We start from the raw sequence: 72,089 nt of genomic DNA on the forward strand, positions 1-72,089 counted from the left end.
TAATCATAAAAGCAATATCTAAGATAGGCACTTACAGAAAAAATTCATGTGGATAAGCAGCTTCAACTAGATCCCTAATTTTCACTTGGTGAGAATTGGGGAAGGCAATAGCCAGTCTACCTGTACAAGATTTCAGTGTAATTTACTTTAGCTAGAGTTCTTCCTGTGAGGTATTAATAATCAGGTTTAGATTTGCAAGGGGCATACTTAAGCCAGGGCAAAACAGCTGGAAAAAAAGTTGTTAGTGACTTTCATATAGCATCCAAATGTCTATAAGAATCCATGATTAAATGAGTGAAGTTTCTGTTTGCTCTGTTATGTTTTCCAGAAAATGATATTCAAAAGCTCTAGAATGGCCTACAAAACTCCAAGTCCTTGTTAACAAAGCCAGTGCTCCAGCGTTAGACAAATCCTCTGTTGCAGAAGAGACATAAATCTTCAGACTGTCTTCAAAATCTTCCCTTAAAGCTGTGGAGGAAAGAAAAACAATTGTTTTTTTCTGGTTGAGCTTTTCAACCATCTTTGCCAATCTCTGTCATGTACTCACCACCACTGTCATGCTCATTGACCATAGGTTTTCTGTGTCTCTTGGAAGCCACAGATATGCTGGTCATCTAGACCATTCGGATATGAAGTCCAAAACATCTTGAGCCAATTGAATTCCTTGAATATGTACTTACTGTCATGATACACATACCCACTTGAAAAGCGTTACATCTACCATGCTGCATCTCTGCTGCTGACTAATGAACATGTCCAGTGCAGGGAACACAGCTGGGGTTTGTGAGTTGTACAGACTTACAGAAACCACTGCAACAACCACACAGCCAGAATCCTCGGTAATTATCCAGAAGTCCTCAAATTGTTTCTTGTTAAAGTTCCTATCCAGAAATAAAAGTTGATTCCATTGAAATATTGGTGTCCCTCTCTGAACATGAGTCAGTGCAGTGCTGTGATAAGATTCTGCAGTGTGCCGGTTCATGTTATTAGCAAGAAAATGTTAATAAATAATGTTAATAAATGTTAATATGTCTTGTTAATAGTAAGTAAATATTTTGCATGAGCCACTACTTGCAATTAGAAAATAGTTCGAAATTTATTTTATTTTTTAAATTGTAGCATTGGGCAATATCGGCTAGATGAATAAACTGCAGGTAGAATACTTCTTTGTTATTGATTGCTGCATTTTTCTCCAACTTTACAGAAAACTAATGCGCTATGATAGTTATGTTGTTTCTCTCCCCATTCCCAATGCAATTTGAATATTTTAATGTTCAGCCTCTTTTTGGAATTCAAACTGATACCATTACATTAAATGCATGAGCTTGTCAGTACAGCATTTCAAACTAATTTACAGCCTCTGATAATTGCTGACTCCCGGAGTTTCATACCAGTGCCAAATTTCTGTAACACTTTCTTTTTCAAGCCACCTCCAATTATAAGGAATTTATAATATATTGTAGAAGGCCATTAATTTTAAGTGTGGTGTCTATTCAGCCAGCCTACTTAGTGTTTGCAGCAATTCTAAACTGATATTTTACCAAGAGAAAATAAATCCTGACCTTTCCACTCTTACGGCATTATGACCCAAATGCAGGGGCAAAACTGTAAATTCTGGCACAACTGCAACCCTGCTCTCTGTGTAGATGTGTCCTAGAACTTAAGTGACAGAAAGAGTCCAATTTGTGGAGTGACATCTTGACCCCATTAAAGTCAGTGGCAGAATTCCCACTGACTTCAGTAGGGATTTTACTGATACAATACATTTCCTTGTCAACGTGGTGGTTCTTATTATTCTTTATGTTGTAAGGCATCGTTCTTCATACAGTCCCAGACCTCACATCATTTTAAAGACAAAAGATTGTCTTTCCTAGCATAAAAACCATCGCCCATTAGTTTCTTTTTACTTTTTACTGCTAGCCCACATATATCCATACTCAGAAGGTATAACTAAAGGGCAAAAGAAGACAGAGGATGGCAGTAGGAAGGACAGTGGGAGCACAGCTAAGACGTGGCACATCTGGTTTAGCTGTAGGTTCCTCCTGCCTATCGGATCCCAATCAACTTTGCACATTGTAGCAGCCTTGGCCAAAGGGCACTATACTTCCTTCTTCAGCATAATAGAAGCTTAAATTCTTGTCATGCTATCTCAGCTCCTATCTGTAGCACGTGATTTGGGTTTTGGTTTGTCTTTGGTACGCTTGAAGAGCCCATTGTCATCAGGTTTTTATAAGATGAAATAAACAGGTGCCTATACTACACATTTCTGAGGAATTAAAGTCACAGCTATTTGGAGAGAGAAAAAGAACTTACACAGATGCACCTTTATACACATATGGAAACATTTAGCTACTTGTTGTCACATTGGAGTATTCTATATATTTGGCATAATATACAGTAGTAAGATTGCACCATCTCATAAAACCTGCAAGTATGTAGTTCAAAATATTTACAGGACACACATTTAAAACTGCCAGGAACAGGAAGGCTAGGTCTCAATATTTTGTTTGCAGGTTTTTTTTTGTAATTGTGACCTTTTAAAGCAAAGTATAAATTCAAGATGAACTGATGTCATAAAGTTAGCCAAGTAAGGAACTAATTTATATAAACTCACGTACTAGATATCAAGCATCTGGCTCTTGCTGTAAAATGCATAAAAAGCACCTAAAACCAGTATTTATGTTGGACACTAGAGATTCAGTTATCAAGCTTTGCAGTGATTGCTGTCACTTTATTTTTAGCTGCTCTTTATTATATATCCTCCAATGAGTACTTATTTTCCCCAGGTAGCTGGAATTTCAAGATTTTTGGTCATCAATCAAGTCCTACAGAATGATAGAAAATAAAATAGGACTCTTTTTGAGGCAGATGATATAAATCTGATTTCCTGCAGTTCTCAAATAAAATTTCTTTAAACAGATAAACCAACTTAAGCAAAAAAAAAGTGGAAGTTAAGGATTTCAGCTGTGGTCTCACAGTGGAATCTTTCTGTGTGAGACCATGGCAAGAGTGGAGCCTCACTCATAAAATCTTTGGAGGGAAAGGAGACAATAGAATTGTCAGTAAAGATGCAACACTAAGCTAATCTCTGTAGTGATCGATCTGAGAGTTCAATTAATACTGCTCACATTTTTAAGAGTGTATTCTGTGGATATTATTTAGAGATTTAAATATTTGCCAAGATGTCCCTCATGATAATATATTTTTTTTTGTAACTGTAAAATGGAGGAATTAGTTCATTTATATCCATTTATCTAACAACCATAAATGTGAGCAAAATATAATTTGCTACAAATCCTTGATATAAATCTTTTTGGTAATTTTATCAAGTAGTCACATTATTATAACTTTGACTTTTTCTATTATTTAGTATATGCTGCACCTGTACTGTCATCTTTACTGAGATATGGCCCAAGATAATTTTGCTTCATCGTATAACTGTTCCACTGTATAATAATTGCTTTCAAAATTTTGATGCAAAAAATTAAATGCTTTTAAGAATTTATTCCTGCCTAACATGAACTTCTAAATAATAAAAATAACCTTATTAGAATAGATGCTTGAGTTTTAAATGTGGGCATAATGTCTAAAGGTGATGCTAGTTACTTTGTTATATTTTTACTGCTCAGGCAGTGTTTTATTTTAAGAGATTTATGTCTTGTTTTACATCTGGCATGCTTTGAGCTCAGAAGGCAACTGAGCACCATGCAGCTGCTCACTCATCCCCCTCTCCCCCCACCTGGGGGCATGGGGGAGAGAATTGGAGGGGTGAAGGGAGACTTGTAGGTTGAGATAAAAACAGTTTAATAATTGTAATGAAATAAAACAATAACAAAAATAGAAAGTTGTCATGGTTTGAGCTCAGAGGGCAACTAAGCACCACACAGCCACTCACTCTTCTCTTCCTCCCCCAGCAATGAGAAGGGGAAAATAAGCAAAGGCTTGGGATCTGAGATAGGACAGGGAGGACAAATCACCCATTAATGTCACGGGCAAAAGGCAGACTTGTTAGGGGGGAAAAAAGAAAAACAGAAATAAATTTATTACAGACACTAACAACAACACTTAACAGACAGATTAGGACAGTGAGAAGTGTTACCATGTCTTGAAACCCCTTCCCCCACCCCTCCCTTCTTCCCAGGCTCAGCTCTGCTCCCGATATCTCTACCTCCACCCCCAGCAGCACAGAGGCAGGGAATTTGGGGAGCAGTCAATGCTACCGTTTATCCATCTTTGGTGGGGGGAGCTTCTGGAACTTCTTCCCCCTGCTCCAGCGTGGTCCCCCTCTCACAGGAAACAGTCCTCCACAAACTTTCTCTGACTTGAGTCCCTCCCATGGGCCACAACCTTTCCCTACCTGTTCCAGTGTGGGGCACCAACTTTCTCCAGCTGGATTCCCTCCCATGGGCTGCAGCCCTTCCTGAGCTGCTCCGGCATGGGACACCCCTGCATGCTGCAATCCTCCCAGCATCAAACTACAACAGCAAGGGCTGCTTCTTCCCACAGGATCCCAGCTGTCTTCAGATGCAGCCACCAATGGTTGTGTGGGGACCCTCACAGGCCATAAATCAGTGTCTGCTCCACTGTAGACCTTCGGGGAGGGGGGGGTCGCCCTGCCATCTCACCACAGAACACAGGGGGGTCTCTGCTCCGGCACACCTCCCCCCTCCTTTCTTCCTCCATTCCTCCACTGACCTTGGTGTTCACGCAGCTGCAGCAACTCCTCCTCACAAGTCCCACTGCCCGTCACCACGTCCCTTCTTAAATACGTTATTGCAGAGGTGCAGCTGATTGGCTTGGCCTTGGTGCAGAGGTGGAGCTGACTTGGAGCCAGGGGAGCTTCAAGAGGCTTCTCACAGGGGGCCCCTTCTGTAGCCTCCTCCCCTTCTACCCAAAATCCCCAACACTCACTCAAACCTAGGACAAAATTACAAATGGGTAATGCACAGTGCGATTGCTCACCACCCGCTGACTGATACCCAGCCCATTCCCAGCTAGTGATCCCAAAATACCAAGATTCTGTAGTCGTAATCCCAGAAGTGAGAGAGAACCCCCTCCTTCCTGACCACCCCTTCTTTATATACTGAGCACGCCATTACATGATATGGAATATTTCATTGACCAGTTTGGGTCTGTTGTGCTGGCCATGATCCCTCCCAGCTTATTGTGCCCCTGCGCATGGACAGGACATGGGGAGTTGAAGAGTTCTTGCTCCTCTGGCAACAATTGAAAATGTCAGTGTGTTACCAGCATTCTTCTCATACCAAACCCCATACTGAATCCAAAACACATCACTATTCTAGCTACTAAGAAGAAAAATTAACTCTATCCCAGTCAAAATCAGGACAGTATCCCATTTCCAGGTATTTGTGTCCAGATTGAGTTCGCCAGAACCAATTAACTGCTTATCCCTTAAGAATGTGTTTTCCAAAATACATAGATTTATCAGCTTCCACCACTAAATGCTTAGAAGCAACTTATTTCTCAGCAGCTCCATACACACAAGTGTGCTCCAACACTATCTAAAAACTTCTGGCTATTCTGTCAATATAAAGTCTTTAAACACTTTTAATGAAGCAGATGATATAACAGCTAATACCTGGGGTGGATGTTTCCATACTCTGCTTCCTGGGAAAGAAGTTGTGAGGTCAAACAGCAACAAGGGAGACTTAAGAGACTTAAGGAGGAGTGTAAGAAGTCTAACCTAAGAGTACCAGCATATTGTAGGAGACTCCCTGGTGGTGTGCCTGTGGGGCGCTAAGTGAAGGGTCTGGCTTCAGAGGCTGGAACTACAGGTTGTCTCTGCCAGTCGTGCAATTAGTAGACACTTGAAGATGCTGCCACAGCAAAAAAATTAGTTTCACAGGTGATTGGTGAGCATGTTCCCCTAGAAAGAAGGAAGATTTTAGTTTCATTCCCTTCTCTACTAAATAAATGACTGTGTATCTTACATAAAATAGACACTACATAAAAAAATATGTCATTCAATTAGAATATGAGCAATTGTCCTTACAATAAAGATAATTTGCCTATTTTGCTGACTGTCATGAAATAATTTCCAATCATGTTCTACCATAGGCTAAGAAGACTTATTCTCCATTCCTACTTCCTCGCTGTCCAGAAGCACAATTAAGTATTTGGGGACTGTCCAGTGACTCCAACGGAAACTTCTCTTTTAGTCAAAAAAAGACACACTGCAAATAGAGATATTTTCTGTCAATCACTCAGCTGAATTGTGAGTGAAAATTAATTCCATTAAAATATGGAAAGATTCATGATCAATGTTCCTCTACTGGTAGAACACACAAGAGAGAACAAACAATGTAATTCATATTGTGAAATTTGTCACCCTATAACATTATAATTTCTTCTGGGCAAAATGATGTAGGAAGAAAACAAGTACTACCTTAGTGCTGACTGATCTTAGTTCTGACTGGAGATAATCTCATGGGTTTTGCACAAATGGAGGAACAATCTTGTATGAAAGAGCACATTGACTCAGAGGACCATTCATTTCAAATACATGTCTCAATCCATCTCATCTGCATTAATCTACAACCATTGCAGACATTTATAACAGGACTCTTCAGTGAATGGATCACAGAGGATCTTCAGAGGATCATTCATCTGAAGACAAGTCAGAAGTAGTTTTTGAGACCATGCACCTAGATTTTCTCAGTCCAGTTCAGCTTGCCTAAATTCTTTCTTAAGCCATATGTTCTACTGCATCTAATTACTTCCATCTCAGTTCATTAAAATGGGATCCCTAAAGGTAGGAAAGAGAACTGAGGACACCTTTGGATAACCTCCAAACAACCAAACAACCCCAAAGAATTGTGTCAGAGTTTATGCACTTGAATTATGTTCTGCCTTACTCACCAACACTAATCATTTTAAATGATAGGCACATTATCTTGTGTCTAAGCAGGTTTTATAAGTGAATGGCTGCATGGTGACCCAATGGGTCATTGTTCTTGGAGGACTACTACAGCAAGTCCCCAAAACCATTTGTCAGTTTCTGGCTGTAGCTTATTCTGGTTTGGTCAATATAACTCCTGCTATGTATCTTCTTAGAGAATAACCCATTCGCAAACAAGAACGGCCAGATTTTCCACTCAGAAATTCAGAGGTTGCTTATCCCTTCTGTGTATGGCTCTTTGTACATTCACAGTTCCAAGAGGATGGTTGCTGTCCTTGCTGACCAACATGTGTGTCAGCCTACCAGTATGTGTTTGTGGATGAGCTCAAGTCCATTTTGCAATAATAGCATAAAACAAGGCTTGAAGAAGAGTTCTATTTACTAAGAAAGTTTATTTTTCTTCCTTTTCAGCATATATTTTTTGCCCTGTGGTCCATCAAGTATAATATATGGGCAATAATAATTAAATATATATGTAGGAGTGGGGGTAAACTGCCAAGATGTTACTTAGGAAAGACTATAGTTAGGAAAGAATAGATTATAATGGTTCACAATCTGATATACATTTGCAATGTTATGTTGCTGATGCGGCAAAAAAAATAAATGAAATCCAAAGATCACGCTGGGATGTATAAACAGGAAAGTAGCTTGCAAAATGCATTAGTAGTAAGACCCATAAAGACAGCATACCTCAAAAGAACTTTATTTATTGAGGAGCAACCTTAAGGAAAAGTGTTAGTCCATATCCCTGTTCTCAGAATAGAAGCTCCACTTGGTGCACTGTTGTCTTTTCTGGGAATAGTTTTGGGAGACATCAAGCTAAGAGTGACTAGTTTCAGTAGATCTTGTTACTCATTCTCTGAGTTATTCCTGAAATGCAGTTCTTCCTTTTGCCGGTTTCTTTGAATGAAGAATTCTTATTGTATTTATCATCGTTCCCAAACTGCTCTCACTTTTTGATTCTCAACTACTTCTTTCCAACTCAGATCTTCAGCAACTATAGTTCTGTCAATATTGTCTACCTCAGATTAAGTGTTTGAATCTTTAATATTCCCTTCTCTCACCTGTCATTCTGAATGTGCTATACTTTTCCTATGAAACAGACAGTCATCAGAGTTACCTCACCACCTTTTTGCCATGTCAGTTCATAGGTTTGGTCATGAATTAAGCATCCCAGTGCCCTTTGCTTATTTCTCACACTTCTTGCATTACTATCCAGGCATTTAAGTTTGGTGGATAAATTTAATCATGATAGAGCAATGGGAGAAAGCATAGAAAAGAGGACAGTTTATCAGTCTCCCCTAGGTTTTAACCTTCAAGCTGTTGTGTGGACTTTCAGTAGCTGCTCTCTGCTCCTAGTTTAAAGCACTGGTCACTAGATTAGCAGACAGGCACACAAAGTTGCTTTTCCCCTTTCTCATGAGGCAGAATATACCCTTGGTCAACACAATATTACTACGTGTTCAAGAAAGCCAAAAGCTTATTGGTGACACCAACTCACAGCATTCATTTTCACTGAATCTCACCTGTGAGAACTGAAGAGAACATCTCCCAAGCTCTCTGGTCTCACCTCTTTTTCCTAGATTCTGGTAGCAAAATCCAGTGACTCCTGAAAATATTATTGACAATACACATCTGAAAAAAATACAACATTCATAGTCATAATGCATTTTTCACTAAATAAGCACTCATAATGCTTATTCAATAATATGACTATTCATAACGTAGCATTTGTCATGGTGCATATGCACAATTTGTTCTGGCATTTCCTACCTTGGAAGATGTGGCTGTGCAAAAGTAACTAACTTGCTTAATGTGGTATTGTGCAACAATACACATCCTGCTAAAGGAATATTTTCAAAGGCAATTTCAAATCTGGTCACAAAAACCCAAAATCAGTGTGTAATATAAGCTGACTTAGTCAAGCAACTTCTTTATATTGGGGTATTCTTGTTCTGAACTGAAGCCATACTACAGTGGCCAGAAGGACACCATAAAACATGACTGTATATTTCACAGGGGACAGCAGAAAGAATTCACGAATTTCAGGGCCATAAGTTCTGTTTTAATTGTGCATTTTTTTTAACTTAATCACAAAGACCAGTAATGGATGCAAAGGAAAAATTCAAGTATCATTTTGACTCAATATTAACAAATTGATATTAGTTTACATTAGTAGTAGTCTCTGCAGGCAAAGTTCACTGCAAAGATACAGAGGATGAGCAGCCCGTTGAATAAAGGCACCTGCTGAGCTAACAGAATTTCAATAATTTACACACTCTGGCATGTAACTACTCAGTTTCCCACCCTTTGTTTATGATGACTTTTGCTCACTTTAGCAGTGCATGCCTCTAAACCACTAGATCTGACAGTCACAGATGGTTTCACAGGAGTTTTTCTGCTGTACTGGCTACAAAAGCTGGTTTGGACTGGCATCAAGCTGTTTATTGCAGAGTATGATGTAACACACTGATGGTGGTGAATCAGTTAGGTGTTTCTGCAATAGCCTGCACAGCAAAAATATCATTTACTGCCAAGTAGTAAAATGATTAAGGAGAAAATCTGGAATCTATTTTTTTCAGGTGACTAGAGAGAACATTGCCTTTTATAATCATCTGGAGTTCTCCATAAACAATCCAAATTTATGGCAATGTAGGTGGGAAGCTCATCAGATGATGAGTATAATGGATGAATTATGTGCTAGTTGTAGTAAAGCTGGGTGTATTGTCATACTCTGCACTCCAGTGACCAGATTGTCTCAGACTGTTTGCATACTTTTCCTCTTCCTCAGTCCCAAGCATGCTTTATCTTGAGCATATAGCTGATGCAACAACAATATGTGCTCATCCCTGAGCTAGGAAGCTTCTCTTTTTTTCTGTGGAGGGTAATTGGAAACCCAATGAAGACAGAGAGATTTTCATATGCCCTAGAACACACTTATGATGTGTTGTGTTGGGGTTTTTTTCCTATCTTGTTCACATTTCTCTGTATAATTTAATGTTTCTGCCACAGAATAACCTACATTTCTTTTGTTCATTGCTTTTCATTACTTCTGAACAGAAGTAATTTGGTCCAGATTCTGTCAACACACTAATCCCAGTACTGCTAAAATCTAATATAAAATAGTGAAATGTTCATTAGTCTCTGAACTGGAATGCTGTAATCAGTATTGGGCTGAGTATTGGGCTTAAACTTACTGGTAGGAATGAGAGTATTTGCTTATTATAGAAATAACAGCCTTGAAAACTTGACCACCAGAAAAGCAAGTAAACAAACAAACAAAACAAGAACTTAATTTTAGTAGAGAAAAACTAAACATTTGAAAAACAAAAGAGAATCACAGAACTGTGATTTAATATGTTTTTCCAGAATTCTCTTTCTTATTGATGGAAAACAACAAAGATTTAATGGTGTTAACTACAAAGTAAATAAACAAATGATCAAACAAAACTGATTGCTTCAATTTAGCCAGCATGTAAAAAGTTGGTCAAGAGCTCTACATGGTTAGTAAAATGGAAATGCATAAAGAGAATCCTTTAACATACACTTTCTCATTCAAACAGAGCTCTATGTTTAGATTCTTTTAAAGAGCATAGAGCACATTTTCAATCAAGATGAGATACAGAGATTGGATTTTTTATTTTGATTTGGTCAAATTTCCAGAATAGATAAAAAGATGGTCCATAACATTCACCACATGTATATTCTCCCCAAACACATCTATCACACTTCTCTGTCTTTAACGCATTAGGTATAGTCTATGCACTCTGTTCTTTTAGTACACTGGCCACTTGATAGAAAAAATTCCCCTGGCACAAAGTCTTATTGCAGCAGCCAGACATACTAGTGAGTACTAATCTGCATCTAACATTACTTAGATTCAAATAAAATTCAACTAAACAAGCTTAGGTTCCAAATTCTCTTCTTCCTAGTCATTAGTGGCACAATTCCAAATATGTTGATGGTAAAACCCTCAAGAGCTCTAGTAGTCTTTGGACTGAGCTGTCAAATAACCACATTATAAATCCTATTCTTTTTTACAGTCTCTTTCCTTATGACCCAACAGTAGAAAATCGGGCTATTCAAAATGCTTACCACACACAGCATACATTTTGCAACAGGAATGAATCTACATTTCAGATACAAAACCCTGGGGTAAAAGGAAGGGATGGAGTTCATTAGCCCTTATATATTCATCGGAGAGTTGAAGGAGGTTTTGATTATAACTTCCATCTATCAGAGAAGGTGTAATCTAAGTCAGACTCCCTTAGTCAGTGCATTTAGGAAAGCCAAGAACCTGTGGAAGATGACCACTTAATGTAGGTATCCAACCATTTTCATTGGCATTATATGAATTCTACAGAAAAGACTATAGTGGCTGTACCTACATGAGATTCAGGCTAACTAGTGGTACTAATCTATTCTAAAGAAATATCTAAGGGTTAATTCATAGCATGGTTAACTCTTTTAGTAGCAGAAGATGGTGGTGCACCTTATGACTTTCTCAGTAGCTTTGCACTCAGAAGATTTACTTCAGAAGTGTAGACCTCAGCTGCAGGATCTCCACCCATTGGTAGTGAGATAAAACCAATGTCTCCTACATCCTAGTATCCATGGCATTCTGCTAGGAGCAACCCCTGTGCTCCACACTGTTCAGTTTTGGAACCTTAACTGTTCTGGATGGCATCTCTTGAAAGTGGTCCCTGCATTCTGCATAAAAGCGTTATAAAACCTAACTTTCACTTGACTTTCGCAGTCTTTATTGGAAAGTATATTCATCTAAAGTCTCATAAGATAAAATTTTAAAAACTTACTAGGAGTAGTGGAAAACAACAGGTGTCTCCTACCTCATCTAAGAACCCTGAAGAAAAGTCAAGAATTGGGTGTCCTCTTTCCCACTCAATGATACTTGCATTCCTGGTGACACAGTGACTCAACCTGAACAGCAGCACTAGCCCATTGGACGCTCCACATATCTGCACACTGATGACTAGCAAAATTTCCTGGCAATGTGGGCATACACCTGCTAAGCTTGAGATATGCTCAGAACTCAGGTTTCTACTTCCTGGACAAGTGTTTTAGTTAATGCTGTTGTACAAAGGGTGAAACATCCCATCACTATGAACTGAGATGGTTATGCAGTAAAACATCACTGGAGAATATGTGAAAAGTATCTCCTGTCTGCATCTGGCCTATTAAAGGAAGATTCAGCTCTGTGCTGTCTAGGAAGGCTGCACAATCATGGTAGAGTAACTACTCCCCTAAGCCTGCTCCCCTCTTTCTCTGTTTTGCAGAAGACTAAACAGAAGGACACAATGTCCCTTTCCATCATCTAAGTAAGAAGTTCTTATGTGAATATGCTGTACTCTTGACATTTCTGTCAATGACATCTGTTCATATAGTCAAATTTTTCTTGGACCATGTAAAGCCAAAATACTTTATGTTACACTATAAATCAAATTAACATGGGACAAAACATCACATTGTCACATATTTTCTAAATGAATAGAAGAGTACATGTGGTGTTCAAAAATCAGGTCTTTTTATTTGCAATTTCTTTAAGATTATTAGAAAAACATCACACCGTTTTCGGTAATTGTCTTGTTATTTTGCCTGTCTAGCTTTATTTGCCCTAAAATGGTAAGTGTATCTTCTGAAGCATGTTCAATGCCCTGGCTGCAATTAACTGATTGTAGTTTCTGCTACTACAATTATGCTAAGCTTTGCAATTGAAATTAGAATATGCCAATTAAAAGCTTCATCAAGTTGTAATGTATCAAATGGTAGGTCTATAATAGACTCTCTTTCCTGATTTTTGTAACTATGTTTAGTGGTTCATAAACCACTGAATATATTGCAGTTCCTAATTGTGAGGTCACAAGGTTTGGTTTAATTAGCTAGTGTCACAGAATATATTAATTTAATGCAGTAAGTTATGGCCAGGCTGCACTAGTCTGCATAAAAACACATTTCAATATTCACTAAGAAAACTTGGTGAGCCTGAAAAATGCTTTCTAGAGTTGATGTCTGTTGTGTAACAATTCATGTCACCATTTTTCTTAAGCTCTCTGGCCTTCCCTGCCAGAGAATATATTGCTTTTTACAAAAATTGGCTATGATATGTAATTCAAACAAAACATATCAGTGGCCGCTACATACAGTTTGAACTAAGCAAGGTAGTAAAAAATTGGAGGATTGACGATCTGGAATTAAAGGAGAAATAAAGTGTGTTTGTTATAATATATATTATAAATATTATAAAATATAATATATATTCTAAATATTATAAAAATAAAGTGTGTTAGATAATAAAAGACATTGGGTTCATACTTCATCTCATTCAGTGACCACTAGAGAGATTCCCTTGTTTATTCACAGCACTGCACAAATGATTACGACTTTATAGAGGATAAGTACTAGATCTTTCAAAATGCCATCTTGTTCTAAGCCATTGCTGAAGTCAGGACACTAGATTAAATTAGCAAATACTTCTACGCTTTAATACTCTTTTTACTCTCGTGGTTCTTTTCTTTACATTGTTGAAACATACATGTAAGCATCAGGTTCAATAAATGAAATTCAGAGCACTACTAGAACGTAGACTACTGAAGCTAAAATTAGAGTCCTGAAAACCCTCCCTCATCAATGCTTTTGAAATTTGGCACCACTTGAAGTTCTAAAACCGCTTGCTTTGTGACTCTGAATATACTCAGAAACTACACGGTTTAGATATGTCTAAGAACGCATGGCCAAGCTCAACCATGGCTCAAGCTCCAAAAAGCTAGCTAATCCTGTGACTAAGTTTCTGGACAAGCCTCCTCTTGTAATTAATCACTAAGGATGGATGTTTTAATACACTGACAGGCTCAAAATCACCAGAAAATGTACCAATATTTTTTTTATTTTTTAATCAGAACTAGAAATAAAACCGCACACTGTGCAAGTCACCCACACAACGCAGAAGACGTTTCTGAGGGGACTAGGGTGCACTGCTGCTGTGTCTATGAGAGCATTCAAACCCTTTGATAGTGACTGCCTTGGCATATGAGGAACAGGAGAAGAAGGGAGGAAAGTTTCACCACAAACTGTATTGTGGGGTGAGAATATAAACTCCCCTGGACATCAAGGACAGCACTAGAGCAAGTTTAACTCTGTAAATTGCCTATGTTTGAAGGCATAATTGTATTACAGACTGTCCTTTTCAATAGCAAACAAGCAAAAAATCTCTGGAATGCATACTAGATCCTCCTGAGGGCAGGATGCCTTTGGGCTGATGGAAGAATTAGGTTAGTATGACTACTTTTCCACTGAACTGAATTACACTGGTCATAGAACAATCCCTCCAGTATGAAGCAACCTTCACTGTAGTGCTGGTGTCCTGCCCAGTCACACCAGTTACCGAAGGAACTTGTATCTCCAAAGGAAAATCACCAGGGGTTGCTTGTAACCTAGTAGTCCTTGGTTTCTTACATTCTTTCCTAACAGCCAGAGGTCAGTCGATTTTTTGACATCATGCATCACAATAAAAAAAGGACTTTAGCTTGTCCAAATAAAAAACTGTTGGTAATTAATTGTTTCTAATAATCTTTGTGTATAGACTGTCCTTATTTTGGTATAATTGGACCTTCGGTTTAGTGTAATTCATTTTGGAAATTAGAAATTTCTTTGTGTTAGAGCAGAACAGTTACACATCACTTAAATACCAGCACCGGAGCATTTAATTTTAGAATAAAGCCCTCTGGTTTATTTTTAATTATTTTGCACATGAAATGTACAGAATGACAAAATAATGGATTTTTTGAGAAGTGAAATATAGTATCCCTAGGACTGGTGCAAATAGTGTATTTTGCATGGTGTATTTTTTTTCCTGTTCCCAGTAGTGGTTGCCTTCTGCACGATTCTGTGCTGGTAAGGGGAAGCACACATTTGGGGGCAATTCACTGAACAGCAAGAGTGACAGAATTTCAGAAAACATGGCCAACAAGGTTTAGTGAAAGAACTGGATTTGTTCAGCCAATGAAAGACAGTATTCTTGATACAGATCTTCAGATATGTGAAAGGTTTCTTGATTTGTTTTCCCCAAGAGGCAGGTATTACTGTCTACAAGGAAAACACACTGTTGCAGAAGGTAGAGGAAGCTACTGAAGCAATTCATTTGTTTTTCAGTAAGTTTTTAAATCTATGTACAAATGTTCTACATACCTTTAAGCTTTAATAGGCACCTATCCTTCAGCATTTGTCACATTCTTCTAAAATTGCTCCATAGTTGAATGACCATATTTGTTCTGCATATCTGCTTCTCCTTTTTTATTCTATTCCATTTTAATATAGTAGTATTTATAAGAATACATTTGGTTGTGCTAAAGAACTAAAACTAATCATTACTAATCTCAATGTTTTACCTAAGTAACCATTACAATCTAATCTACCAATATAATTGGAAAGAACTTGAGATATTGTAATTTTTATTTTATATTTTAACATTAGAGTATTACAGAAATGTTATATTTTATATGACGTGGTATAAAGAAATGGCGATGTTAAAATTTCTTTAAACTTTCTAGGAAGTGTCTGGAAAGCTGTGAAAACTTTATTCTGAATATTTCAGTTACAGTGTAATTTCTTCAAAATAGTTCTGATTTCCAAAGACTTGTATTTTAAATAGTTTAAAGAAAAAATTTGCTCCTGTACTGAAATAAATTGCCTTCCTCTAGAAGCGATATGAATTATCACTACCAGATTTATATATAATCTGAATTTCTTATCAAGGAAGTTAATATCCATCAGCAAAGTTAAGTGACTGTAGCACTATCCAGGCATGTACTACTTGTTAAAAATTGTTTCACTGTTCTTAAAATAAATTTTCACCATGGGCTTGAAGAAATCCACTGAACTCAAAAGAAATACCTTCCAGTTTTCTGCAGACTAAAATCTAAAAACTTATTAACCGCTAGGACTTATAGATCTTACATCCAGATGAAGTTTGAAATATGATTATGATTACAATTTATCTTTGATGGTATTTGCCAGCAACTACAAGTACTGAACTTATTCAAGAGGTGCTTTCAACATTTTTCCTTAGGACTGAAGATCCTATTGTTAAGTGCTTAAAAATAACTACTGGTGCCTAAACTTTTTGATTATTTCTTCTGACTAATGAGGTTGTATGAGTGTTCTCATGCTATCATTCACTATAGGCAAAACCAATTCTCCTCCATTAGAGACTAACTTAAAGTAGGAGCTTGATGTTTTGAAGAACAACAATGCTCTAGAAGAAAAAAAAACCTGTTAGGAGAAACAATCTCTCTACATTTTTAGTGCAGAAAAAAGTATGTCATGAAGTGCCTAGCTAATTCAAACTCTGTACATATTTGTATATACAGCATTATATGTATACAACTTAAGCTTTTCCTACTGCAGTATAAGGCAGTAAAGCACACTTTGTTGTGGACTCTTACCTTCGGAGTGACACCTACATTATCGCCTCATTTTCAGTTAGCCTTTTATCCTTGTTCTACTGGTATCCTGGGCAAGTCTGATTCTTACTTTATTCCTTTGCTTGAGAAGAGGTGGCTGTCACAAACTAAAGCTGCAGAGTGCTGTTAGGTCCCCGACATGCAGCCACCTCTGCAGGCAGAAGTGGAAATGAGTAAGCCATTTATCAAGGCAGAAAATTTCACATCCCTCAAATCTCTCAACTTTACAAAAAATAATTAAGACAGATAAATGTGGAAAAAGCAAAAGAGATTCATAAAACTAAGTGCAGGACAATCAGAAGGATATGTTTGTACAGTAGGAACTGGGGTTTAATAACACATCTTTACAGATGTCAGGGGCACACACTAGATGTACAGGACCTGGGTGTACACTGTATATTTTTTCAGCCACACAGATGCAGCTGAAAAAGATTGAATTGGCATAGCTTCTTAGCCTCTCTACTGGTTCAAATTGAAAGCTTTCCCATTTTGAATTTGTATCTTGTACTAGTTCTGCTATGTCAGTGATTGTTACATCAGTCATGCAAAAAAGAGCTTACTGGCAGCACGGTTAACACCTTGGTGTCACTGCAAAGAGCAAAACATACTTCCTTTATAGTGCGGCCAGGGATACAACTAAGGGGTTTGAAGGAAAATAATTTTTTGTTGTTTTTGTTAAAAAGCAACAGCCCCCACAAAAATACATATTTGACCTTGCTCACATGCACAGATCAGTTGTCATACTGGTTTCCATTGGCAAGTGTTGACTGAGCTGAGAGTCTGAAACCTGCTCCACAGATATCCTGATGTTGTGAAAGGTTGAAATTAAGGGAGCAGATCATAAATTTGGTCATAAAGAATTTTTTCATTCTCACTGACACTGGCACTGTTCATCAGACCTTCTGACCACTAGGACAATACTGTTGTGGCTGCAGATGGGGGTCTCATCAGGCTTGTGAGCAGGTAGAATATGCTTGTACGTTGTTATTTTGGGTGTGCTCACCTGAAGGTGGTATCTTGCTGCCATAGCCTTTAGCCAGCTGGCCAGACAGAGACTGTGCCCTGAAGCCAAGATCATTTTCCTAAACTGTGTGAGCAGGTGGACAGATGGTTAAATAAAGTGTGTTACAGCTCCATATAAATAAAGGGGGTTCTCCTAAAGGCTACAGACCTGTTTTCCATAAGCCTTTTTTATTTTCCAGGTATGCTCTGATTTGCCTAATATGAAGCAGTTACATGCTGCCAATTTAAATAAAAATCAACATTAAAAGGAAAAAAGGAGAAATAAATAAAGAACTTCTGAGCAGGAACTTCCATGAAACTGCCAGACAAAGACATAATGAAAAAAACTTCTGACTCTGAAAAGAAAAGTGGCAAAAGGGGGGAGGAAGGAGATGTTTCTTGGGCAAAGCACCAGAGTGCTTGGCTCTGAAGTTAAGTTATATATGACTGTTGCTGTGCAGAAAAGCATATAAATAAATGCTGAGAATATATCTTTGACTCCATGTCAGCAAGGAAAACAGCCTCACTGAGTCTCAACTCATGACTTTCCATGTGCATTCTTGCAAGTTCTTTGGCTATAAGATCATAAATGATCAGAGGCATAAATAAGAAAGTCAACTTGAAGGAGGAAAAAAAAGAACTAAACAGGATAATGAATACCTGAATGACCTTTTATATTTTTCTCAAAATATTGAGGTTGGTATTAAAATATCTCTTTTAATGTCTCTGAAACCTTTTCTCTGAGAAATGATCACTAGAAGCAGATTATTTCTTTTACAGAATGTGCTATTGTTTCTAGCCAATGGTAATATGAAAAATACTGACTCAAGCAATAAACAAGTGCTTGCTGTGAAAACATTACCTCAAGAAATGTACAAATGAGCAAAGATATTTTGAAGCACCAATTCATTAATATAAATAAATAAATAAATAAGGTAAGGACACAGAGGAACTTATTAACAATTAGCACTCTATTTTCAATAAATACTCCTCATCTCATGCAATACTAGTGCACACTTCAGAACTAATAATAGCTCCCTCCAGTTAGATATTTTGCAGATAGAAAGAGCATGGGGAATAAAGCTGAGATTTATTATGTAACACTGGGATTTTATTGCTTTTTCACTCTTAGGCACATTGGAGCAATAGGAGTATCTAAAGGAATCATGCAAGAATGCAGAGTCAAAAAAGTACAATCTGTGCTTTCTCTGGAGGTGGCAACTGTTGTCTTTATTACAGTTACTCCAGTTTTCCCTTTAGATCATATCTACCTGAAACATTGCTATCTGAGTAGGGGAAATTTATTAACAAATATTTTATTTTATTATCCTTTTTTCCAAACTCAGTATTTAAACTCATTGCTAGCCCTCTGCCATGGCTGAACCCTGCACACTGGCTTGGCTTGGCAGAAATAGTAGTGAAAATGTATTTACTTTATCTGGGAGAGTGGTGGTTATAATGCATGTGTACTTTCCATCTTTCAAAAATGCTCACGTATCAGGCAATTTGGCAAATTGATTCTTCTCAGGTATCCAGGCACAGGACACTCCCTCAGTTTCCCCTCCCCGAGGAGAACGGCTTCTTCACAAAACTGAGCAAGCTCCAATTAGCGGTTGGGTAGATCTTTTTGCACAGGGATAAAAAAAAGGATGTGGAAAACTGTGTTTAGCAGCACCACCTGGTGGTATTGACTTCTTGAGGTTATTTGGTGTAGCCCTGTGAAGCATCCTGCCTGCGTTACGTAAGTAAGAAGGGAATTGTATCAGGGTAGTAGATGAAATATGGTGGAGCTACATTACTGCTCCTAGCAGTCCCTTTTCCCGGGGAAGTGAGAAAGCAGAGTGTAGGCATTTGAAGCTTTGTACTGAATGTCCTGTGAAACAACAAAGCCTCCTTCCGTGTAGAAATGTGTCTGCAGAGAAACGGGTGACAAACCTCATTGCTTAGGAAAAAGATGATGTCTCAGCCCTCTCCTCCAACCTGATAAAGAAATTCTGGTCAAGAAGTATATGATGTTTCCAGAGAAATAAAATCTGGAGTCTTTCAGCACCTTGGGATAAAAAAAAAAAATAAATGAGGTGAACTCCTGTGAATTATATGTGATGTTTGTTATTTTTTAAAATGCCAGTGAATAAGAACTAGAGGTTAGGACCAAAATCCAAGATTATCCACAGAAACTTGCTTTTTTTTTTTTTTTTTTTTCAAAGAAAGGTTACTTTAAGAGAAACTACTCTGAGGGAAGAAAACAGCTTATAACAATAAACTCAAATATGAGGTTGTTATGTCAATAACCATAGAGAAAAAAGAAACCTTTAGCTGAACTTCAGCCACTGGGAAAATTCTAAGTCAAACTCTTTTTTTCTTCTTTTTTTTCTTTTTTTTTTTTTTTTTTTTAATTATCTTTCTTCTTAACCATTTCTCAGGCTCATATATTCAGAAGAATTAATTATTCATAAAAAGTCACAATCTTCCTCACAGATTATCCTGTAAGATCCACATGCACCATATGAGGAAAGCTCTTCCCCAAAACCCAGAAACTGCATAAGACAGAAATGTTAAAGAGATGTGTTTACCACCTGCTTCTCCGAGGGAATGGGGTTCCCAGCACCCATGGGAAGGAGGCAGCACCCTCCATCCAGGAAGCAAATCTCTCATGCCACTCGTTCCTCTTCCTCCACCCCACCTCTGCAATAATTTCTGGTTTAATTGCCTTTCTTAGAAAGAAAAGATGATGATCATGACATTACTTCTATGTTCACAGAGATGCTGGATAGCTCTCCTGGATTTGATAGACTTGGAACAAATTAATCTGTGCTACTCAAGGGAGTTCATGATGAACATCATCTAACCACATGAGCACTCTGAGCTCGGGACTCTGCTATCTACTCCTCATGCTCTTCCATTTTTCATGAAATAATTCAAATCCACTGTACCAAAAGGGGAGCAAGAGAGAAAGAATGAGTGCACAGAAAGTCCAGAGTGCCAGCTTCTGCTCCAGTTAAATCTTAATTCAAAATACTCACTCCTTTTAGTACTCTGTTCCAGGATAAGTAGCCCCCAAATCATTTGAGAGCCATTATTTTCCTTTCATTACTTGTCCCAAACCAGATAAAACATTTTGTGTGCAGCTCAGACCAGTTAAGGATTTGATAACCTGCATGTCACCAATTGTAAATCAAAGTCATTACAAATCAAAAAAACCTGTCAACTGTCTCTATTAAAGATGAAGAATCGAAAGAAATGAAGTAATAAGTGGGCACATAATGGTTAAGACAAGTTAATAAAAGCTTCCACAGCCAAAAAGCAGCTGTCAGATTTTGAGCTTTATTGCAGAAATAAACAGTGTGTTTACTGCCTTTACAGATTGATAGATCTTAATTTTACCTTGGAGCAATTTTCTAGAGGTTTAAGTTTTCCTTTTGAAAGAAAAAACTTTTTTACTCTTGCTCTAGTTATAGCATGCCTGGAGAAAAGTGTAAACCAGTAATAGTTTTCAGTAAGGCATAAAAACTGCCTGGTAGCCTGGCCACAATTCACCTCTTCACAGGTATTTTAATATCTGCCACCTTACTTGCTTTAAGGTACTCAGCATAACAAATTATCAAAAGTTCCAGGATTTCCATTCTGCCATTATCCGCAAAGTCAAAATGTATGAATAAATATCCAAAGCTTCATCCAAAGGGGGAAGTACCACACTTCCTAACTACTGCATCAACTTTTTCAAGGATTAGAAATCTAGTGAAGAAAATGTGAGCAGTTGTCTGTCATCTTGCAAAATACTGAAAAATACATAATTTGCAATTAATGCCCATTTGAGCAAGAATATGTATTTCAGAAAAATACCTGAGCTGCTTTAGGAATAATTTCAGTCTAGCAGAACCTACCTTTCAACCTGGTGAGTTGTTCCAATGGCTATTAACCACCAAGCTCGTAGGTAGAAATTGATGTCTTATTTCCACTGTGGTTTTTCTCTAATACAGTTTTCAGATTTTCAGTTTAATTGTATTACCATCTGCTGGACAAATAGCTTTTTTCTTCTAAAACTTTTTTTTTGCTTATGTCAATATTCATAAACTGATGAAATTAAAGGGTTCTGATATTTTCTTTGCCAAAGAAAAGAGATTTGGTCATGTGTATCACCCCTTTGTCTCTCTCTTCACGCCTGTTTTCCAGTCTTAAAATTCTCATCTTGCTTTTAAATCTTCTGTGATTTCTGCTGTGCTATAAAAACATGAACAGGGCACAGTAATTGCTGTACCAAATAAAGATAGTGTCTCTCCTCCTCTCCCTCCTATTGGTATTAATGTTTATATGTCTAGAGACTGTATTAGCCACTTATCTGCACTATTTCACCCAAAAGCCTGTGTTTATTTGATTTTCCATAATAGCCCACATTACTCCCTTCCCCCTCCCCTGTAAGCCTTTCCAAAGATACTACATCCTGAGACAGACACCTCCACTCACATATGAACTACAGTCCTTGGATTTGGCTGCCCGACTACATTTGCTCAGTTTACTTGGACTTAAGAAAAGTCCACAGAGGACTTTGACCAACACATTTTTTTTTTTTTTTTTTTTCCTCCAGCACATATGGAAGAGAAAGTACCCCAACCCTTTCCACTGGAGCAGGTACCACTTTGGCTGCCCAATGCCTCCCACCTGCCAGAGGTTCCCTTTCTCACAGATCTGCAGTCATTATGTGTTTAATTACTGCTGTCAGCTGGTTCTGTCAGATTGACAGGGATTCATTTTCCTTTTAACAGCAAACTTTCCTAACCCTGATCTTTCGACAAGAAGCAGGTAAGGGAGGAATGAAACATGCCATTACGTTGGCACATCTGAGGAGGCAGAAATCTCTGGTAGGAGTATCAGGGGCAGCTAAAAGCAACTGGGCTACCTCAGCCATGGCCAGGGCAAGGCAGCCAGCTGCAGTCTGAGCAACTTGCATTTCTAGAGCACGGGGCTGGAAAGGGGCATACCACTGAGAAATATGCCACTGAGGTTTTCTCTTTCCTTTGGATGTAAAACTTCTTTCCCAAACTGATTATATTTTTTACTAGTAGCCCTTCTCATGTGTCCGCTCTCCTGAAACAGTTCAAGTTTCTTACACTCTTGCGTGAACTGCAGTTCTCTGAGAGGGTATAGGGGGAGTGTCTGGTTTTTAAAGATAATTCAGAATTTTTGAGTAAGATTTTTTTTCGACTGGAACTGAAACCATAATCTCGATTCCAAATCTAGTCAACCGAGACGTGTCTTTGAAATGAGAGAAATCAGGAATGTTTCAGCAAAAATAGATTTCCATCAAATTTGAAATATTTTTGCCAAAAATAATTGTGAACGGCAGCTCTGACAATAATCTTCTGTCAGCAGTACAGTACTGTTTTGTCTTGTCTTCAAAAGTCTTTCATTCAGGTATTTATTGCATATGTACTGAAAAAAAAAAAAAAGTACTAACTCTACAGTCAAAACACAGCATGCATTCACATACTTATATGAGAGGGGGAATTAAAAAAAAAAAAAAAAAAAAAAAAAAAAAAGCTTAGGTCACCACCTTTGCATATCAGAACCAGAACCAGATGTTATAATTTCAAAAGCCTGAACCAAAGTTGTCCGGTCATCCTTGTTTCAATACAGTCAAGCAACTGCCAGAGTTCTTTGACAATTATTGTGACGCTATGCAGATATGGCCATATCCCTCTGTTCTTTTTCCTGGTTCGTAAGGATTCCCTGAAATGTCAACAAGCTCTTCCACGGGGGCCGGGGGCAGCGCTTACCACTCCTCTTCACCAAGCTGCTCTCGCCGGGGGCAGCTTTGGGGCGGCCAAAAGCCGGGGGCTCCCCGCCGGCCCCCGGAGCGCGGGGCTGCGCGGGAGCGGGGCGTTCCGCGGGAGCGGGGCGGTGGGGTTCCGCGGGAGCGGGGCGTTCCGCGGGAGCGGGGCGGGGGGTTCCGCGGGAGCGGGGCGTTCCGCGGGAGCGGGGCGGTGGGGTTCCGCGGGAGCGGGGCGGTGGGGTTCCGCGGGAGCGGGGCGTTCCGCGGGAGCGGGGCGGTGGGGTTCCGCGGGAGCGGGGCGGGGGGGCTGGCAGCGGCGCGGGGAGTGCCGCACCCAGGGTGCTACAGTCTTCTGAACTTTTCTGCTCTGTGTGCTAACAGCCATGAAAGATTTCTTTTTTTTTTCTCCCTCCCCCCCCCTCCCCCTTTTGTGTTTTAATGAAAAAAAAACCCAAAGATTTCTACTTTCCGACTGATGCTTGTCTTTAGTGGAGAGGTGTGCGTGTGCCTTCAGTAAGCATTGAGAAGGGTTAGCTGCCTGGGAGAACGGTGAGAGTCAGTATCTCTCCAAGCCTGGCTTGGAGAGAAATCCACTGTGGCATTATTTAAGACAAAGTGCTTAGGGTAGTGATTTTATAAATAAGAAAATAGGAAGGAAGGAAAAAAAAAAAAAAAAAAAAGAAAGTGTGATATGACAGCTATGTTTTAAGTCAGCAATTCAACTTTTTGAAAGGATTATAGTTTTCCAATCTTTCCTACTCACTGGAATGAGATGGAATGACCTTTTCTGCTGGTCATTCATTGCCCCACATTTACTGAAGAAGATGCAAATATCATTAATTTGCAGCAGAAATTGGGTCAAAAATGAAACATAGAGGTGTCTTTTAAAGGCTACTGTGCAGCATGACCACCAAGCATTAAAATCAGGGTTAAAAATCAGATGGGGCTATTGTGTTTAAATAATCTTCGTCCTGACACCTTACATTATTTTCTTGCATTTTTATATCAGACTCATGAATTCAAGTCATACCATGTGGAGAAAAATATCTTCCTTTAATAGTTTAACTCGGGTTCACTAAACATCTACTTTGTAATATCAGCTAAAGAGTAGTTAGGCATTTATGGAAGACTTCTATGGAAGCAATTCTTTTATTGAATATTTACTGGTTTTACATAGAAATCTCCAAGCAGAACTTCTGCTATGATGTCGTTTAAATTCTATGACTCAATGAAAATGTCATACACTGAGCAACATTTTCAGTATTTTATACATTTCTGTTATTAGTTTCCTCCCCCCCTCAAAAAAAAAAAAAAATCTCTATCAAAGGGCTAGATGTCAACACCACAGCATTTTGTTAATTCAAGGTTATTATTTTAGATAGTGTCATGGTTTGAGCAGGACAGGTAAGATAGCAAGTCTCATTAACAATGTGAAAATTTTAATGGTTGATTGGAAAGTTACAGTTGTTCTCTTTGGTGAGTATTTGTGAAAAGAGTAAAGCCAGATTATCTACAGTTATCTCTGATACCACGTAGTAGGCAGTAGACTTCATGGGAAGCCAAGGAAAGGCAAAGACAGTCTGTTGTGAGTAAAGGAGGAACATTCTGAAGGTTTCCTACCTCTCCTAGTGGTAGGCAGTGCATCACACACAAAGACCAAAGAAGATTTTACTTGACAAGGAAATGTGGTATCACTTAGCTATGAGCTGGTCTTGAATTTTTGTCCATCAGATTGTTTATGTAGGGGCAAAGATACAATGGTGCTGTGTGTATAGTGAAACAGGAGAATATAGAAGCTGAAGCAGCAATTCTCCCAGTTCTGTGACAACATCCCAGTGGATGAAAATAGCAGGACAGATCCTAAGCAGGCCAGAGATTAGTGTTTCTGTGTTCTCATCTAATTTGGTGTCCAGTTCATTGCTCATTCTGAAACTTAGTACCGTGTCCAAGTAACTGGAAGTGTTCTGTATCCGCTCTTATAAAAAGCCATGTAAATTATTTAAATATATGTGCTGCTTCAAGGTCTTCAGCCTCAGTGGGTGTAAATGGATAACCTAAGCAGTTCCAGTACCGGCCTTGTCATCATGGTGCAGAAGGGCTTGTTGCATGATGGTGGAACATGCTTTACAGAACTGAGGCAGATATTCCGTGGTCCCAATTTCTTCTTCAATTCTTGGGCCAAGTAGGTAGATCTCTGTTTAATTACTTTTCTTATCTCCTCTTCATTTGAACACAGCTACCCTCAGCCAATTGTTAACACACTCCAAACCTGTTTATGAACAATCTCTGTTTTATTTATTTTATTTTATTTTATTTTATTTTATTTTATTTTATTTTATTTTATTTTATTTTATTTTATTTTATTTTATTTATTTATTTCCTCCTAGAAATAAGAAACAAAATTGTATCACCTGCAAGAAAGACATGGTTGATACACAGGTAAACTGGTATTTCTCTCACATGTGTCAGCAAGTTAAATTAAACCACTCCACAGCTGCTCTTCCTTTTGACTACTTAAACAGTAACCCCTTGCCATGTAATGGATGGCACTCTGCTCACAGCAAACAAACTGCAAATTTTCCAAAGGAAACATGGTCAGGACACTCTTGTTAATAAAGCAGCATCCCAGCATCACCAGAGTCCTAGCACACCCATTCAAACTGATTTATAATACAAGATAAGAGTTTTGATTAGTTGGAAGATGAACAGGTTAGACAGTGCTCAGAGCATACTTATTTTTAACAATTTGTAATCATATTTTTTAAGGAGCTTTAACAGTGAAATCTTCAAAAAATGCCAGAGGAAGCATAAGAAGGGAAGCAATTAAGATGTTTCAGTGTTTCAGAAGTAGATAATGAAAAAGGTTAATCAAAATTAGGATGAATAGCATATTTCAGCACAGATCACAGTCATTTCCTTGGACAACCACCTTAGACAAATAATCAGATAACTTTTTCCCACATTTATTGCCACATCAGCAGAAGTGGAAAGATAATTCTTAGCTTTTGTAGAGTCAGAGTTTAGCGATCCCCTCTTGAAATGAGTGTAGTAAATGTTGTCAGTGTTCTCACTTGCTCCCTTGGGCAGGTTTCTAAATGGATTCAGAAGCCTGGAGGATTTCTGGATGCCCCATGTTCTTATATAACTGCTTCAAACCAGTTTGCATCAATTTCAGATTTCTGCTCTGTCAGCTCAGAGCTCTTTTCCTTTCCCAAATCTCTCTTACTTCTTTCTTATTAATTTTTTCTCTTGTAAGTTTTCTTTTCTTTTGTTCTGTGTAAAATGATTACTTTTCACAACAACAAAAAAGGATGAAAGTGTATCAGTCATTGCAGAATGCATGTACTGATTGGGATTCAAAACGCACTTCAGCACTGCAGAGGTAATTTTAGAAAAGGTCTCCTTTCATGGACAGTTATTCTCCAAGCTTTGACCATATGCTTCAAAACCAGAATAGCCATGTTCCATTTCCAGCTTCCCAAAACGTTCGGAATCTCATTTGCTACCTGCTCATACACAGCATACTGCACTTCCTGAAATACACTTACTTCACACAAGTTACTTAATGACTGACAGTAATTCCTAGCTGTGAAAAATTGCTAGAGGTCACTCTAAAATCAGTAAGCATATTTTCCAATAAACATCAAATTATTAGTTCTTGTGAGTCCTTTACAGGTGAACAAAGAAAACAAACCTAAGAGCTCAACTGCAATTGGTACCTAGTTTTAAATAGATTCTTGCAAGATACTTGTCTGAGGTACTGAATGTCAAGAAGTCTTCCCTTATTCCAAACATCCCAAATATATTTTGATCTAATTGTAGGCTTTCCTCTTCCAATCTACAGTCGCTATTTTCTTCTCTATGTTCTGATGGGAATACTTTCAAATGTAATCATATATTGGTTTCAAGAGAGTCAATTCAGTTTGTAAATAGCTATATCTAGAGAGATGCAATATACTGGAGAGGCCATAATCTGCCACACGTGATAGAAATTATCTAAAACAAGCTTCTTACACCATATTCACATGTGGTGTAAATCTAATGAGTTCTCTGGTAGGGTTACCTCTGTCTTTTCCTGGACATATCCTTTTTTGTGCCAGAAACTGTCCATATTCTTCAGTTGAGTTGTAGGAATCGCCAGTTTCTTCTATTGTCTTAATCTCAAGTGTGTTCAAGCACAGATGTCTCGTTTTCAAGAACACTGAGGTACTGTTGCATGTGCAAAATAGAGATGTTCAGTCAACTGCATTAGAAGCTGGCTGGAATTTAATCTTCCACTTCTTTTAAGAGATGGATAATCAGGAATGTCCAATAAGTAATAAAGATTGTAATTAAAATGATAAGTAATTGGCTCAGAGTTAAAAGAAAGTGAAGTTTACAGTTCTGTGTGAAGAAGAATCAAAGAATTCCCTAATGTAAATTATAAATATACGCAAAGCTGTATGTGCTATTTGATTAAGCAGGATAGTATAAATAGTCATGTAGGTATTTATTTTTTTTTAATAAGGAATCAAAACCAAATAACTACTTAAGAACTTGCAGTCTATGACTATGCAAAAAAGTGCCTAAAAGCTGTAAAAACTCCAGAGTTCATGGTTGCCCTGTACAAACACAGGTTGTATCCATTGCTCTCTGGTTTTCCCACTCTTTATTAGGACCCTTATGACTATCCAGCATTATAATTGAAACTATAGTGTATTTGTAAGATGTAGATTGAATACCAGTACAGAGAATGTTTTCTGCCTCTGGATCTATCGTTACTTTACTGAGGTGTAAGAAAAACTTCATAAGTGTCGGCATTTTGCAGATGAACTAACTGAGCAACAGAACACATAATAAGCATGCCTAAGGTCGGCCACTGAATAAGTGGCAGAAGCAAGAATTAAATCCACATCTTCTAGTTTTTCTAGAATATGGGCAGTGGAGAAAAGGGCAAGTCAAAGGATCAAAAAGCAGTGAGACAAAAGATGCCTTTCCCTAACTAAACAAGATAAGCTTCTGACTCAAAACATTGCAAGTTACTGCTAAAATCAGTACCAAACTGCAGAACCTTGCAATGGCAAGATGTGAGCATGCCTTCAGACAAAACCTGAGCATGTCAAAGGCACCAGAGAAAGTGAAAACTGTTGTAAATGATACCAAGACTAATTCAAGCAGTAGTCAAATTCCACAGCTCACTTCTTCCATGTAGGAGTCAGCCTGTAACTGGATGGAATTGAATGAAAAAGTGAAAGGTTTTTTGGTATTTGATTAAGCTGTTGCCAAAAATATAGATAAGAGATTCTACTCTTATTGATTGGCTTTGCTTCTAGTAAAATTGTGTTGTGTTACTAAAAACAAATCAGGGTTAATATGCACTCACTCCTTTAATAGGCCCTGGCAGTTATGAGGTGGAATTAATTCACAGGATAAATTCCATCTGTTTTAAGGGTCTGAACTGCTTAGTAACAGGTAAGATATTTGATAAGAAACACATCAATACACAAGAAGTTAAATTAGACAACTTGTATAAACACTTCAGTAGTGTAACTGTTTAATATATACAAGAGAAATCTTAAAGACACTCATTAAGAGTCACAATTATTCTGTGCAAATCTTCAGTCAGTTTCATTAGCCACTTTGATCCAGACCTCAGGAAGAAGCCCTACTCCGTGTCCTAAATATCTGTTCTTTGGTGCTTAAGCAACTAAAGACCCAACTTCTTATTTTCTCAGCTTTTGGGGTGTTGTTTTTTTGTTTGGTTGGTTGGTTGTTTATTTTTATAAAATTCGCTGCCATGGTGAACTTATGTGCAGCTGGTTTCTGTGACCTTGAGTGATGAAAAATTACTGGTTTGAATTTCCCCTGTAATTCTAGTTCTTCATGTAGTGAGTTTTGTTGATTTTACTGCAGATGGTGGCTTGCCATGTTATAGAGGAACAACAGGATGGGTTGTAAGTATCAGTATTCAGCATGTTACCCTGATTTACAGAGCCATCATAGGTCTTGTACCCTTGCAGGGGGTACTGGGACCACCCCAGCCAAGACAAAAAGTGGGCAGCGGGCTTTCTGACAGTTGAAAAAACACTGTGATACTAAAATGGTGTACCTTGGACGATTACAAATTTGCTTAAATTACAAAGAAGTTATTACATCACGATTTAATTTTAAAACCAACATCATCCTCTTCTCTTATGTACAAACCTGAATGTACAAAAGCTTTCAGTGAAAGGTTTTTGTGAAAGTCAGATAAACATTAAACAGTAATGTACACTTAGATATCAGACTTAACTAATGTTACCCAAATTATTATCTACGAGTAATTTGTTTTCTCTTGATACTATAGAACTAAGTCCTAAAGTTGCTGAAGAAGGAGTGAATTTCAGCCTTTCTGGCACAACAGTACACCAGGCTTGTTTAACAGATCCTGGAGTGGATGGCACCATTTCCAGGTGATTGGTGCTGCAGAGACAATTCCCTCTCTGATTGGGATTATCTGTTCAACAGGCTAAATTGGAAACATCCCCATTGAGTTCACAATAATAAGGTCTGAATTTTTAGTAAGATTTATTGCTGAAAAATAAATTTTATGACTGCATTAAGTGAATTGCCCAGCAAAGACAAAGAAAGCAAGATTTTCATGTTCCATTTAGTCATTGACATTTACTTCTCATTAAAAAATAATTCAATCATGACTATAGAGAGCAGTAATGTATACCTGCTTAGCCTTTTCTGTTATGAGAAAGCACTCAAGTGCATGATTGACTTCAAACATATTCAAGGAAACCAAAATACATGCCTTCTTCTCTGGATTCTGTTATAATTGGCAGCAATCTTCCCACTAGTACACATAAAAGCTGGAGTAGACTTTAAACTTTAGTTATGGTACTAGCCAGGAATTATAATGTTTTACACCATCCTTTTGAGATCAGTTGAAATACAGTCTTTTTCTCCTTTGAAAACTCCATTTCTATCTCAGATTATTTTTATAACAGAGCTCTATCAAACTTTTACCCATTTGCATCAGCTTCCTAGAACTCATTGCTGTTTTCCAGCATCATCTTACTTCTGGAAACAGGGCCTTAGTGCCAGTCAAGGATTCTCACATGGCAGGAATTAATACCTCAAGGTCTTTTTGTTTTATACCGAGAAGGTAAAATTGCTGAAACTGCTAAAACTTCTTGGGTCATAAAATCTCACCTAAACATCCTTTATGCAAGAAAATGCCTTCTAGTCTCTTTTAACAAGAGATTTGTTTTTCTATATAATAAAGAATTTGCTCTCAACTGGCTGATGCTACCACAAACGTTAAATCCATAAGCATGTATCTTGAAAAAGTGGCTTTTATCTGCAGTGCAAATTTAACATAAAGAAATATGACAGCATAAGGCTAATATACGTCACACTCTACAAGGATTAATAGATGGACTCCACCGCTACATACTGTGCTTTTAAAGGAAAGATTTCCAAAGGCCAACCTAAGGCTAAGTGTCTGTCAGCCCCTGAGTTAAACTTCCCTTGAAACTACCAGGAATCCAATGCCTGGTACATTCAAGAACATTGTAGCTCATAGCCTGAACGCAGAAGGGAAAAATATGGAAACAGTATGTCTGAAGGGAATATAATGGCAATATGACCTTTTAAGCATATTTATGAATAGAAAGGAAAAAAGAAATCATTGAGTTTCTAAAAATTAGTTATAGTCTCTAAAATAATAGAATGGAAGGAAACTGAGAAGGAACAAAGATTTTTTTTTTTCCCCCTGGTGAAAAGCCTTTGTCTAATGTAAATAAAAATATGAGAGACAAAGGGAATAGACACAGACAATGACTTGGGGGAAAAAAAAAGAACATAATCTAAGCCATATTTGCTTGAGAAAATTATAAGCATTCAAATTTATGGGCATGAACATTTACACACTGGAAAAGAATTTGGAAAGAATGTGTTAAAAATTTAATGTGGTAGTTACCAACACTAAAAAAGACAGCCACAAACCTCAGATTCTGTAAATGAATGTACATCTGAAAAGTAGTTACGTTTTGAAAAATAACCATGTCAAATTCTCACCTTCCACTGAACAGATCTAATTCTACTCAATGTCTCTGCTTCAGAGTTGTGTCTTCTCTTTATTGAACATATTCTATCATGCATACATTTTAAATTTGTTAGAATTACAGAGTCAATTCTTTTAAGATAGAAAGAAGAGAGATTATCTCTCTAATTGAGTAGAAAGTTATTTACTTTCCAGAAGCAAATGCTTTACTGATGGTAAAACATAATAAAGAACTGAAAAGAGAAAAGGGAATCAAATACTATTTCAATTACCTATAACTACATCTTTTCAGATTAACTTGATTTTTAATAAGGTAAATAATAACAAGTGATAAAATAGCATTTCCTAAAATAGAGATTGCAAGTAAATATCACAACACTTACTACTTGCATTCTGAGTCTTCAGCTGGAGAAGGTATATTTGCAACTGAATGTAGAGTCACCAGCAGAAAATTTTTGAAACCGCTACATACAGCTAGTCTATACAGATCAGATATTTTATGTTATCAGATTTTATATGTTATGATGTTGGAAGTTATTAAGTCAGTTAAAGAACAATCTAATGACTTCAAGAATTATGAGAAAAAAAATTAGCTAAATTGTGGATGGCACTAGGCAATGTTGATAAGAAACAAGCTTCCTGAAAAGATTTTCAGGAGAAAATAGGTTAATGTGGATCTTTCAGGGGCTGACCGTGAGGCCAGCCAGATTTCATATTCTTTCTCAGAGACCTGGGACAAAGTGTAGGAGTGTGTCAGTAGTATTCCTAATGACATATGCTGGGGAGATGTGGCTGATGTGAAGGAGTGTGACTATAGTACACAAAGAAACAGATAAAGAATAGGGAAGGCACTAGAGCAGTAGAAATGCGGTAACGCTTAATAACACAAAATCACAGAATTTTTTTCTTATTAGTAATTTTTTATAAGTAGGAAGCACTGCTGTCAGTTAGAAAACAACGGAGGAAAAACTCTTGGGATTGCTGTGGGCTGTCAATAGGCCAAAGCTGCATGAGAAGCACATACAGCTGTAATACATGTAAGGCTCTGCCTTTCTGAGGAAAAGAGGGAAATGTTAATACCATTCTCCAGGCTCACAACAAGGTCTGAAATACAACTCTCACCAGCTGTTTCCAGGAAAGATAAGATATTCAGACTGGAATAAGAACAGAAAAGAACAATTATTAGAACCAGAAGAATGGAGAACTATGAAAATTCACCTAAGTTTATTTTTAAAAGAAAAGGCTCAGAGATGTATGCTTGCTCTCTATAAATCAGGATCAAATACAGCAGAAAGAGTAAAGGACTGTTTAAACTAAAGGCCAAAACTGATACCAGAACAATTGAGTAGACCACAGTCAGGAGGAATTAAAGGCTGATAACTTGAAGGTGATTTTTACCTTCCAGAACAGTGATGTCCAGTGATAGCCTCCAGTAGGAGTAATGGAAGTGAAATCATTACTTCTGAAATGAAATTACTCTATTATGAGGAGGTCTTTTCTGACTGTGTTGCCTGTGACAGTCAATGGCTCAGTTCTGTGGCAAGGGTTATTTTTTCTAATCTTAGGTTCCTGGTTTTCCTAAATCTAAAAAAAAAAATAAAGCAAAGCAACAAACAAACAAACAACAACAACAACAACAAAAAAAAAAAAAAAAAAAAAACCATAACATGTTAAACAAAGTACCCACTACCCAACATATCTCAGCTGTTTTGTTCTTTGTTCCTCACTGAGATAGGAAGCAGAGCACTGAAGTGTCTTTGCATGCTGCCAGTTTACTCTGATTTCTATGATTCTGTTTTATATCTATTTCAGAAATAAAAAACAAGCTAATGTTAGAAATGTGGGACTTCCTATGATGACATTTGGCACAGCAACTGACACATGTATCTAAGTGATGTTATCTGGCTTGACTGTGAGATTCAGTTAAACAGTAATATATTTTTGAACCAGAATATCTTGGACAAACTTCTGTAGCTATGGCTAATATAATGCTAAACATTAGATAATGTTGTTAACCAACAACAAATTAGATAGTTGAATTACTTGGAAGTGTTCATCACTAGATATGGTTAAATGAGAGAAGGCATAGAAGCAGAGATGTAGAGCAGAAATGGTGGCCATTTCTTTGTGCAGTTTTTCATAACAGGTACTGAGCAAGATTCAGTCTCACAAGATTTGATAGGCCTTATCCAATTGCACAGATGTGAGAAAATTTTTTTCAGCCTAACTTTGATTGCACAAACCAGTCATCTGGGTCTCTCCATGGAGAAGCACTACTAAGAGTAATACATATATCTTTGTCATATACCTAACATAGGAAAAATTGCCCCTGGAGTTCTGTTTATTTTCAGTGATTATAGGGAGCCAAGATCACTTGGATCCATTAAAGGACTAAATTTCAAACCGAGAAAATTAGCTTAGAAGAAATCCCACCCTCAATTAAAAGGAGAAAAGATAGTACAAGTCTTCCCTGATAAATATAGGGAAGTTCTTTCAGCCACTAGTGGAAAATAACACGTACAGAAATGATTCAAGAGGGAGTACAGTGCATGCTTACCAACACAAAAGGGCTACAAGATAGTATAAAGTAGGTATAGGACTGCTGCTGTTGGACCTGCTCTTCTCAAAGTCTGAGAATCTAGGTAAACTCCAAGTGAGAGCAGAAAGGAAGTGGACTACGGTTAACATCAGAGCTGGAAATTTAAAATAGTTTCCTCCAAGCCAAGCCAGTTTTCTGGGAACTGTTAGATTTTGTAGGGGAGGACAGGCCTAGGTGGGAGGAAGACTTTAAAGCTGGTGCGACTCGTCATTGTAGACATAGCCCACAACAGATGCCACTTTCACCTTTCCTATTTGAAGAATGAGTATGTGCTTGTGTTTTTAAATGCCTGATACCTATAAATCATCTTGTCTTTGACCTGAAAGATCACTTGCAAATTAACACTTAAGCTTCTAGTTAATAAAGACTCTCTGTCCAGGAGCGTATAAATAAATTCTGACGACAGCACATAATTCAGTCAGAGGGGATAAACAATGACTGATGACAACACATAATGTACTTGTCATGTTCCTTGAAGTTGTTACTGGAGTGACATCCAGTATATGGATTATCACACTGTCGGGTCTGCTACTTTTTTTTAATGGATTGGGATCATTCAAATCAATTTTTTTAAGAGTTTAATCTGTAGGAGTAGAATTGAAGAGAAGGTAGGACTAACCACAAATTTGACATATTCACAGATTTTGCAGAACAGCAATTGTGCTTTAGTACATTTTTCATAGGATGTTTCTGAGATGGAAATTAACCTGGCATGGGTGGAAGGATTAATTGAACAGCTAATATCTCTGTCTTGAGAAACTGCTGAGAAGCTTTAAAATCTATGGCAACGAGGTGGAAGACACTGAAAGGATGGAAAGAAAGAAGTTTGAAATTTTTTTCTGGCTTTTTTTTTTTTTTTAATAAACTTATCATTTTAGCAGAAGGCAAGCACCCCTGTCTTAATAAAATATAAGGAAGTTATAAACTGTAGAATATGGTCAAAATTAATTGAGATTATAAAGTTTACTGCATAAATTACTATTTAAATATTGTGGTTCTGAGCCACCACAGGAAATGATACAAAAATCTGTATGAAAATACATGTGCCTCTGGACACTGATATAAAAAGGCATTGTCTTCTGAACCTCAGTGTAAAGAATGGGACAGTGGATATTACAACACTTCCCTTAACATCAACCACAGGACAGCTGTTCAATGTGTATTCTTTGTTGATTAAATTTAACATTGTGCTGGTTTTGGCTGCGGTAAAGTTAATTTACTTCATAATTGCTAATATGGGGCTGTGTTTTAGATTTGTGCTGGAAACAGTGTTGATAATTCAGGGATGTTTTTGTTACTGCTGAGCAGTGCTTACGCAGAGCCAAGGCCTTTTCTGCTTCTCACACCGCCCCGCCAGCGAGTGAGCTGGGGGGGCACAAGAGGTTGGGAGGGGGCACAGCCGGGACAGCTGATCCCAACTGACCAAAGGAACATCCCAGACCATATGATGTTGTGCTCAGCAATAAACTAGGGGAAAGTTTGGCTGGGGGTGGGACTGCTGCTTGGGGTTGGATGGGCATTGGTCAGTTGGTAATGAGCAATTTTTTTCATTTACATCACTTGTCTTTCGTGGGTTTTATTTCTCTCTGTTATTTTCCTTTTTATTACAAATTATTATTATTGTTGTTATTATTATATTTTATTTCAATTATTAAACTGTTCTTGTCTCAACACACAAATCTTCACACTTTTACCCTTCCAATTCTCTTCCCCCATCCTGCTGTGGCCGGGAGTGAGTGAGCGGCTGTGTGGTGCTTAGTTGCTGGCTGGGGTTAAACAACAACAAGCATAAAGTGTGCAAGTTTATAATCTGATAGTCTCATTCTGAGTCCAAAAGTAATTTCCAATTTAGTATGATTTATCCTGTTGATGTGAACAAAATAAAGCAGAAAAAAAAAAAATCTTAACTTTTTCGTAAAATGACATGTACAGGCAGTTTTCAGATGCTTTGAAACCTGTGTATTTGAGCATAATGGTACCCTTTGATGCCTTGCAGGAAACACAGTTTGGGACTTCTATTTTCCTGAAGATTTTGCATCCCTCAGTGTTCACAAAGCTAAAGGCACTGGAGGAAAAAGATCATATATGCGTCATTCTCTCCACAAGATCCAGTCAATAGTGCCAGCAGATATGCTTTATAGATGTCTGGCTTTGGTTTCAGCATCATAACCAGATGACAGTGAATCATACTTCATAATTTATTAAAAACGTTTGAAAAAAAATACATTTGTCTGGCTCATTCCCTCTAGCTTAAATTTGTTTCTTTGGAAACACAGTTATTTCATATCTTGTAGCATGCAGAAAAGGCACATGAAAAATATGAAATTAGGAACTCTTTTCATACAGGTCCTTTTAGGAAATGATGGTCATAGAGTTGGATTTCTGAATGTGGCTTGGGGGTGTCCAGGTGGAGCTGTCACAGCTGCAGGTTCTTCTGTATCTTCCAGTAAGAATGACAAACTGGTACTTTGCAGTAGACTGGGAAAAAAAAAATATTAGAGATACTGAGAGGGACCCTAGACAAATAGTTTAGAAGAGACATCTAATTTGTAAGTGAATTTAGGTAAGGTGATTTCTATATGGACACTGTGGATAAGGACCTTTTACACAAAGTCCTGTTATTAAAAAATATTTTATAAATATCAGTGCTTTTCAAAGATGCTTTATGCTTCTTTCCTTGGTTTGTACAGAATAAGGCAATTTAAAATCAGGAGTTCTTTCAACCGCATGTATAACATTCCTCCAAGCCTAAATCAGGGGGTGTACTAAGGTAACGATTACATTTTGATAAAGGAATCAAGAAAAACATATCTATCACACAAAAGCTATGTAATATAGACATTATGAAACTGGAAAAAACAAACTGTCAGTACTTAGATGAAGACTCTGCATACAGTTTTAACTCAGTTGCATAACAGGTTTGATTCACATCACTGGCATGCCCTTTCTCATTCACCAATGGGCACATGAAGGCAACTGGGTTTTGGCAGCCGTCTTTGCACCATCATTACATCCCTGGACACATGCAACCAGTTTACATGCAATGTTTTTGTAACTGCAATGAGTTTTGACAGGTATGTATCTTCACTTTTTAATTCTATACCCCAGGACAATAATTTCTGATTGTGTTTATGCAAAGCTGTAATTCAAGAATGAGAAATTCCATCAGTCATGGGTTAATCATTTTTTTAAAACTGCAGGTATCCTTTTCTGATGTTTATGGAGGTGGCAGAAGTATTTTAAGTCTCGCTATAGCATCATGCTATGCACAAAGCCTTAAGGGATTCTAGTCACCTCCAGTGTTACTGTTCTGGGGCTTATCTTTAGAGGTGCAGCTTCTAGTAAAGGCTTAATGTCACTAAAACTAGATTTGTTTTAACAATTCATGTTTCAGATAAAAAATTTTCTTCCAGGCAGACTGCAGAAACCTACTGTATCTGTTATTTTTTAAACCCTTTGTTAAAATGCAGTAAGAGTACAACAAGAATTTTAACTTTTATGGTAACTACAGATTTCAAAAACAGCTTCTGTATAGTCTTGATCTTAAGGAAAAAGTGACCAAATTGAGAAAAGAAAAGTCTAATTTGGACCAAAGAAGTCTTCTTTCATATGTCAGAGAGAGCATGAAGGAAAACAAAAAGACAAACTTTACTGCATAGCACGAGGCACTGGTCAATCATTAAGAAGACTAGGATAAATAAACAAAGTCAATGGGAAGGACAGTTGCTATTGAACTTGTAGCATACAAATCAGCATGCTCCCATGGAAGTGGAATGTAGTCACTAAAGGGAGGGAGAGAAAAATTATCAGAAAACAGCAGAAAGTAGAAAATTGAAAGTTATAAATAATTTTGAAATGGATAAATTTGAATGGAGCTGTAGTCACTAAAGGGAGAGAGAGAGAAATATTATCAGGAAGCAGAGAGTAGAAAACTGAAAGTTATAAAGAGTTTTGAAATGGATAATGTATGGCTATCAAAAGTGGTTACACTAATCCATGATATTAGAAGTCTTATTTAGTTGACATGCAGTTTAAAAAGAAATTATTAATTCATTTGAAATACAATTTTGAAAGCTCTGTTCTTATATTTGCATGAGTAACATGAAAAATTACAGTCTTTACTATATTCCTAAAGAATTTACACATAGGAGTATCTTTCATCTTGTTTTTTAGAGAAAAAAATTTATGCAAAAGACAGTAAATATTAAGGCAGGAAAAAGACATGACATCCTAATGAGGAAAGACAGAATATCAAAACCTGGTATAGAAAGTAGTTTGTATCCCAAGTAAAGCTATGTCTTAAAATAGACATTTGATTTTTTCAAAATTACTGCGGCTAAGCCTGTGCTTTCTTTTCTATTTCAAGGCAAGATTTTCCACCTCAAATACACTTGCCTAGGGAAAGATCTTCAAATTACTTCTCTCATTTGTTTTATTGCTGCTAATACAAATTATGACACTACAGCCAAGAGAGACAAAGGTTTTTCAGATAAAAAGCTCCCAAACTGTTTAGTGCTTGATAGTTTCAGTAAAGCATCTCTGAATCCACTTGGGAGCTTTCATTAAGTGAAAAGATTAAACCTGCTATTTTGCAAAAAATCAGCAGAGTTTATCAGACTTTGTTTGACTGTAAAAATATTCCCCATTCACAATAAAAGAAAGAAACATCGTTATGAATTAGTAAATACTATGGCTAATGCTGCATCAGACAGCTTCACATTCTCTCTCACATTTCTCAAAAATAGAAGCACTTCTAGAGGAAGACAGGAGCAGGTCAGACCTGGAAAGGCACTTCCAGAAGAAACCTCAGCTGAACAAAATTACTATCACACACAAATTAATATCTGCAATAACTGGATAACACTTATTCCTAGAAATCCTCTGCTTCATAATAGGAGTGAACTATGTCCTGCAATAGTCCAACAGATGCTTTAATTCTTCAGAATTTCTTTTTGCAAATCAGATTTATTTATAAGATCTTAAGAAGAGGCAAAACCAGCTGTTCTCTTCAGGGAGCTTTAGGGGTCAATTATGAGGGGTACAATGTATAAAAGCTTGCTTTTCATTACTCATTTTAATATGAAATGAAAAACATTAAGAAAAGCTGTGAAAACTATGCAAGTTGAGTATGCATATTAAAATTTATGAGAAAGTTTCTTAAACTGACATCAAACACATTTTTTTTAGTACAGATTCATGTTTATGCCACAGGCAGACGTTGTCCAAATTAAACCAGGATGAAACTTTGGTAGCAGAACTTTTGCATATTGGTTAAAAAAAGTTTCATAAGAAGCAACTCACAGCACCTGTTCTCTGGATGAGGATGCACATAGGCACACATAGACAACGATCCTAATATAATTTACCCCCATGTACATGAAGAGTAAATCTGACTGTTCAACAAAAATATCACTATGCAAGACTGGTCTAAGTGAAATCAGAACTGCGCACACTTCTCAAGCCTGAATATTGATATACTGTTATGTTGCAGTCTCTGGTGAGACAAGAGAGGTGGTGAGATGGGTGAAAAGGGGGTCCAGTATGATGTCCTACACTAACATTTTTACTTGGAACATTCCAGTGAGCCACTTGTTATAAATTGAATATGAACTTTGCAAAGAGCAATGTTCGTGACTTCTTTAAAAAGACAAAGGAACGCTTTGGCCAATGACATTTTTAAAAAAGAGCCAAGATTTACAGGTTCAAAATAACTGATGCAGATTCAGAAGTCACATCATTCCTTATTCCTTCATGGCACGCAAGATGCAGCTTGTAAAGCCTATGCCAGACTTTCTTTCTAAGACAGGAGGCTGTGAGGCACATCTCATTCCCTGTAGCATGAACCCACTGGAGCACGTCACAGGAAGATGCCACTGTTTGGGTCCCTTCTTACACAATGCACCTGCTTCTTATAACTTTGTTTATAAAAAAAATGTGTAATCTTCTTGATAGGGGTTCAGTTGCCTGTGATCTGAGGTATACTTTTGGTATGGCACAGATATATAATCTTGTCTCAGCCTCCTTAGAAAGCTGATAAATGCTAAGCTGTGCTAACTTACCTAGAGTGGAACCATGTGTGATAAGAAAGGTAAGATAGATTGAAGCCATAGATAAGATTGTTAAAGTGGTGACAGTTAGCAGCTCAAAGGTTCAGGAAGAAAAACTCTGGCACGAAGAGTGCCAGATATAAAATACTGACAAAAATCAGGGAGTCTGAAGGTGCCCCTTCACTCCCATTGACAGCTGTACAGCAAAGACTCAAGGGTGCCATACAGGGGCATACACTTAGCCTAGGAGCTTGCCAGTCCTAGCTGTCTGTTGTCTATTGTAATAGCCAATGAATAATTGCTTGTTGTAAATATCCTCTTTACAAAGTGTCTGTGTGCACAGGAGAAGTTCCCTGAGCAAGTTCCTGAGAGCTACATAGGGTACCAGTCAATTCTGAGGGCTGAATAAACATTTATTTAGCCTATCCCCTTAAGGCTTCAGGGGAATAAGTGCAGAAGTGAAGCTGGGAAGATAAATCTGGAGTAAGTAGCTCTGTGACAGCTGAGAAGAAACAGGCAGGTGTTACAAGTGTTTGCAGCAGCCAAGGCTGACAGGCATGAGAAATGTGTTCCTGGTTTGCCCACTGTTGTAATGTTGCTCTAAGAAATATTTACCAAGGCAATATCACTGGGAGGGTGGGGCCATCGCTCTACGAAAGTCATGGGCTTTCAGTTATTTAAAACCAGAACCACTTGATTTGCCATGGACTAATCCATTTACTCATTCTTCACACTCCTTTTTCTGTCACTTCTTGCTTCACTTCACATGCAGTCATAAACACCCTAGCCAGAGGAAAAGGTTAAGCAAAAAACTCAAATCTCCTGAGCAACCCTTAATTTGCCTTTGAAGTGTAGTACACTTTGCTGCCTCTTGGGGCAATCCTAACAGCAGCGCATTTAAAACCAGTTTAGATAATATATTAATAATAACATTAATCAGATAATTTATATTAATTTGTAACAATAATAATAATAGTGTCAATATACTATTTTGTGGAAACATGCAATACACAGTAATAATATTAGACCATAGGATGACAAATATGATAGGTTAAGATATGACCAGAGGCAGGAAGAAAAAAAGTGAGGAAAAATCCAAGCTCTAAGACACATTTCCCCTCTCCTTGTCCTAAATGCATGACAGAAGTATGACCACATGTTTATGGATTTGCTACAAATCGGACAAGATCACATGCAGTTAGCTACAACATTAACTAGGAACACATGCTCACATGAAATATTTTCTCTTTCAGAGTGTCACCTTGGCTTTCTTGATCATGCCATGTACTTTGGTGATGATTAGTCTATAGATGTTCCTCCAGGCAGCATTGTAGCAGCAAGTTTGGCAGAAAGGCAAAAATAAATGTGGTAATAGACACCACATACCTGGTGCCTTGTAATTTTTGAGAGCTCTGCAGGCTCCATCTCTGCCTCCTTCTCCAGCTCTCTGTGTCAGTGACACAACTCAGACACTGCCCTTATCATTTGTTTCAGGTAAGTATTCTTCAGACTTTTCCCAACAAAAGACTTTTATTACTGATAATTACTTTGTCAGATGAGGGCGCACACCTACCTTTGAGTTCCACTCCCTGTTTGAAGTGGTAATTACCCCTTATTTTCAAAACATGTTTTCCCAAATGCACCACTCGTTTCATTTCACAAATTTATCACCAGACAACAGGCAAGATTGAAAATTACATCCAAACTGAAACAACCAATAGGAACTCACTGCTGCAAAAGAATGGAGACAAAAGCTGCTTGATAAGTGTTTACGGTGAGGCTAATTTCTTATTGTCTGGGGAAAGGTGTCAGAATACCAGCAGGCTGGAATGAGTTTGAGTTCCATCAAGAAAAAGATTCATTTACATTTACACTGAATTGAATTTTTGGTGGTGTTTTCATTCCATCCAGCCTCATGATTTCCTTTTCATCTTTAAGTTCATTAAATGACTTTTTTCCCTTTTCTCAGATAAATATTAAAAATGAGAATTAGAAACCCAGGGAAATTTTCCTTTATAGTTATATAACAGTATATGAAAACGTCCAGCAAAATAACTGATCCAGAAAGTGTGAAAAGATACTTTACAAAACTTAGGGAAATACACTTATATGCAGGCCAGATTTTAAGGCACCATTAGTAACCTGCCCCTTACTTTTGTGAGTATCCTATGAAAATTCAGCTGTGTATCTGGGACAACAATGTCCACATGGCAAAAAGAGCAAGGATCAGCCAACGCATAGGCAGTGACGGACACCTCTGGATCTGGGAGATGTGGGTTCAGTACCCATCCGAGGCTCCTTTGCACATGCTGTTCCTTCCCTTAATGATCTTCAGTGGCATTAACACAGTTAGTCCTATCACCAGCTGCATTAGTCTGATACCCACTAGACTGGAGATGCTATCAAAATGAGTTACAGTCACTGTTGATAAGTTTTGAGCTGCGCTGGGTTCTGGTCCTTTGAGCAAAGGCAATATCACCCGTTAAGCCACACGTCACACGGTGCCTTAAGAGCCTCAGCCTTTTGCGCTGTGAACAGCCCTCTCCCTGAAGCTCCATAGCTGGTTTTCTGCTGGCAGCTCTGCGCCTGGTCACCCAAGCTGCCGTGGCAGCCTTTCCCAGAGCCTCTGGGGCAGCACTTGCCCCTTGTTCCCACGCTGCGGATCTTGCGCTGTTATCCTCCCGGCCCTGCACCTGCGAACCCAACAGCACTGTTGCAGGGGGTTCTCATGGGAAGTGACTGCCGCCGGCGTGAGAACCACCCCTTCTTCCCCTCCCTTTTCCTGCTCTGTGGTCAAAGCTTCTGGTTGACATTAGTGGGCCCAAAAACATGCATGCCCCAAGCATAGCAGCAAGTCAGCGTGCAGCCTCAGCAAAGCGTGCTCTCAGCAACAGCAACAGCCTCATCTGCAGGAGCAACTGGTAAGAAATGAGTCCTGATGAAAACTGTGTTGATACCGTGGAAAAAGCATTACAGGGGAAACCACGTACTGCACTGGAGAAGAGACCCAGAGAAGGATGCTTGCCTGGAGCCTCCCTATTGCTTCTCTTCTACTCGTTCTCCTTTCATTTTGATTTTTCCATTAAAGTAAATATATGCCATCAGCTATATACCCTGCTAATACATCTCTCTGTGTGTGAACCTGTCTTGAAAACCTTTGTGCAATACAGAGTTAAAGAGCAAATAACCAATGTTCTTATGGTTAGGTACCTTGTGGGCTTAAGCAGATTGAAGCAAAAGTGAGATCTCACTAAAACCTTCCTGCTAAGGAGGGACAGATGAAAGCATTAAGGAGTTTTTTGTATCAATCAACTGTAAGCACCAGCTGAAGTTCAGTCTCATTAATGACAGGCAGCAGGCATGTTAAAGAGGTGATCCACAGGGTGTATAGAGAGCACAGCACAGGATGGAATATCATGTCCTGTCACCTTCCTTGCAGCCAGTGGGAAGAGAGAGTCCTGGGGTAGGTGCACTTCTTACTCCACGTCAGCTACTAATGTCACTTTTCTGTGAGCTTCTAATGCCATTTTTCTGTGTTTCCCCCACACATCCTATTTCCATCTTACACGCTTTCATTTTCTCACAGATTCTTCCTGTCATTCACAGTTTATTCGCTGATTTTTTGGTAATGGCCATTGTAACTTTCTTCAGCATTCATTGGAAACACCTCTGCTGCCAATTTTAAAAAGAGTTGTAGTATTGTTCCCTTACTTTGCATGGAGATGTTATTTTCACCACTTGAAAAACGAAATCAAGCTCAAAGCATACGTGGTACACTATGCTTCCACGGAGACTAAAAGATCAAATTTTGCGTAAAGCAGGAGTAATCACAACTTTTAAGAACCTGAGAAGCCTGTAAATTACTCTCAATTACACAGATTCTGTAAGCAGTATCAGTGTCAGAAGCTATTTCCATGATGCAGCCAGTGAAACAGGAGAGGTAGCTGTACCAAGAACGGTACAAAGTAGTTCTACCATTGCAAATGTAGGGATTTCTGTTCTTTCTGCCACCATCATGAGGACTGAGAATAACTGCATGAAATTAGACATAGCTTTTTAAGATATCATATGCCAGAAGAGCCTTTTGCTGATTCTAGCAATAATTGCTATTACTTTAACCTTATTCAGTGAAAACAACTTGATTGTTGCAAAGCTTGAATAATGAAAGAAATCTATTTCATACTTATATTCAAGCAGGACCGAAAATAAATTATTATCCCATGAAATATGAATCTTTCTTGATCTTATACAATGGTTTCTGATCTTCATTAGCCCAAGGTCAACAATACCAAGCAACTGAAGTGTTGCATGCACCTTATTTTGACAGGCTGGTGAACCCAATCTGTGAAAAACAAGTACAGGACCTTGAGCAACATCCCAAGGTCTTGTACGCAACATGTTGCCAGCACCTACAGACAAGGATCCTCTGATTTGTATTAGATATTTACATTATATAAAATATACAAGTATGGCTATGTATTTATACAAATACAGCAAGATGGAAAAGGAATGACGGGTTTTGAAAGTTACTGCTGTCCAGTTAATGGTATTTCCAGTTATTTAGTGGTCCCAGTACTGGACTGTTTAATCCACAGTCTAATTAAATTTGAGGATTCTGTACGGTGAACACATTCTTCAGCAGTCAGTCACTTTGTAAGCTTCTGCTCTCAGCTGTGCTGAAGAGAATTCACAACAGTGCTCCTGGTTTTACTAGAGTAAAGGTAGATACATACCAGGGTATCTGAAAAAAAAATGCAATGTTCAATTTGCACACATTGCAGCTGGTATTATAACTGCCTATCTGGCTTCATGTGTTTTTAACAATGTAAATCTAGAATACCTCCACCAAACTCTGTTCCTTCCTTTTTAATACTTTATTCAACCTAATACATATCTATACCTGTTTTTCTTTCATAAAATATTTTTAAAATGGAATCATATTATTATGAAGGGTGTTCCTTGCAGGATTTTGTTGTGGTTTCTCTGCATTTATCTCACTTGATCTGTGAACAGCATAAAGAGTACACTGATAGAGTCATTTCTAGCCAAGGTATAGGTTGAAAGTGATGGAGAATTAGTCTGTTACAATTTAATGGTAACATAAAATTTTACTATTTAATGTCCCTTGTCCAGAACACACCAAAATACTAGTTTCTGGGGGGGAAAAAAAAGTCTTCTGCAAGAGTGATGTACTTTCCAAATCAGCTTTCTTATATAGCTGAGCACAAGTTCTGTGGGATTCCACATGTAGGTGATAAACCTTCAGAATAAGAGTGTCTTTTTCAACAGTGCCTGAAACGATCTTAACATTCATATTACACTAGCTTGGAGTGTTTTGTTTTATTGGACTGTGATTTCTTTCCATTCTACAAGCACTAAAATTCAGTGAAACTTTGACCAGTATTTAAATATTTGTCAGTTTTATCCTTTCAACTTGTGCGGGTTTTCAATACTCTGACTTGAAGACTAGAGGATGGAATAAGGTAGAGAAGCTGATAATAGTCAATCACCAAGAAAATTATTTCCAAGTAGTCTTTAAATTCCTAATAACTTGTCTTTTTCATGGCAGCTAGTAAATCACTAATTTTTAGTTAATTTCATAAAATTACAGTTTCAAAAATATCTGTGACTATGATTCAGAGTTTTCTCTCTCTTTAAAAGAAACTGAGTCAATCTCACTCCCACAAGAGATCTGTGTTTCATTGCTACTGCCTAAAACTCTTTCAGCATTTTGCATGAAAAAGGTGAAGAGGACAGAATAATCCATTTTGTAGAGAATGGTCATAAAATAGATATTTTCTACAAAAAAAAAAAAAAACCAACCCAAACTTCCTCCCTCCGTTTTGTGTAAAAAGTTGACATTTGGAGCTTTCATTTAGCTGTATTACTTGTTATTAATTGAAGAATTATGAATTGATAAATGGATGAATTGAGTTTTCTCCACCAGTTACATCTCCCCCATTTCTCTTCAGTGTTATATTTCCTCACCCACCTACCAGCTCCTGATGTCAGAGGGTGAGTTCTTCCACCTGTCCTTTTCCCTGTCGCAGGGAGTGAGTGGGTGGACATGGGGCCAAAGCAGAACCATAAGCCTTGTCACCCACAATCTGGGTACCAGTGCAGGGCTAGGACCTCAGCAACGGACCTCTCATCACATATCAGGGCAGCAATGTGAGCTGGCAGCAATGTGATGAGAATCACCCCTCTGCCAGGGTCTCCACCAGGAGACCCTGCTGACAAGAACTGTGTCTGTGGCAGCTGGACTGTGCAGCACCAGAAGGATGTTGGTTGGTGTTGGTTTCAGGTTGTCCCATGTGGTTATATCGCCTCAAAGCCATCACAGGGCAGTGCTGCAGCTCCCTTTAAACTACTTTACAGAGTGCAATGAGTGTGACAACCACAAAGTAATTAAAAGACTCAGGGCAATGAAAACATTCATCTTCCATCACATACTATCTACACCCCATGCTTTTGGCCAGGCCCATGGCTGGTCCCAGTATGCCAGATTCTGCATGAGCAAAGGCTAGAAAGAAAAAGGAAGAAATTCATTGTTAGGTTTCCTTACTTTTGTTGGATTTATTGTAAGATGATCTGACACTATTCTTCTCAAAAAAAGTTGTTAAACTGTGAATTAGTGGTCATGTTAGTAGATAGTCTGATCTCACCTGGAAATGGAAAGGTATACCAAATGCAGGGGTTCTTGTACCTACCCTACTCACTCCTGAAAAAATAGAAGTAAGATACACCTCCCTTTAACTTTCCCTTCTTTTTTATGATATGTGAGTTGTTGCATTTAATATTCTGGTTTCAGCTCAAAGATTGCCCACTTTAATCCATTTTGATCTGATAAATTAATGGTTACGCTAACATTTTACAAAGTGAAGGTCATGAAACAGAAGTTGAATTTGTTTTGTACCATAAGCTACTGCTAACTGAAGATTGCTTCTAAAGAAGTCTTTGAGTTGTATCTTCAGTTATGTAGAGGCTAAACACTTAAATTATAGCTATAAAAGACTTGAGCGCTCCTAGAGCTCAAATATATTAAATGTTCCCTTTTTTTTTTTTTTTTTAATAGCAGTCTTGCCTGTATGAAATTATCTTCAATCCTTTTCCAGAACTAATTTAATCTCAGATTTTGTCTTTGCTTGTTTCTTGTGTGTCTGAGTTTTTAAATTATCTCAAATGTTCATCTACTATAATTTATTAAAAACTCTTATGTTAATTGAATAATGTTGTGACCAAAAGTATAATCAGTTATAACAACAGTTGTTGAATGTTAAGGGAATTTCTTTAATAAAAACCATTCTGACATGTTGTACTAGAAAACTTTTAATAAATGTAGTTTCATTGCTATTCTTAGAATTTTTATTTTGCAGTCAACAATATTAGCCTAAATATTTTTTTTCTATTATATTGTTCTCTTACCTGCTTTTACAAGTACCTCACTCTTTTCCAGCTATTTCACCTAACCCACCTGAGAACAAGATCAAACACAATTCAAATCAATTTATGTTTATGGGTTGCATCACATTCTGATGCCCCCTGTGTGGGTCTACTCAAAAGTAATAAAGTTCAGAGATAGCTTGGAAAGTTGTGCTTCTGATCTAACCTCACCTGATGATGTTCTCTGGTAAGCTTTCAAAGCTCAAAAGAAAATTGACACATAAAACAGATGAAATACAATTTCCCAGTTTCTGTGATGGCAGCTCCTGATCAGCGTGTTTTAGTTCTAGGACTACATGCTTTGGATTTCAGCTTGTATCAATTTTTTATGAAAAAGAAACTTGATTTCTATTTTAGTGTGGTTTTTAATTCCTCAGACAGGAGGATCACTTGCTTCTTTGCTTTAAGTCTCCTTTAAGCTCATAATAGTCATATTTTAACTGGATATTTCTGTTCCAGTTGCTAGCAAAAAAGTGTAGTCATAGATGAAAAGGGATGCAAAGCTATATAGCTCTCACATTGAAAAAGAGGAATCATTTTTAATTAAAATAATTGTCAGTATTGAATCAAACTTATGTAACCAATTTTCAGTGGCTCCTGTATGTCTGTTGTGTAGGATCAAATTCAGCCTAACCAGAAGAAACAATAAGGTGCAAACAACAAAAAAATGAAGTTGTTGAGAGCTGGAGTTTGCTTGCACTGTAGGTGAATTTGGTCTCAAATAATTGCCATTCATTAGTACATTCAATCCATGCCATCATTTTCCCACCTTGACTTTCCATGCCAGGGATCCTTCCTTGCTTTGCAGTCTGGTCATCATGTTTGTAGTAAGCACTGTCTCATTCCATGTGACCCAGCTCGTCAATCTTCAGGTTTCTAAGCCAGCCCTGACCTTCTATGTGAGCCACAGTGTCTCCATCTGCCTCAGCTACACCATCAGCAGCATTAATCCCTTTCTCTACATCCTGCTTAGTGAGAACTTCCAGAAGCATCTCCAGCAGTGCAAAAATGTGGAAGTCAGGATGGCAGAACTAGATGTCAATGTCATTGAAAACACCCTCAAGTCAAGATTTTGAAAGGAAGGTCTTCTCCCAAGAAAAAATGCAGTATTTATGTGTAGATTTTATTGGTTGCAATAGATGGGCCTGATTTCACTTCCTCTGTGAAAGTGTAACTCAGAAGTGGCTTTGTTGCTAGAATTGCACCAGTGTCAAGCTGATGTAGGAAGATGAACTGCACCACCATTTCATTTCAAAAGCTGGAGCTCCTGGAGGAGGGATTCTCTGCAAAAACTTCCTTTGTTACTGTGCTGTTGCCTTTTTGTATGATGATTTGTACATAGATGAAACAAATGTATGGAGACAGAAGTGGATTTTAAAAAAATGTAGTCCTCTGGTAGTAAGAGAGAATACTGTGACAGGCTTTTGGGATCTGACACTGTGTGTGAAGCCATGGAAACTGTAAGTTAATGATCAAAAGAGACTGATGACTCAGAAGTGAGTAACTATTGATTTTTACCCTATCTACAGCTGTCTCATCTGGCACTCACTTCTGCAGTTATTAAAGTCAGGGGAAAGACATAAATGGCCCTTTCTGAGGAAAACTAATTTTTAATTAACATTTGTACATATTCTTACACTTGTTTGTGAATTCACAGTGTACATCACTGGAAATTATTAAGCCTAAATTTTTAAAAGAACTGTATGTTTCAGGAATATGTCTTTGCTTCTATTTTCTCAAAACCCCTGCTTCCAAGGTGGCCCCAAGAAGGGAATTCAGTCCTGAAAGAGCTCAGTGCTGATTTCATTACAAGTGCCAAGAGGAAATTGGTGCTTGCCCAGGATGTACTCTCAATCATTTCAAGAGGGGTGGAAGAATGCCTGCTTGTCATCAACACTTAATCTACAAGATATCCGGCAGTCGGATGTAATCAAACAATATTATTAGGACCTTGCCAGCTAATACAGAAAATCAGTGAAAAAAACAATTCTGTTGAAAAATCTAATGTTCCTGAGAGACATTCACAGTTTTGGTGTTCACCACACTGTGGGTTTATGTGCATCATGTTCTCTTCTCAAACCACTTTCTCTTATCTCAAGACTTCATTTATCACTTTGTTGGGTAAGGATAGCATTTCACTATGAACAGAGATTTTATGGCTGCAGTATTCTTGTTATTCAGAGACCTGATGAGTCTGAAACGCTTCGGATACACCTCCTCACAGTTGCAGTTAGCTCCCATCTGGTTGTCCAAGCCCAAATGGACCTTTTATTCATTTATTTGCAACATGGTGGAGGGCATGATTTGTGATCCCACTGTGTGATCTGTCAACCCACTGCAGGATCTATGACAAAAGAAAGAAGAAAACATCTTTCACCAGGGGAGGGATGGGCTGCACATTCCCAAACTTTGGATTGAGGTACTGCCCTGTCTTCTATTGCCATCACTTGGCATCTGCCAGTCCCATAGGGTCTCACACAATACAAAAAGAAAAAGAGTTTAAGGGGTCTGAAATCATTATATACAGTGTAAACCAAAAGCTTTACATAGAAAAGGCATCATAAACCACTTGTGATGGTGTTATTGTAACCATAGTAGCCTAAGGAAAATACTCAAGATAAACTTTATGAGTGGAGGAAATATTGTCATTAAACCCTACAGATAGCTGCAAAATTGTAAGATTTCAACATATAACAATTTGTTCAGATCTGAAAAGGTTGTATGCTTTTCCAGCTGTATGAATTAGTCTATTAAATATCTTATCTCTACCTACAGGCCTTGTCATTAAAAAATAAATAATTAATTATCAGTCTGCAGGCAAGGTGGCTTATTATGTATTACCAAAATAAGGCCCTGCTAAGTGCAAGTTTGTTAGCTCACTGTTCCAGTCTGTGCCTGCACGTGTCACCTTTGCTTCTGAGTTATAGCTGTGAATGTATTGGTTTTGGCTTTTTTCCTTGTTTTTTCCCCCTTTTTTTTTGCCCTTGCCTGGCCTTTTGAATCAAAGCAGGTCGCTAGGTGCAAGTTCTCCCCACCACAGGACATTTTTCTCAAACTCGTCTACCTGTTCAGTGAGTTACGTCAGTTACTCAGTAACTCGGGATACAATATTTAACACTTATAACATGATAAAATAGTCATTTTTAATATCCTTGGTATTCTTCTCTTGCCTGTCACACCTCCACTTTTCTATGCTTCTGAGGTCATAGCAGTGAAACAGAACCACAGAAGCACAACTTCATGAAATTATCCTAACAACAGCAAGGTCGACAGGACATTGAATGTCCTCTTGTATGGGACACTAATAAAATAGTTTTCAGTTCAGTGTTTTTCACACCTTCTCCATATTGCTTTAATTCTCTGCATCTGAAAATAAAATGGATGTATTTCAACTAAATTTGTGTATTAAAACTTTTTATTTACTACATACTAAATTCTCTAAGTTAATGAAAGTCCATAAAGGAATATGATAGAAAAATTTATTTTTCTTTAATGTTTTGGAGCATTTGATCTTGATTATGTTGTCTCCCACACAGCTAGAATAAGCAGTTCACTGGAAAAGAAAAACAGCCTATAAATGTGGGAATAAAAGGAAGATATTGCAGTCCTATTGAATTTAAATAGCTCTAAAAACTGAAAAGTAGGTAATTTAGTATGTCTTTCAGTTAAATAGTACCAATGAAGTAAATATGGATCTGAAAGAAGAATGTTATTGTGGGCCTAGGGAAAAACTATAGAAATCCATGTAGAGGCAAAGTATTGCTGGAATCAAACTGGAACATTGAGTCCATTCCCTGCTGGTGACATGTATTTTCCGAGGCCACTGCGTCATCACATATAACTATAAGCTATGCAAAAACTATAATTTCAAAAAGTTTCTTTCAAGATACTTACTTACAATCTGGTGAGTAGTATCTGTGTACAGATAAGGAGTATACTCATATCTTCAAATAATTTTTTTTATTATTTATTTTGCCTGTAACCCTTGTGTAAAATGCAAGCTTTGATCAGAATTATAAACTGTGTGCTGCAAGCATTGTTCAGTTCAGCATTTCAAGCTTTTATTGTATTTGAACTTATGGTAATAGGTTGAGGGGAAATATACTGTCATTAAATCAGAGCATTCCAGCTGAGAGTTTCCAAACCATCAGGAAGCCAGTCCTGACTCTACTCCAGGGCACTGTGGACTTGAAACTGCTTCCAGAAAATTAAATGTCAAAGCTTTGGGATTTAATAACGGATCACCTGTTACATACATTGTGATGACTACTGTAATCCAGTCTAAAACGCTGCCTGCATGAGCAAACTGGATGTCTGAGTGAAATTGGATAGCCTAGGAGTTGGTAATGCTATGATGTATGCAGCATTCCTTATCCAGCAAAAGTACTGAACAGACTTACTGTATTTTAAGCATGTAGATAGTCTCACAGAAGTCAATGTAGGCATGTGACTATGTGATTTGTCATACTGGGGCCCAAACCTTCTGCCCAAATGCCACTACCATCTGGAGATTAATTTACAGGGCATACCCAACTTTAAGGTATGTGAAGAGGTTGAAGAGAAAGAGGGATGTCTGTGCACAGTTCCTAGCAGTTAAGTGTTTGGAAATAGTCACAGGCATAATTAGCACTTGAGGGATGATCTTGCTGAGGAATACAATAGGGAGACTACTCTTGCCTTCAGAAATATTTCCGGGGCCTGGATTCCAAAGGGCTGACTTTATACCCGGGCATTTGGGCCTGGATCCCCTATTGTGACCATGCTGATGTAGAGCAGTAGTGTCTTCAACCCCTTGTGCTCTCTGTCAGCACATGCCTGCCTTGAAAGAAAATCAGCATCACCTGGGTGGCTCTTCAGTGAGGAGGGAGGGAAGGGGAAACAGCACCACCCAAATCAACCGCAATCTCAGTAATGCAGTGATTTCCTGTTTATTTGTGCATACAAAACATATGCACATGTGAAGGGAAATTTTCCACAGAGTTAAGTGTATTATGTAAAGCTAAAAGTGTGTTTACTGTTCAGTAATTCAGTTAAACCATGTGTGATGTAGTGTTGATCCAATAGTAATGACAATCACTGCAATCACTTAATCAGTCTTTCACATAAATCATTATTAATTTAAGCATTGGATTTGAGGATTGCTTGACAGACAGAGCTTGGGATCACACTGCTTCAGAGCAACTTCTGCTAATGTAGGGTCCCATTTCTCTTTCAGTCCTAAGAGGTGTTATGAAAACCTGTTTTAGCATCTTCAGAGTCCTTGAAAGAAGCAAAAAAAGGAAAGTCTATTCCTAGACTTTTAGTAGAAATGATTAAACTGCTAAAGGACTTTGTATTTGTGCTTAAGGGAGACCACAGGTCCAACACCTGAACTCCAACATCCAAATTTTTTAGGTTGCAATCACATTATGTCTCAAATCAGACTTTTTAATCTTCCACTTTCAGTTTTACAGGACCATGTAGAACAGAAAATTAATTTCTATGGCATCACTAGCAAAACTGGAAAAATAAAAGGAACTATCACAGTGCATGAACTTTCTTAAATTGTTTATTCATTCCAAAAAGGCCATGAGTTTCACAAAATCACTATTTTTTCGAGTGTTTTGTTCCTTTTTTTTCTAATTTTCAGTGCTCTCTTGCCTTCCCATCTGGTAGAAACTGACCAGTCCTCATTTTGTTCACATGCTGTTTGCTGCTGTACACACTGCTGCGCCACGAGTTATTTCCACTCACTGTAAGAGAGGACAGACTGTGTCCAAGTATGAACTGTCTCATGAGATAGGTAGGTAGGTAGGTAGATAGACAGACAGACAGACAGATAGAGGATGCCTTCTAACACGGACCATATGACACTATCATAGATGACTACCTTTTCCATTGCTCTAGGGAAGGCACTGAAGTTGAGAGGACCATTAATTACTGCTGCACTTTCTCATTTCAAATGATGTAATTATAATTAATCACCAAGACCTGTAGGATATACACCAGAAAAGGCCTCTGATACTGAAGGAAGATATAGTTTTGTCCTTATGCAGACTGGCTTCATACTGCTGAACCTTTATCATGTTTCTAATGACCCAGGACTATTCCTGATGCTAAATTTTAAAAGTATTATTTTTTTTCTTCATTTGGCTGGATGTGAGATAATAAACCATATTTCTTAATTGGGTATCCTACCCCACAAACTGAAAAGAAACACCTCAGAAAGTAACACCATAGCTGTATGAACTGTTTGGGTTAATAACTTCAGTATCAGCTGAAGCTTTAAATTTGATCAATAAGTCTTTTTCATACAATACTCTATGTAACAGGAAAGATAAAAAGGCTAGCATGTTTGTATTTTGTTTAGGTCATTTGTACTGAAAAGTAAAAAATACTAAAAGCCTTAGTAAAAGTATTTTTAATAAGGTCTTTAAGGCAAAAGTAATGGCTTCTTCCTTTTATCATAAGTATTTCTGACATTTTGGCTCAATGAGTGTTTCATTTTAAAAACTTCTTTCCACATGGGATCTGTGTTACAATGTCTCTGAACTGCTTTGTTTTCTTAAGCAGTGCAACAAACTCTTCTGGGTGATACTCTTGGTGGTAATAAATCACGTTACAGACTGTGTATTGATGTTCTTTACCTTCCCGTGGACCTAGTAATTTCAGAAAAATAGATCTTTTTATATTGCAAATCTTGTCTGTTCTAAATATACTGTACTTGCAGCTCTGATTCAGCAAGATACTTATGCACCTGCTTCTGCCTATTCAGTTCATTTGGATTTAGGAGTCTGTTTGAATATTTTGACAGGTCTATCTTCTGGTCTCATGTAGAGAAATGAGAATACCAGATCTATTTCCCTATCTTTTTGTAAATCATTCCCTGAAGACAATGAAACTTTATCTTGGCTTTATGTTATGATGTACTGCTTTGTCTCCTGCATGGTTTGAGATGCGGAGGGAGGGGCTTTGGTCAGCTTTGGAGCCACATGCTAAGAGGGAAGAACAAGGACACTTAAACCTGCACCCATCACTTCAGCAAATTAGTTGGATAAAGCTGAAATTTGAGCAAAGATGCACCTCACCCGAATTCAAGATGTGGGATCAAAATAGAAGTCTTGTGTGTGAGCCTGGATTTCCTAATTCCTTCACGTACAAACACCTCAGAGAAAGATAATTTTGAAATAGGGCTCATTGGCAAAAAGTTAAAAACAGTGTCATCGAGGGTTTGGGAGTGGAGCACAAGTGAGGACGAGCAATATTATGTGTCCCAGGCTGACAACCCTTCCCAGGGCTTCCTCCAGCCCCCAGGGGATGGTGAAGTGTTTCTGGGCTGGGAATGCGGAGGTGGCCAGATGTGCCAGCAGCAGGGCTGGGCAGGGAAGGAGCTGGGGGCTGGCACCCTTCCCTGGGCTCTGGGAAGGGAGCAGAGAGAAATGTATTCTCATCCAGTTCAGCCCTCTCCTTTTTTAGCTTCAGTCCTGAAAATTCATCTCCCTCTCCTTTTCTGGGATTCAGAAATCATGGCAAAGGACAGGAGAGACCAGATAAGACAAATTAAGGAGGAAAATACAATTCTTTGGTATTTGAAGAATCAGAACATGGTCTTCTTGAAAGCATTTTCAGTAAGGAAGAGGGAAAATACAGAGAGAAAATAATTAATAACAAATGTATTCATTTAAACTTGAGGAGGTTATTTTTTCCATTTTTTTTTAATTAGTGGTGTTTTTAACTGCTGCCATTCATTACACCAGCAGCAAAAGAGAACAAAAGTAACTTGAATAGTCTCATTAGTCTCATAATCTGCTCTATTTAAATAAATTGGAGTAAAATCTCACAAAAAAAAAAAAAAAAAAAAAAAAAGAAAAATTAAATTAAATCCTTGCTTTTAGTTGGAGAGAGAACTAACAGTTACATTCCTGGGACATAAACCATTTTCTCTAAAGTTTATATGTATAGTCTAAAAAATCAGTAAGCGTTAGTGGCATAAATAAAATTGAGGAAATGGAAGGATCTGGCTTTTTCCAGCACTGTTTTCTATACCTTCTGATTTGTGTGGATTAAAAAAAAAAAAAAACACACACAAAAAGAAAGACACACAAAAAAAAAAAAAATCAGTGTAACTACTGAAATAGTAATATACCTGCTTTGGAAGTAGAGCTATACAAGTGGAAAAAGAAATTAAAGAAATTAATTTACTTTTTTTCTAATGATACCTCATTCAGGATTCTGCTGTACAAGAAACCTGTAAGGATTTGGACTTCAAGGCCTAATCTTTATAAATTTACAATTACATCAGTAAATTATTTAACCTTGCAATTTATCCATCTAATTTTAGAGGAGAAAAAAAATAATTGGTGATTTAAAAAGTTCTACACAGTGCTTGGCATTTCCCCACACATCCTTGTGAATACCACATTTGCTAGAGTTTGCCTATACTTGGACTTGTATTATAAGTAGAGATAACTAGACTAACATGAGTGCCAACTCTAGTCCATTTGTAGCAGCATTGTCTGTGCTCATTGGACATATTTACTGTGCCTTTTGACCCTCTGTATTACTTTAACAACCATATCTCTGGCCAAAATTCATGACTTTTCTATTCTAGCAGGAACTTCTTTTCACTGTAATTTTACAGCATAGGATAACTTTGTGAATTTACCCATCTACTTCCAGCACAAAGCTCAAATGAAAATGTCCTAATAACCTTTTTTCTAAGTTTCAATATTTCATTAACGAATTCTGAAATATGAGCTTTGTAAAATAAATCACTGTGACAGTACATTTCATTCACCTTTAGTAAGATAACTAGCCACTTATCAGAACTGCATCTAAATAAATAGAAAAGTAACACAGTACATTTTAGAAGTTCTTTGCAGATCTAAATGTTGTGAGATTAGCCTACGGTTTATGCATCTTAAGGGAACTTGTTATTACAAGTTTCTGAGCTTTCATCTAGTGCAGCGGAGTATCCTTCACATGGGCGAAGCTCACGGTGCACACCACACTCCAAGTTATCGGCCATTTTCTCCAAAAATCAACATGAATGAAAACATTTCAAAAACTAGAGTATTTTCTGTGAGACAACTCAGAACTCCAATCAAGTTAAAAGTTTCTGTAGATTGAAGAACTGTTCTGTTTTACCAGAACATGTTCCAAAAATTTTGATAATTATTTTCTGTTGAAAAATACCATCTGTTTCTTGGAAAAGAAACAAGTTGTAATGAAATTTCCTATGACTGTAGAGTGCAAACAACAATAATGAACAGTCTGGTGATGAGCACTCAGTAAGTCTGTGAAAAACCTTGGTGCAATCCCAGTCTTCAAGCAGGTTGTGATGGACTCAAGTGACTGAGCAAGGGAATCCACCTCTTCTGCTTTATGTTTAAACACTATTTAAAGACTTAATTTCCACCAAGGAGGCCTGAATTTGTAATTCAATGCATAAGATTCTCCTGGGGGTATGGGAAATCTCATCCTTAGCTTGTGACCACCATTACACAGCAGACTTGTACCAGGGTGTCATCTCCCATAAAAGGGTGACTAAACCAACAATAATGAGTGCAAGTATGTAGCTTATTCTAAACTGCAGCTCAACAATATTTTATGAGTAACCTTATATAATACCTGGCCATAAGTCAATTCATACTGTATTGCATGAATGAACCTATTTAAACTACTACTCAAAGTCAGTAATGTTGGGAAATAATTGTTTGCTCCCACCACTATTAGTAGCATAGAAAAACAACACTGCATTTTGAATCAAGACACCATTTGTTATTTCATGCCTCACCAACATGTAATTTAACATACTGTAGTAGAAGATTTGTGGTGAAATGGGCAATAAGGTTTTACCATTCTCTTGATGACCTTTAAGCACTAAGGAGGGAAAAATCTATGTCTGGAGCAATTCATATGATTTATTATAGCCATCTGTATTAGAATGAAATGAATCATACCCATTTACTGTTCTTCCACTGATTATAAAAAGAGTGTAAGGAGCCCATTCAGATTAGACACATGCATCACAAATGCATCATTTGATTAGATGAATCACACCTAATATATCTATTTATGAGTAGAACATGAATAGACTACCCATATGTACTAAATATTGTGCCATTTACTGCACTATTAGCATTCATAAGCTATCTTGATGACACTAAAATCAGAATAGAATAGCATACAATAGAATTTATACTAAATATGCAGTTATGATCATACAATGACTATGATAATTCAACATTTTTTTAAGCAAATTTCTGGGCCCTGAAAAAATATAGTCAACAAAATAAAACCTGTTTCATTATCTGTTTCAAACATTTGATCCTTGAAGTCTGGGATTGGAATTAAGCTTGGAAAAGCAGTTCTTACAACATCGCAAGTCACTTTGTGAAATGCTTTTCCACATGCACATAAAAAAGATCAAGTAAATAGATTTGAAGAGAATATCCAATACAAAATCTAGTGGTTCAAATGAACTCCTGTACTGTCTAACATAAAATAATTGGTTTTAATTGAGAAAATGGATTGAATGAAATGCAAATTTAGGCAGTACATTTAAATTCTTTTGTATATTATTACGTGCTTGTATTAAGTTTGGTGCGTGTAAGCGTAACAGAAGAAAGGGCATATGTCAGTCCTTTTCACATGGACACCTAGAAATAGACAGGCACTTTTTAATTGGTTTTCTAAGTAAAAATAGCTTGATTTTTAAGAGTTGATGTTTTACACTAGTATATATTATTATTTATGATGATCTGTAAGAGATTATGCTGTGGTTCTGGACCTACCCAAAAAAACTCAAACGAACAAAAGAACTAGCTATGCATAGACTAAGAAATACATGATTAATGAGAAAACATTAGATTGCATGATAAGCAGTACTTTCAGCACCACAGCTCACCTGAAAATCAGTCCACATTTTCTGGACATCTAATGTTAGGCACACTGAGCCTGTGGAAGCCAGACATTTATTGCCTTTGCCTCCTCCCCATTACACAGCCACAGTAACGAATATGAGGAAAGACATTCTTCTTCCTGCCTGGCCCATAAAATTTTGTTGAGTTAATAGACCAGTGCAGCATATTAACATTACATGTATTGCATTGAACACTGAAATGTTTATTTGGGTGGCAAAAATCTACTGTCACTTCCCTACAGTTCTTTGGGAGAAAATACAATAATATCTTGGCCTCTTCTGCACTTTCCAGGATCTGGCATTAGGTTTAATGATTATTAGATTAGAGAGGGAAGGATTTTTCAACTGGAAGAGCTCACTTTAAGGACCAAATAACCATTTAGAGTCCCTTCTCATGGCTGCAGTGATGGCAATGACAGTGGTTTCTCTGACCCTGTGTTCCTGGCAGCCTGGATAAAGAGAAGGTTTGTCGTCCCTGCCTCCGTCTTCTACCCAGGCTCGCTACAGAAAGTGCAAAGTCCCCCCAGGAGCCAAGATCAGTTCTGCAACTGCTTGTGCATTCAGCTACCCCAAAGCTGTTCTCCTTCACCTGAGTGGTGTAAGCCATAATACTCGACTTGGTCTTCCAAAGTGCTGAACTTCCTCGGACAATTCGAAAAAAAAAAAAAAAATTAAGCATATGCTTACTGTTACGCATATGGCTTCAGTGGAGCTGCTCCATGTGCTTCAGAGCCCAGAGGTTCTGCAGGGTTCTCTCCTTTGGCAGGTGGTTCTGGCCAGGCACAGCACCCAGACTTCTGTGAAGGGAGCTGAGCTGTTTGTACTGTGGGGCAAATTAGGTGAAGCATTACAGATTTATGAGGTAAAACACATTACTCAAAGAAAGGCATTCTAAAAAAATAAGTTGTGCTAATATATGCAACCAGTTGAAAAGTGTAAACTGGTGAAGAGAATAGAAATCCTAATGCTAATTCAGACCTTATGAGAAGCAAACTGTGTTCAGTGACAGACAGAACATGTGTTGTCAGAATAAGAGCTAATCTGCACTGTGAAGGATCATAAGACTTACCTCAGTGTTCCTAATAAATATGAGAAATTAAATATTGGAAAGAACCGGTAATGGTTTCAATGACTGTTTGAAATGAGCATTTAGATTTGAGCAGATTGTTGTAATAAACCTGTAAGATATTTAAAAGAAAAATAGTATTTTTTGGCAGTGGGATATGCAATATATAGAAAAACCTCATTCAGACTTCACTGTACATCTTAAGCTTCAAGGGACACCTGTATTGCAGTGCCAAAGAATGCTGCACATTGGATCTACACATAGACTGCTACATTTCATCCCACTTAATTACCACAGGTACTAGGAAGACAATTAACTCTATCCCAGACAAAACCAGGACAATATGAAGGAAAAAAAACGTAGAAATCTCTTCCTGTGTTGCTTGTTTAGTTCAGGTTCATATGGGCAATATGTATATATGCCCAGAAGTGTTTCTGCCACCTTATCCTTCATGTATTTAAATCTGATTATTCTTCAAGTAAGGAAACAGAACCCCATTTGAACTGTGGGCTTAGTCTCCAGATGGGGTTAAACAATGACTACCAGTCACTAAACAACTGGTCACATCTGGGTCTTCATTCTGCCGTGGGAATGCCCTAGCAAAGCCCACTAGATGAAACAATAGGTCATTATACACTCATCCTTTTTAACTGTCACATTCTGCCATATCCATTTTTTGTGATGCCCATTTGCTATCATACTTTGTGAGTTTCCTGAAATCTATAGCCAAACCTACAGAACATGATTGTCATAAATTAGTTAGATATGAGTATTTCAACTTGACATGTGATGATAAATGACCAGGGCACCCTTCTTCTGTAAAACTTCTAGTCTGGAACAAAGACAATTTGTCCGATTTGAACCCAGGAAGGTTGTTCCTGCATCCTGATCATTCAGCCTGGACAAATGTTTTACCTTAGAAAAATTCCATGAGGTGCTGTAAAAAAAAGAGGCAAAGACATTTAAAACATGCCCATGTTTACAAGGGGAGATTAAACCCATGTCTTTAAGAGTAAAGACTTCTGACACCCTGAACCAGGGGTGTTGTACGTGACTGCCCAGGACACCACTTTGCAGCTTGACCAACTGGCTTACTGATACCACTAAGCTTACAAAAACCCCCCATGGGCATAATTCACAGCAGTAAAAAGGTCTTTTTACCTTCCTTGGTTATGCTGTTTGGAGCCACTGTTAGCTGTGCTGGAAAATTAGTCAATTTTTCTGTATAAGCCACAGGTCTATTAAGGAGCCTTGCTATCAAGACAACACTGTGACACACGTACCAGTGGTATGTGGACTGACCCCAGAGATTATGAATGAAAGGTAAGTCTTAACTTGTTCAAGTGATTCACCTTCAGTCCAGAACAACTGATATGTCAAAATAAAATCATTAAGATGAGAAAGAGAGAATGGATTTTTAATTGAGGTCTCAAAGATACCTGACAATCTTGTTTTGGGAAGACTTAAGTTGTTCAAGAAAGCAAAAATGGCTCTGAGAGCAAGGCATGCAGAAGTGGGGACAGGGATGGGGTCTGGTCAAGCATCAGCACTGAGACTTTAGCATTGGACTTCCAACAGGCAAGGAGAAAGGATAGAAACCACCTGCCACATGTGGACAGCCAAGACCCTAGGAGCAAGGGAAGCAGCTTTCCAGAGTCTGTTTCTTCACAGCTGTCTGGGGAGCCAACTGCTCTATTAATAGCCCAAACCGCCTCCACCAATGTCCTGAGTAAGAGTTGCAGGATTTAGATCATAATATCCGAGTCCAGACTGAGTATTAGGGATAGTTATTTGGCTTTCAAAGGTTTATTGCAGCTCCCACTTCTTTAAGTAAATTTGATCTGCTGAAGCGTCATTGCTCAATTTAAATTTATCATTGTTCATGTTGTGGTTTGAGCCGAGAGGGCAACTGAGCACCACACAACAGTTCACTCATCCCTTTCCCTTCAGGAATAAGAAGGAGAAAATAAAGCAAAAGGTCCAGGAATCAAGATAGGGACAGGGAGGGATGATCCACCCATTATATTCACAGCCAAAAGACAGACTCATTAGGCGAAGAAAAAGAACATCGCCTTGATTCAAACACTAAAAACACTTAACAGAGTGGGACAGTGAGAAGCATTATCACATCTTAAAAACACCTCCCCCCACCCTTCCTTTCTTCCCCAGCTCAGTTTTGTTCCCAATTTCTCTACCTCCTCCCTGTCCAGTGGTGCAGGGGACAGGGAATGGGGGCTATAGTCAGTCTGCTGCTCCTTCATTGTCAGGGAGAAGACTCCTTGTATTCTCCCCTGCTTCAGTGTGATGTCCCTCTCATGGGAGACAGTCCTCCATGAACTTTCTCTGGCCTGAGTCCTTCCCACAGGCTGCAGCCGTTCCCCTGCTGCTCTGGCATGGGCCATCCCCACGTGTTGCAATCCCCCCAGCACCGAACTACAACAGCAGGGGCTGCTTCCCACAGAGTCACAGCCTTCTTCAGGCACAGCCACATGCTCCGGTTCGGGTTTCTCAGTAGCCTGCAGGTCGGCCTCTGCTCTGCCACGGACCTCCGTGGTAGCAGGGGTGCAGCCGTGTCATCTCACCACGGGCTGCCGGGAATCTCTGCTTCGGCACACCTCCCGCCCTTCCTCCTCCTTTCTTCTACTGACCTCAGTGTTTGCATAGATGTTCTCGTAACTCCTCCTCACAACTCCCCCTCTCAGATCCCCCTTCTTCCCGTGTTCAATGTGAGAAGGGCAGCACAGGAGTAGACATCTTTGGGGAAGAAATAGCCACCCTAAGAATGTCTTCTAGAGTAGGAATAACATTTGCTGGCACTTTTTGCTTTTTAAGAAAAATCATAATGAAACGTCACCTTATCTGGTTATCGCTATATGATGGAGATTTTCCATAGTGATCAAATAAAGCTTAATTAGGATGCAGAAATCTTAGCACTGTGTTGTCTGGCCTGTTTTATGACATTTGTAATGCTCCTCAGCCTCAACCAAACAGTGCCTCAGGTAATTAGTGACAAGTGGTAGATCTCAACACTACTTAATCATGGTAAGTTCTCCTGGAATAACTAATTTTTTGAAAAATTATTCTGCAGAACAGACCAGCATTTCAGAGGAACAAGTGCAAGAAATTAAATTTGAAGTGTTGTAAATATATTAAAAGGGAGACATTTGATGTCAAGACCTCAGCTAGTATGAGTTTTGCACTGAAGAGCTGGATGAATAGCTTTCGTCAATTTTTTAAAAGACTTGAAATTATTACTTTGATGAAAAATGTTTTTTAAAAAAATAAAGCAAGTTGTTACTTACTATGTGCCATATACCTAAGTTGTTTTCTTCCAGCTTAGCTTGACAAAGTTACAGAGGAGTTTTTTCACGGCCTGAGGGAAGAGATCCATCTGGATACATTCCAGAGTAGTCATAACCTAGAATGACTGCCCTGAAATCAACTGCAGCAAAACAGCATATTTACTTCCTAGTCCTACCCTCAGGGCCAAAAGTGTTAACATCAAGAGCCTCGTAATTATTTATATATGGAAATGTGTTTAGAAAATGAAGCTGCTTTAAAAAAAAAAAAAGAATTAGCTATTTCTCCTGATGACAGCTTAATAGGAAGATGAAGCAGGTAGCAAATTCCTCTTTTCTGGTGATAAGAGTAGCTATGTACTTCCAGAAGTTGTTATAAAAACAGGGTGGGGAGAAAACACTTGGAAGAAAGAACTGTGATTTATGTCTGTAAAACTGTGACAAAGAAACATTTCTAAACCCAAACTGTGTGGTTAAATGCTACTGTTGTTTCAGTAGCACACTACGATAAGCACACTGTTTAATTCTTCCAACACTCCAATAGTCACGTGGGAACAGGATCTGCACAACCAAAACTATTTCTGTGTATGATACCAGCATGGTCAGAAATGTGCCAGAACAGCTCCGTGGCTAGAACTGAACCATCACTGTGTCTCCATCACATGCCAGCATCAGCTACATGAACATATTACTCCTGCAAATGGCAGTGACGTGACTGGCCTTTTAACAAACCTAAGATGGTTACTTTTGCCAGATGTGCATTTGCCCTGGTGTTTGTCCATTAGAAAACTGTGACATGAGCTTTATGTTACAGACTGACACCATGAGAATTGGATAGGAAACTTTAAATTTTTAGCCTTTGTTTTTGTTCTTCCACAAAATAAAACCTCGGGGTTACACAAATTGTCCATGTAATGGAATTGTGTGGCATTTATCTTCTTTAACATAAAAGGATTGTTGCGCCATTGCTGAATCCAGTTATGATTCTTCTGACACCTCCCAGTCCACGTGGACTTTAGTAGCTATATCAGTTGAAACCAGACTTTTATCTGGGAGCAGTGTACTTAGTTTTAGTAGACTTTGTTATCCCATGTGAATTAGTCATGTCTACATGGTGACAGCCACCACACTCGAAGTGCAAATCATTGGCTACTGAAGCAAGTCTTAATTTCAAAGATCTTCACCAGTGCTGCAACACATGCCGTACACTGAGCCCTCACCTACCATTTTAGAAGGCCTTCTCACAAGCAAAACTTCTTTATATATAATGGTTTGTAGATACCTGACACTGTACACAGGAACTTTGATTCTCTTTCCAGTGATCACATTAACACAACCATTACATCATCAAAGATCTGACTTCATTTCATTCGACTGAATGGTACTTCAGTGATCCACCAGGTTAACTGGCAACACAGATATCTGCCTGAAGACAAATTGAGAGTGAAGTCCTGCTTGCCTTGAGTCTTCCACAGCATGAATATGAGTGTTTAAAGTCAGTTACTCACTAACCAGCTAGATCTCTCTAAGACGTGTCAGCTGCTTTATTTTTTTAACTCCCTTCATGTTGTTACTCCTCTCACTCAAAGTTTTTTGCGTACTAATAAATAGCATTCTGGGAGATCCAGGCAACATATTTAGCTTCATCATATGGATGAGGATGACTAATATACCATTGCTGTAAAAAAATATTAAATAGAAGTGAGAAAATTTCTAAGAATGTTTGACTTGGTTCAGATTCATAGAATGGTATACATACAGAGTTCAAAATATTTCTTGAGGCATCACTGCCATCGCTCTCCTCAGTCAGGATAAGGTAACAGCTTATGTCATAGGTGTTTGTTGAGAGACATGTAATGATAAAGAGTCTACAACTTCTTAGGCAACCTCATTTACGAATTCATTATCCTTACTGACAGTTCATACTCCTAATATCTAATCTGCTTCAATTTAAAACCATTGTTTCTTGCCACCTCCTTCTTGAACATGGAAAACAGATTATTACCTGCATCTTTACAACAGTATTACGTAATTTAAAACTGCTCTTATGTTCTCCCTAGGCTTCTGTTGATTCTGATTTCCTCAGGACTCTTTATATTTGGCCCCAATTTTTCTTGTACTGCAGTCTCCAGAGCTGAGATCAACAAAAGAATTATTTCTGATGCCTTGCAAGTTGTACTCTTGTTCATTCACAAGAGAATTATGTCATCCCTCTTCAGTGTATGTTGCCAATATTGCCACCTTTACCAGGAAGGTCCCATAGAACAAGTGCCAACAAAAAGGGACTTCATGAAACTCCTTTCCAGATTCCTCCTCTTGGAGAGGAATATGGGTACAGATCTCCCTGCTTGCTTTTTAAAGCATAATATGATGGATTTGACTTATACTCTTGGAATATGCAGATCACTGAGCAGGACTGTATATCCTTAAAACCATCACTCTTTCGGTCTTAACCTGTCAGAGCCACCATTCCCACCAAGAGTGGCAGATGGGTTTTGCATTAAAGTTGACATCATGGGTCTTGCAATACTGTTTCTTGATTTCTTACTAGGATAAAATAGTGCTTTCTACAGGCACAAGTGGCTTAAACAGTCATGTTTGCTACCCTCATTTTTATCAGTGTTGCTAGCAGCTCGAGGGAGGTGATCCTTCCCCTCTACTCAGCACTGTTGAGGCCACATCTGGGGTACCGTGTCCACTTCTGGGCTCCTCAGTGCACATGAGATATGGACATACTGGAGAGATTCATGTGAAGGGCCACAAAGATGATTAAGGGACTGGGGCATTGCCTGTATGAGGAAAGGCTGAGAGAGCTGGGACTGTTTAGCCTAGGGAAGCAAAGACTCAGGGAGGATCTGATCAATGTATATAAATACATGAAAGGAGTGTGTAAAGAAGACAAAGCCAGGCTCTTTTCAGTGGTACCCTGTCCTGGTTTGGGCCTGGTTGGCAGCCAACCACAATGCAGCAGCTGTCTCTCCCTTCCCCTCCGGCAATGAGAAGGGACAGAGAGCCAGGCTTGGGGTCCGAGATAGGACTGGGATGGGGAGAAAATTCCCCTTTATGGTCACGAGCAAAAGGCAGACTCGTTAGGGGAAGAAAAAAAGAACATACATTTATTACAGACACTAACAACACATAACAGAGTAGGACAGTTAGAAGCATTGCCACATCTTGAGAACACCTTCCCCCCACCCCTCCCTTCTTCCCGGGCTCAGCTCTGCTCCCGATATCTCTACCTGCTCCCCCAGTGGCACAGGGGCAGGGAATGGGGGGTGCAGTCAGCACTGCCACTTCCTTCATCTTCGGTGAGGGGGGTGTCCAGAACTTGTTCCTCCTGCTCCATCGTGCTCCCCCTCTCACAGGAGACAGTCCTCCACAAACTTTCTCCGACATGAATTCCTCCCATGGGCCGCAGCGTTCCCCACACTGCTCCGTCATGGGTCACTAACTTTCTCCGACTGGATTCTCTCCCATGGCTGCAGCCCTTCCCAAGCTGCTCCGGTGTGGGACACCCCCGCATGCTGCAATCCTCCCAGCACTGAATTACAAGCAGCGGGGCTACCTTTTCCCATGAGACCCCAGCCTTCTTCAGGCGCAGAACCTTGATCAACTGAGCAGGAGCAACAGGCCATAAATCAATGTCTGCTCCACCGTAGATCTTCATGGGTGGCAGGGGGGGCCGCCCTGCCGTCTCACCACAGGATACAGGAGGGTCTCTGCTCCGGCACACCTCCCCCCTCCTTTCTTCCTCTGTTCCTCCACTGACCTTGGTGTTCACACAGCTGCAGCAACTCCTCCTTACAAGACCCACTGCTCGTCACCACGTCCCTTCTTAAATACGTTATCGCAGAGCCGCAGCCGATTGGCTCAATTTCCCAAACAGAAGTGGAGCTGACTTGGAGCTGGGGAAGCTTCAAGAAGCTTCTCACAGGGGGCCTCCCCGATAGCCCCCTCCCCTGCCACCAAAAAACTCCACCACTCACTCAACCCAGGACATACCCAGTGACAGGACTAGAGACAGTGGGTACAAACTGAAACACAGGAGGCTCCATCTGAACATCAAGAAACGCTTTTTTAGTGTCTGTGAGGGTGACCAGGCACTGGCACAGGTTACCCATAGATATTAAGAAACCATCTGGACATGATCCCAAGCAACCTGGTCTGGGTGGCCTTGTCTGAGCAGGGGAGATGAAACAGGTAACCTCCAGGTGTCCATTTAACCATTCCATGATTCTAACAATGCAGGATAGAAACAACTGGAAAAACCGTGAGAACAATAAGAGGTTCAGTATCAAGTAGTGAAATTTCCAGAGTGATAGAGCTTTGCAATGGGAAGTGAGGACTTAGCAGTTGAGATAAGAAGAGCCTGTGTTCCAGCAAGCAAGCTTTACAGGATATATACAGAACCATCCCCTACAACAATAATTCAACAACATGTTGGACAGGCTTGATGGGTCTCAGGAACATCATTAGGTTGTATTTCATCTATGAATACTCAGTTACTTTACACTCAAAGTCTTCACACAACCACAGTTCCTTTATTCTGATTACCTTTGATGGTCCTTCCAGTTTTATTTTTGGCATTGATAAAACACTTCTTTCAGCTATTGCTTCACCTGCCTTAGTTATTACATTTCTCTTTGTGCCTTTCCAAAAACACTTTCCTGAGCTCATTTTATCTCTTCCTGTTTGCTTAAGGAATCTTAAATCATATAATGGCAGCTGGTCTTCTGGTTATTAACAAAAATCTAAGAGGAGTTCAGTCATAAATGACTTTATGTTATAGCTGTTACTCATGCCAGCTTCAGGCTGCCCAGCTGATAGAACACCTGGAGGAGAAAAGAGGTTCAGAAAGTCTGGATAGCAAGAGTATGAATTTGGCAGCTGTGGATTTTCTGTGCTAAGGATCAGAAACATAGACGTCCACTTCAAGCAAGTTCAAGAAAAAAGTGTAAAAAAGTGTGAAGGAAATAAGTAGCAAAATTTTCAAGGTTAGATGGGAAATGCCAGCTGGTCAGAGAAGGACATAGGACATTTATCATCCTTCGAAAACCCAGGTTAACCTTTGCATGACAGCTTTACATGATTAATATCATCACTGCATTGGCTTTCTGCAGCTTTTAAATAATGCTGTATCTCTGCATAATGCTAAAATAAGCAATAGATTTAAGTACAGAAATTTATACTTCTTTCAGTATCTAGAGTCTGTCATCTTTTAATGAAAAGATGTATGTATTTTGATCTTAATTTTTTTTAGAGTACACCTTGAGAAGAAGATATATTTTTCATATTATTCTTTTCTTATATTATTATACAAATAAGCCTGATTTGTTCCAGGATATTAATTACTGAATATAGACTCACCACTTCCACAAGTAGAGCAAGATGCAGTAAGATTTTTTCAATGCTCCCATCCTGTGCAAGACGTACAATGGTTTGGGTTGGAAGGGATCTTCAAAGACCATCTAGTTCCAACCCCCCTGGCACGAGCAGGGACCCCTTCCCCCAGCCCAGGGTGCTCCCAGCCCCGTCCAACCTGGCCTTGAACCCTTCCAGGGAGGGGGCAGCCACAGATGCTCTGGGAAACCTGTGCCAGTGTCTCACCGCCCTCACAGTGAAGAATTTCTTCCTTATATCTAATATAAATCTGCCCTCTTTCAGTTTAAAACCATTACCCCTTGTCCTATCACTACACTCCCTGATAAAGAGTCTTATCTCAACTCAAGAGTTTTACTTTCTTTTTTTATTCTCCTCCCCATTGCACTGGGAAGGAGGAGGAGTGAGTAAGCGGCTGTGTGATGCTTAGTTCCTGGCTGGGGTTAAACCATGACACCTGGTTTCAAACATTTCCCATTGTTTAAAATGTTCATCTTAGAAGTATATAAGGGTTCCAAAAAAAGTTACATTGCAGGGTCATTTAAAACCCTGTTGTCATAACAATATGTTTTAGCTGCTCTGTATTATAATAGAAAAATAGTTTAACAAAATGAAAAACAATTTCATTTGGAAAAAAAAATGACTAAGAAAAATATCCTAAATTAAATCTGAAATGTCAAAATTAAAAGCCCATTTTTTAATGCATAAAACTTTTAATAAATTATGTTTGAAAATTACTAAAATAAAAAGAAGCAACATACTAATCTTCTGGTGATAAGAGGACAAAATAACAATAGAACATTGTATTTTTCCTCAGGTAGTTTATCTTCTGTAAGAACTAGTTCTAAAGCAATGAGTAGAGAGAAGGACAGGAATCTGCTTTCTCAGGGTGCAGTTTAGTTCCTTTATCAGGATTAGTGTAATAGTATATGAAAAACAGTGTCTAAAACTCTTTGAAAGATTAAAAGCAACATGAAGGGGTGGATGGATGCATAGCAGAACCATTAGCTTTTAAGACAGAAGTGGGTTTAAGTCAACCTCATAAAGGCAACAGATGTTTTGCCAATGACTTTAACAGAAAGACAACTTTTTCTGAACCATCTCTGCCCTTCTTGAAAGAATATGAGGACAGAAATTGGTAAAATATTTTCTCTGTGTGTTTTTCTGACTTTGCATGAAGAATGCAAAATATATGGAAAATTAATACTACACTTGTATTTTAATATACATCATGCTTCTTCATGCATTTATGATAATATTGTGATTTCCAATGTAAAATTATTTTCCACTCACTCTAAAACTGCCTGCGAGTGATAAAACTTATTCCTATACAAAGCATAGAACTACACAAAATTTTAAAATAAATATTCTAACAGTTACTTAAGGACTTGTAAGACTTCATCTAGCTTCTTAACATAGAGAGTCTTCACTTCTTTAAAATATAGGGGGTTTTATGTAATCATTTATAGGTGCCACACACAGGCACAATAAAAAAGGCCAAAGATCAGTATCTAAGGAATAATACAAATTGCTTTTCTTTCTTTTTCTCCTAAGCTATATATTTTTTAAAAAAAATGGGTTAACGACATTAACAAACAAACCAGAAAATGTTCAAAAATATATAGTACCTTTCTTTGAAATGTCCAAGTACATACTCCACTTTTACATACAGAAAGACTCATGATCTAATTTTCAAAACCGTTCCACTTAGTTTGGTGTCTAGTTTTTGGATTCAACCTGCTTCAGTTTTAAACTTTAGCTGTCCACAGCTGATTCATGTAATGATTGAAATTAGGCAAAGTTGTCTGAATTGGTTGAAAACATTAGCCAAAGTAAATTGTCAAAAGCAATCTAGATAATCTTAGGAAAAACAGGACCTCTGCTCACAAGGAAACATCTGAAAGCTGCAATTTCTGTCCAATGGGAACAGCGTATCTGAAGAGTTTCTCTGAGATAATGCTTATCCCATCATTAAATTCCTGCAAGATCTTTTTTAGTTTTGTTGAATCAGCACTTTCCAAGAATAAAACATTATGTCTGAAGATTCTTATCCATATGAGATCAGAAGTTGAACTCATAACCCATGCAATAACTACCAGACTCTGTGAGATAGACTTTTATTATATGACTGATATATATTAATGTAAATGTCATAGATAACATATGACAATCACGTGCAGGACAAACAGTGGAAATTAGCAAGATGATATCTGTTTTCATTTCTGATAAATCAGCCATACAATTAAAAAATAAATAAAAATCAAGCTCTAAATATAAAAAGGTATCAAAATTTTTCCTATATAATCCAGGATTGTGACCTGACTAGAGGAAATATAATACATAAATAAATACAACTGGGTTATTCCTCTACCCACAGAATTTTCCAGCTCTACTTTCATGAAAGCTGTGGGAAGTCCATGTGCCAAATCTCTGTAGGCAAATGAGAGATTCTGCTTATGATAACTGAGACTTTATTTACCCTGACTTTTGGATATTTTCTTTGGCAGCTAAAACTGTTCAAACACTTCAAGTGCCACTTGACAAGTCAGGCTAACTAAATAAGACCTTCCAAGGTGGTATCTGCTACTCTTCTGCCAGAGATTTTTCCCTCAGTCATCTAGGAATCAGCAAAAACAGACCTGTGTTCAGTCCTCTATTGCCAGTGTTCATTAAACTCACATCACTCTCAGGCTGAAACCCATTTGCACATAGCTTCTTCTACTCACTCTGAAAGGGGAAGTAAACTGGAGGGGCATTGTTGCGGATCCTGATTTAGGATCCTTAAAGAACCACCATCAAAGGTATTAACAAAAGTGATATTAACATGGATTTGTAGAAGTGCGTCAACAGAGTTTGATGGCAAGGTTCACTCTATTACTTACTACATGGAAGAAACATACAAAAGAAAATTGAGTTAGAATCAAATTAGAATTATTTGCACAGAGAACAGAGATGCAAGAAAGTAAGGGAGACCCTCCCACTGAGTCATAAGGTTCAGAATAGACCCCTTTGTTTTCTGTACTCCTGATGGAGCTTAGGTCTCGCTAGATCCACACTTAGTCTCAGACTTGGTCAACAGTTTGTCTAAGAAATAAGAAAAATCTCCCATTGAACCACAAGGTTCAGAATGGATCCCCTTGTTTTCTAAACCCCTCAGAGAGGAGTCTAGGTGCAGCTGTGTCCAGACTTAGTGCCAGACTTAGTCAATGGTTTATGGCTAAAGGACTATATGTGCATAATCAATCCGTTATATCACTTAATTAGGATTTTAGAGTTTGCCATACTATTAATCACTTACTTTCTGTCCAGGCATCTGGTGTTAGTTCACTCTAAAGTTTGAACCCCAGGTTTCCCAAAAGTAGAGTATCAGGCAAGAAATCTTATAAAAATAAATAATTTAAGAGTGCTACACCAGAAGGATCATCTCGAGCTGGATGCCTCCAGAGATGGAGGGGGAAGGGAAGAAAGGAGAGAGAGACTGAACAAAGAAATCCCTGGGCAATTATACCCTTATAGACTATTCACCCACCCCTTTGGTCCAATAGTGATTCTGATTTGAGCTGCTTCTGACAAATTCTGACACCTTATTGGATTTCTTCACTGTCTCCAGACAAGTCTTTCATTTTCTTGCCAAATTGCAGCTGCTGTTGACAGTTGTAGCCTTGAAGCCTCCTTATCTTCCGATTTTTGCTGGCTCTGGAGGTCCCCTGTTTTGACTAAGTAGGTACAAGTTCAATAAATCAAAGTGAAAGTTTACAGCTTGCAGACTAAGGCTTCAGCAAATCTAGCTACTCATGTTAAGTAAGTAAAGCTAAGCAAACAGCGTACTAAATCACACAACATTATAACTAAGTGATTCATTCTGTTTAAAACTTACTTATTTAAGCTAAATGACTAATATCTGTTAACATTGAGAGGCATCCCTGCTCAAGGAACGAGTTTCCTGGCATGCAATCCAGTTGCTGTCCAGGGAGAGCTCAAATTGGTCTCATCCAATGATCTGTTGTTGGTAAAATCTTTCCTCGTCTTAAGGAGCAACCTTGAGATATCCCAACTCAAGAGGAGCTTGATACCCCCTTTGGACCCTGTACCAAACTACTGCTAGTCACAGCCATCATTTCTTAAATCACTCTGCCACAAATTGTGATAGTTTG

General features: G+C 38.2%; 1 protein-coding gene across 1 annotated transcript; it reads left to right on the top strand.

Moving 5' to 3' along the window:
• The first annotated feature begins 25,212 nt into the window (after positions 1 to 25,212).
• MCHR2 (melanin concentrating hormone receptor 2) lies at positions 25,213 to 48,364 on the top strand. Its single transcript, XM_033008454.2, is given in 8 exon segments — positions 25,213 to 25,349; positions 29,571 to 29,706; positions 36,145 to 36,244; positions 36,717 to 36,776; positions 36,779 to 36,876; positions 47,284 to 47,372; positions 47,374 to 47,475; positions 48,097 to 48,364. Coding segments are annotated over 8 exon segments (990 nt in total).
• Positions 48,365 to 72,089: the final 23,725 nt, after the last annotated feature.

Source organism: Tyto alba, unplaced genomic scaffold (assembly GCF_018691265.1).
Source record: "Tyto alba isolate M040663 unplaced genomic scaffold, T.alba_DEE_v4.0 Super-Scaffold_40, whole genome shotgun sequence".
NCBI lineage: Eukaryota > Metazoa > Chordata > Aves > Strigiformes > Tytonidae > Tyto > Tyto alba.